This window comes from Pollachius pollachius (genome assembly GCF_949987615.1).
Source record: "Pollachius pollachius genome assembly, chromosome: 19".
Taxonomy (NCBI): Eukaryota; Metazoa; Chordata; class Actinopteri; order Gadiformes; family Gadidae; genus Pollachius; species Pollachius pollachius.
In genome coordinates this window covers 12,997,055-13,069,143 of record NC_136952.1, presented here as the reverse complement: position 1 = coordinate 13,069,143, position 72,089 = coordinate 12,997,055, and the positions used below count along the sequence as shown (strand labels likewise).

At 45.2% G+C, this 72,089-nt stretch overlaps 4 protein-coding genes across 9 annotated transcripts in view; 3 read left to right on the top strand and 1 right to left on the bottom strand.

Annotated features, from left to right (window-relative positions):
• The window catches only part of tut1 (terminal uridylyl transferase 1, U6 snRNA-specific), a 5,282-nt gene extending 3,359 nt beyond the window's left edge, over positions 1-1,923 (top strand). Inside the window, exons 9-10 of the mRNA XM_079757290.1 lie at positions 16-108; positions 565-1,923. Coding sequence (XP_079613416.1) covers positions 16-108; positions 565-1,757 — 1,286 coding nt within the window. The 3' untranslated portion in view covers positions 1,758-1,923. The remainder of the gene's footprint in view (positions 1-15; positions 109-564) is intronic.
• Positions 1,924-7,666: 5,743 nt separating this feature from the next.
• LOC307090501 (peptide Y-like) lies at positions 7,667-9,915 on the top strand (the record flags this gene model as incomplete). Its single annotated transcript, XM_079757182.1, has 3 exons — positions 7,667-7,854; positions 9,300-9,380; positions 9,891-9,915. The coding sequence occupies 3 exons, from the start codon at positions 7,667-7,669 to the stop codon at positions 9,913-9,915; spliced, it is 294 nt and encodes a 97-aa protein (XP_079613308.1).
• Positions 9,916-17,766: 7,851 nt separating this feature from the next.
• Positions 17,767-55,231, top strand: mpp2b (MAGUK p55 scaffold protein 2b; the record flags this gene model as incomplete). Of its 3 annotated transcripts, none has more annotated exons than XM_079756368.1 (12): positions 17,767-17,797; positions 32,374-32,474; positions 41,614-41,766; positions 42,449-42,604; positions 43,263-43,490; positions 47,676-47,807; positions 50,010-50,112; positions 52,189-52,257; positions 52,422-52,583; positions 53,263-53,465; positions 54,335-54,463; positions 55,055-55,231. In XM_079756368.1, 12 exons carry the CDS (start codon positions 17,767-17,769, stop codon positions 55,229-55,231), a joined length of 1,644 nt encoding a protein of 547 aa, XP_079612494.1. The 3 variants fall into 3 exon arrangements, with proteins under 3 accessions (XP_079612494.1, XP_079612493.1, XP_079612492.1); XM_079756367.1 differs by having other exon boundaries at positions 32,374-32,489; XM_079756366.1 differs by lacking the exon at positions 17,767-17,797 and adding an exon at positions 20,357-20,444.
• A 3,350-nt stretch (positions 55,232-58,581) lies between these two features.
• On the bottom strand, positions 58,582-66,752 carry abi3b (ABI family, member 3b). 4 transcript variants are annotated; one of them, XR_013812680.1, is made up of 9 exons: positions 66,461-66,752; positions 66,100-66,267; positions 65,582-65,761; positions 65,254-65,312; positions 64,600-64,680; positions 60,876-62,756; positions 59,965-60,017; positions 59,465-59,693; positions 58,582-58,956 (listed from the first exon to the last, which is right to left on the bottom strand). XR_013812680.1 is itself a non-coding variant. In XM_079757537.1 (6 exons), exons 1-6 carry the CDS (start codon positions 66,602-66,604, stop codon positions 62,291-62,293), a joined length of 1,098 nt encoding a protein of 365 aa, XP_079613663.1. In that variant the 5' UTR covers positions 66,605-66,752; the 3' UTR covers positions 60,561-62,290. The 4 variants fall into 4 exon arrangements, 1 of the variants encoding a protein (XP_079613663.1); XR_013812681.1 differs by having other exon boundaries at positions 61,555-62,756; XR_013812682.1 differs by having other exon boundaries at positions 64,600-64,677.
• Between the last annotated feature and the right edge of the window lie 5,337 nt (positions 66,753-72,089).

The window sequence follows — 72,089 nt, the reverse complement described above, 5'->3', positions numbered from 1 at the left end:
CCATGTCTCCTCCAGGTGAGGAGGAGGAGTGTGTGATTGAAGGGTGGGACTGTACCTTCCCCAGCCAGCCCATCGCTGTCCCTCCCAGCAAGAATGAGCAGGACCTCTGTAAGTGCCTGGGCTCAGGTCCCAAATTAAGTTATTTTCATCACATAATATCCCATCTGGTTGGTAGAGATTACAGGCCATGATGTTCTTGGTGTTAGATCAATGTTTATTTAAGTGATGAACAGTCCGCTGCATGATCCTAGAGCAGTTTGAAATGGCCCTGCCTGTGTGTGGTACAATCTGGGGAAACCCAGAGTGAAACCCCAGTCTAAAGCTAGAGCGTTCTTTAACCCCCAACAATATAAGTATGTATCACTAGGAGCAGTAGCAAAAATCGGGCTAGCCTTTTTATATCAATTTAAACAGGTCTGCTGTCACGTGACTTGCTAGTTTCTCGACATGACCCTTTCCACAATGGCAATGACGGGCAGAAGCAATGTGTGATTCCCTGTGCCTCTGCAGGAACAGTTCCCCCTCCCTAACGCCGTCGGCTCTTCTCTCTGGGCGTGTCCGCAGGTGTGCTGCTGGCTGCGTTCTTCTCCTTCTACGCCACCTTTGATTTCTCCGGCAGCGTCATTTCCCTCCGGGAGGGCCGCGCGCTCCCAGTCACCTCCTTCATCGGCCAGGCCAGGGAGGAGACGACACAGGAGGAGGAGGAGGAGAGGGGGGAGGCCATGGAGGAAGAGCAACCCCGCCAGCCCCACAGCCAGGCCCTCAAGCTGGGTCCCCTCAACCTCCTGGACCCCTTTGAGCTCTCCCACAACGTGGCGGGGAACCTGAGCGAGCGCAGCCAGCTCCACTTCCAGAGGGAGTGCCAGGAGGCGGAGAAGTACTGCCGGAGCCTCCAGTACCTCCGCAAGTCCACCAAGGGGAAGCCCTGGGGTCTGGTGCGCCTCTTCACCCCGTACGGCGACGGGCCCAAACACAAGAACCAGGACGGCCCCGCCGACAAGGACATGAGCATTGGCATCCCCTTCAGGCTGGCGCTGCTGCCCGAGGGGTTGCGCACCCAGCTGCAGCAGGCCGGGGACGACTTCCGGCCGCTCTGGTTCCAGAGGGTCTGCGTGGCCGTGGTCCAGGTCTTCCAGAGCGTCCTCAAGTGCGGCCCCGGGTCCCTGACCGAACCGATGGCGGCGGGAGCCCCGGGCCACGCCGCCGCCTCGGCCGCCGCACCCGGATCGTGCGAGTCCATGGACGCCACCTCCGAGGAGCTCAACACGTCCAACGACAGCGGCGTCGCGGGGCAGGACAGCCCCCGAGGCACCGTCGCCGCTGTCGGGCACAAGAGGCCCCTGTCCTCAGAGAGCAGCGACGCCTCGCCGTCCCCCCAGGCCAAGAAAGCGAGGCAGGGGCGCGGGGCCAAGGCCGGTGCCCCCTGCTGGACGTGGAGCCAGACGCACGCGGTGTGGGCGGGCCGGAGGAAGGTGCGGCGGGAGCTGCTGAAGGAGGCGGTGGACTCCAGGCCGGAGGGCAGCAGCACGGCGCTGGAGACCCAGGTGACGGAGCACATCTTGGAGAAGCAGCCCCGGGTGAAGGTGCCGCTGGTGTTCAGGGTCCAGGCGAGGCTGGTGGGCGCCACGCAGAGCACCAAGGCCCTGCTCCAGATCCACCCCCCCAGTGAGGGGAAGGACCACTTCCGGGACTTCTTTCATTTCCTTGAAGTGTTCCTGCCAAAGATGGTGGACACACTAATGGAGACAGCTATGTAGAATGCGTGAGGGAGTTAAAGAAATCGGTTCAGCGTGTGTTTTTCCAAAATGTTGAGAATTTTTTTTTGTATTTTGCTACTGAAGGAGTTGTGTCTCGGAAAAAAATATTTTTGAGGTTAGGCAACACCACAAATGCTTATTATCTGTGGTGTGCTTTGGTGAATCATTTTGAAAATGTTGACCGTACTCTCAATGTTTGTTGAGATAAAAACTCAAGAAAAGCATGTTTTGTTTTTTTCTTAAGTTAAAATATTTAACTTGAATAATAAACTTTTGGAATGCATATTTCAAAGAATGGACATCATAATTCTGAGGAATCAATATATTGAATGTCAGCGAAGTGTATCCCCATTAAGCCATACATTTAAATAAACAGTATTCACACATGGCTGCCCAATAACAGCCTAATACACCCCTACATGCCACTGAGCTGCTTAATGAGTTCAGTGGGGAACTTGTTCTTTAATTAAAGAGCAACAGTGAAGCCGGGGTTATGGCCTTCCACGTGACTGCGACTCTGATCAATAGAGGAAAATACTCACCCCCCTCCAACACATTCATCAATTATGCCCGAAACGGTAAGAAAGTAAGATCTCTTATTGAGTCGGTCGAACGGCATGCTTACAATAAAAGTGCAATTAGTTCCGGTTTAACGGATTATGGACTAGAATCACGCTAAACTCACATCCTAGGGATTATCTCCTCGAGGAGCATTTTCTCCACACGGCTGTGACCGATGAGAGTAATTATTCGAGGAGGTGGACACCTTTTATTACACGTGACAGACGTGTGCTGCGGGAATGGTCAGCGGCCCGTTTGGGCTGATTAACAGGAGCTTCACTACTGCAGTGATTTCCGATAGGACTATTCAGGTTGCTCTGTCGGGGTGGATTAACTATATATATTGACCAACTTTTAATCACAACCTTTTAGTAGTTCAATGGGTTTTTCTTTGGTAAAGAAAAAAAGTTTAAAGGAAGTCCACCCAATTCGTTCACTGGGGAAAATTAAGAAAGTCTCCTCTTGAACAAAAGTTGGCGTATGTACAGCAGACAGCCAGAGAGAGATGTCAGGTTCAGGGTGTCCTTTGCTTTCCCTGTGTTCTGAGTACCCTGTCATCCTCGCTTTCTCTAACTAATCCAACAACTAGGTGATGTGCAAGCTAGTAATATTGAATGATAAAGACTCACATTGGCAATTAATGCATTCAACTAGACTTAAACTATTTGTAACCTTTTGATCCCATTAAAATGTAAGTAACATGAATTACCCCCCAAAACACTTCCTTCCTCTCAGTTCCTTGTGAAATTTAAGTTTGTGGAAACGTCCGGGGGTTATCTGCTGAAAGCGAAAAGAATGTTCATATCTGTAATTCAGACTGAATCATTTTTGTATACCTGCATTTGTCTTCTCGTCAAAAAACAATTGCAAAGTTGTTTGTGTTGCCTCTTTCCGCTGCAAGCCCCCCAATTACATTTGCACTTCTGGAAATGAAAAGGAGGTATGTCCACAAAAGCATAGCCTGTGTCTAAGACTTCTCAAACACAGTTATACTTAGATCTTTTAAAAAATGCTGTTTTAACCAGACAGTGCAACTAAGACTGTCTCTTTTGAGTGTTTAACCAATAATCCGTTTTATGAAGACTGTTCTACTAATGATGTTCGTTGAACATCATTAGTAGAACAGTTGGACAGTTAGTAGAACAGACTGTTCTACTAGGACTGTTTATACTAAGGCTGTTCAACTAAGACTATTTCTCTTACACTATCCTTGACTGTAATACGAATTATTGGCTGCATTTAAATTGCTGCAAAATCAGCTCTTTGCTTGCTGGTGGTAGTTTTAAAGAGGGAAATCCTTCCCAAACCATACCAATCATAGGATGATGTCAGTGTATTGATTGCCACTTTGGGAGACTCTCCCCTTGAGAGTCTGTAGCCCAGGATGTGGGTGATGCCCTGGCTTTACATAATTACTTCTAGTGACATGTACGGCTTTGACGCAGGACTCGGCAAAGCCACGTGTTTACATCATGTCATAGCCTAGTGGAGATCAGCAATGTGCAAGCAAAATATACGTCATTTAACTGTTCCCAGTGGGATACCTCATTATTTGTAATACACGGCAGAAAACTTAATTTAGGTGTTGACTCAACAGTGCTGTTAAGGATGTTGTTATCAACTTGCAATGCAATTATTGTTTTATTTTGAACACAGATCTCTTATATCTCTTATATATATATATATATATATATATATCATACATCTGATTTAGTCTTCTTTCATTCAACACTTCTTTAATATCGAAAAATATATATATTTCACAAAATGATTGCATCAACTCTCAACTCACTAAACTCCAGAGTATTACAATGTTTCATATTCCATAATGTGTTGCAGCCAACCTTCACACAAGATGGACGCCTGGAAAGCACTCTGATCATATTAGAGGCTCCTCCATTGCACTAGATAAGGACACATATTTTTTCCTTTTTTTACCTGTCTCTCCCCCTCATTGCTGGAACTACTCAGACAGACACTCCTGGGAAATGGCTCTCTGCAACAAAGAATGGTTTGTAATACTTATCTGACGTATTTTAGACTTGGAAATGAAAATGGAATATGTTTTTGCTGTCCAGCTGAGGGGGGAAATGGATGGTCTCAAATAAAGCAATTTAGTCCGAGATTGAAAGTGATGTCTTACGTGAACGTGAAGGTCACATTTTCTTCACGTTTTCTTTTCTTGACAACCCTGTCACACAACTGCAAAAGCAAGTCCCTTAAAGTAGCTCCAAACGACTAGGTGAAGTCCAGCGGCACCCATTCTCCCCGGGCTCTGGACCTGCCACACTCTGGCGCTCTTAAAGTTTTTATTGGCCCTTTAAACCTTTTACCACTCATCTGAGTCTATTGTTTTTTTTCCGCACGGTCGAAAAAGCAGGCTAATGAGTGGTTCTTGGCCACGAAGCTGTTGTGTTTTCAATTGACTTTTTATGGCCCTGAAGAGCAGACAGAGGAGTGGATGGCGAGGGTCAAGGATCACCCGGAGGACCCAGGGCCACCGTTACAACGGGTTATGTTGTGTTGAGATATGGGTTTTTGTAGGTGCTTTGTGTAGACATGGATTGCCTTGGCCTGTCATGATCATTTCACAGAATGACCCATGTATAAATATGATGATAAATAATACAATTGTTTAGTAAAATGAATATTAGAAGCTTTAGATATTATATTAAATTTTCTGCTACATTTACGATCTTACTTAGATCTGTGAACAAAGAACACATTTGACAACCTTTTGCTCCCCAACAGGGTAAATTGACTGGCACTAATAGAGGTCCACAGCTGGTTGAATTATAAGACACTAATGGACTATACATGGTCATACTAATTAATATGTAAAGCCATGACTCACTCAGTCATATACAATGGATTATTGGTTATTACTGGCTATATGTTCTTTGATCAGAAGTGGATACATCAGTGACGTTTGTATAATTGCTGACTGTCTCTTTGCTGGTGTCACCATGCAGCTATCTCACATTTGCAATATCATGGTTCTGAAACGTAACCATGGGGTGAGGTGAAACACCATGGTTCCAAGTGAAAACATAGTTTTATGAAACTCTACAGAGAAGATGATTATAATTTTGAAAATAAAAGCAAAGCAAAGTAGTTATTAAGGATGTGGTTAAGAAGACTTCCTACTTCACATTTTTTGTGTTATATGAACTCATGCTCTTTTGTAAATCCTTCCTGGATTGTTTAAGCAAAAACGGCAGCTGAACAAAGTTTGTACAAACCATCAGTGATCTGAACGCATCAGTGAACGAGCCGTGTGTGCAGACATACACATGTAAACAGATCACGCAACATCTGTACGTCTGCTGTCGGGCGACATTGCTTCCTCAGATAAGGACTGCGCGTGCACGTTTAGCTTTTAAACGGGAAAGCAGGAAGATCTCCCGGGTAAACAAATGCCACTGGGCTCGTAAAGATAGGCTATATGTGACGACTATGCTCAATTTACTTAATGTCAGCACTTGAGACCTTCATGGTGCTTAGACTGGCGACAGCCTAATGTAGTGTGTGTGTGTTTGTGTGCGTGTGTGTGTGTGTGTGTGTGTGTGTGTGTGTGTGTGTGTGTGTGTGTGTGTGTGTGTGTGTGTGTGTGTGTCATTGGTAGGACAATAGTTTAAAGAAATTGGGTCCATTTATCAGAAGAAGAGAAACTCCATGATCGATAGCTTAACGCAGGACATGCTCTGAGTTCTGCTTTGGTGTATAGCCTTTGTATTGATCTGCATATCGTGCTACTGGTGACCTACAACTCTAGTAATGATGATGACAACAAACAATGTTAGGAGCTGAAGTGATGAATGTGTTTAAGGCCAAAGGAGTAGGCGGTTAACTATGATATTCCCTGGACAAACTAATTTGTTTTTAATGACTTAATGGCACAACTGGTCTTTTGAGAATTGTAAACTAAACATACAGCATATAGAGGAGCAATCAAAGTAAACATATAGCGTATAGAGAAGAAAGTGTGTTAGTGTCACTTTGGTCATTAATTGTGAAATAACTGGTCATTATGGGGTGATATTGTTGTGTTTAAAACTGCCACAGTGTTTCTCATGCGAGAAGTAACAAAACATGGTTTGAGTAGCAGAGGATAGCATATTTAGGATATTACATTAAAAAAATGGCCCAGTATCACAAACCAAAAAACTCCCATGATACATTCTGATGTACATACCCTATCTGCTTTTCCAGTTGTCCTTTAAAGACGAGGACTAGGCCTACTTTAATAGTTGGGTCTAACATTCCAGTCCAGTCTTAATTGGGTGCTCTCGACGACTGTCGACTTAACGCCTTGAGCACACTTGAAGTGGCTGCAGTGTATGCGTTATGCTGGTGGTGCGCATTGGTCTATGCCGAGGAGCTATCCATTGTGCTGAAAGTTCACAACTGCATTATACCATAGCTTCATAAATTGGAGATCAGGTGATCTGCTTTCCCAAGCCATTCAAAACAAATTGCGGAATATTTTTGAGGTAATGCTGTAATGCATTGATTGATGCATTGAAGATATTTTATGATGAACGTCAAAACTTTGAAGGACGAGTGGGCTATTATTTTGTTGAATAACATTGGTTCTTTGGGCTTTGGAAATTGGGCTGTTTCTTAGACGGGTATCAGATGGGTCGCTATAACTTATTTATTTTTTTACGAGCCGAGGGGGTCTTGCGACGTCATCAACGAGTATGCCAGACAGAGCTCAGCAAAAACGAACCTGGTTAATAATATCCAGAATGAACATTGCATTTATCTAAAAAATCATATTGACATAGTGAAGGCAGTAAAGTGTGTCAGGCATGCAGCCCACCGGGCTCTGCAGACGTGAATGACGATAGTTGACCCATAAATGCATTAAAAAAAGAAGAGGAAAAAAAGGGTGGGGTTTGCTCTCCTCCCGAGGAGCAGGTATCCTCCCCACCGCACAGGAGAACACGCTCGGCCTATATAATGTCTGGGAGCGAGGATCTTTCTGAACAGATCACTGCTACGGTGAACTATCTACAACAACAACAAAACGTAAGTCCTTGCCTACCTGCTTGTAGATCTTTTCGTTTAGTAAAGCCTATGCTGTATTTCGACTTAGAACCCTATTCATTGACTTGGCTCTAGTTACATATCTTTTTTATTTAGCAGCCTGTCATTGTATCATACTGTGCGATTTATTTATTTTATTGTGTTTGATTAACTATAATTGACCTTGGCCAATTATAACAAATAATAAATAAGGTTATACAATCTGTTGCTCTGAACTGGACTAGTTTAAGAGTGGTTTGCAGTTCCGTCTGTTTGTAGAGTAATTGTTGAGTGAATAGGCTGCTCTGTCTGACAGGATGGCCATCATAATGAGACCGTGGATCAGCCTCCTCGCCCTCGTGGTGTGCGTGCTCGTGTGTCTGAACAATTTGGCGGACGCCTACCCGCCGAAACCGGAGAGTCCAGGGAGCAACGCGGCGCCGGAGGACTGGGCCAAATACCACACGGCGCTTCGACACTACGTCAACCTCATCACGAGGCAACGGTAGGGTCACTGCGACCTAGACTACTATGAAGGCTAACGATTACTTTATAACAAAACTATGTATTAAATGTTTAAGAAAGATATACCAATATTTATAATTCAACAGCATTTTCCTGAACTATATTAGTAATCTATACGTTTCCCGCTGACGTAGGCATACAGATTAAACCTTTTTTACAAAGGTAAATTCTTTACAAAGATTATACAGAAGTCCAATTTTAGGGCTTTGGAAAAAAAGTCAAAGTCATAAATTAAACTTCTCCATAATTAAAACACTTCTTGACTGCCCTCTACTATACTCTAGGTCCTATCCTATAGATAACTATTTTTTCCATATCATATCATACGCTTTTATCCAAAACTGCCTAAAGGAGATTCAGATACACGACACGAGGTAGGGGTTAGACTCCTTGTTCTGATGCCTACAGGTGAGGGTGTTAACACCGCTATTGAACCCACCTGGGCCACAACGCTATCCCGTCAGTGAATGTGGGATATGTGGGATAGTAGTTAGGATTCAGTGAGTTTGTTTGAGATTTCTTACGATTTATATGTTTGTAATGTAATATTAAAGAAACAGTGGTTCTGTGGGAAGAAGGTCTGGCTTCCCTCAGACCGCAGGAGGAAGTTCAGACCTAATAACATCCCATAATGGATCTCAGGAGCCGCCCCCAACTCTGCAAAGGGAGGCCAGAACACCAGGCAAATTAGGTTCCGCCTCTTCGGCCTACTAGCCAAGCACCATTAGACCAGTATACCTCCTCAAATTTCCTCAAAGTAAAGAAGTGTAGGTCTATTTGTCTTTATAAAGATATTAATATTAATATAAATATATTCATGTTGTTTAATGTTAATATGTAAAATACATCTAAAATACTTCACACGTATTGAGAAGGAGACAGGAATCACAGACAGCAGTGGTGACGCAGCACCCACTTATGCTCCTCTGTCCACAGTTGGTGTGTGTGTGTGTGTGTGTGTGTGTGTGTGTGTGTGTGTGCGTGCGCGTGCATGCGTGCGTGTGTGTGTGTGAGGGTGTACAATCCCCCCCCACCTCATCATTAAAGAGGTTTGACCTGCTGCCGTGGTTAACTGTGTTGTTCTGTTGAGGCCTGTTAAATCCACCATGTGTGTTTTAAAAGAGACTCCAACAGCCGGGAGTCTCCTTTGGTTTGTAAGTGAGAATGGTGGCACATTTACAACTGATAAAAATGACTGATAACCCTACCCTCAATTGAAGAACTAAGTAGCTGCTTGGCCAGTAGCCAATGTATATTCTTATTCTATATTCCAATGAGACTTTACCTTTTAAATAAAGCACAAATAAATGTCTGAAAGCAATTGAATCTGTGCTTGAATACATGAGCTGCTCTTTGTCTCTTCTGTAGATCTTCATGCAGTGTTGTGTGTGTGTGTGTGTCTGTGTGTTCTGTGATGTCATCCAGGTATGGGAAGCGAGCCACCGCAGAGCAGGAAGTGGCCAGGCTGCTGTTTGGGGTCAACCCCGACCGAGACACGGAGGCTCGGTGAGAAGGCTGGGTTTGCTTTGTTTCTCCCTTTACTTCTTTGAATCGCTCTAATTAATGATAGCTTGCTAGCAAGTCCACTACAGATCATGTTTTGTTCTGTTTTAAAAGCCATAGTTTTCAATGCTCTTCAACATAGTGAAATATATCATCTTGTCACCGTGAGCAAAATATCAGCCTACCTTAGAAAGAAACCGGTGTAAAATACTATGTTTGTTGACATGCTCTGTCTTAAGAAAAAAAAGTATCACAAAGTGACCGTCAGTCGTAACCATGGAGATAACAGCCCACCCTCCTTCCTAGAATTCTGAGGCTGAAACACTTTTTTTTTTAACTCACAATAAGAGGGGGGGGGGGGGGAGATATACAAGTGTTGAGTGACCCAATGAGTCATGTTCCATTTTAATTCAACACACCACAACGACCCCTGTGGAGTAAAGGGTGTGGGATCAATAGTGGGATCGGTTTGAGTGGGGTTAATGATGTCGCTATTTCTCTTGTTTCTTGCAGATCAGAGTACATTGATCAATGGTAGCCCCAGCCGCTGACCTCTGACCTCTGACAACACCCTCCCCTGGACTCTGTTCAATACGACATTCTTCAGTGTGCAAGGAAATGTCCTCGCTCTGTCTGGTATTTTCATATTTTCAATCTATTTCTTTATCTCTGCCTTCCATGGACTGGTTTATCTGTCTTGTTCATGTTTTCTGATCAGTTTTGCCATAAATTGTAAATAATTTGGTAACAAATGAATCACTTCAAAATAAAGTCTGGAATAAAAACACATTGTGTGGATTGTTATCATACTGCATCAAAGGAGCTCACCTTGCTTATTCATATTTATATTCAAATTAGCCAAACTATCTCACATGTTCCTGTTCCTATTATTTGCACAACAGTTTTAACTTCAACTGTATATTTTTAATATTCCTCATTTTTATTTGGCTGTAATATATATTTGTTCGTATCTATCTATCTATCTATCTATCTATCTATCTATCTATCTATCTATCTATCTATCTATCTATATATATATATATATATATATATATATATATCTTTCTATCTATCTATGCATGAATTCGTAGATCTGGTGATTTCAACATTTGTATTTAAGTTTTGATTGGTCAGGTAGGCTGAGTAATGTGGACGTAATCAAACACATAGTTCAGATAACATATAAACAAGAGTTAAACCCGGATTGCTAATCAACTCTGACCATACGCACGGCAGGCTATTTCATCCAGAGCATCCAATTGACACCGACTGAAGGCGGCTTTCAACTCCGAAGTGTTTCACTTTGAACTCCTTATCTCGTCCACTTTCATGTTGAGGTTTCTTGTTGTAGTTCTCTCGACCACCGCTTGATGGTGCCAACGAGCCGGAATATAGGCCTAGTAATTCAAACTCCAAGACCTACAGTATATAAATAATGTAGTATATAAATAATGCAGTGATGACAAATCAAATAATATCAACAAACAGCGGACCTCTTGGGCGAACCGTAATTAATAAAACATCCAGCTTCAAAGAACATGTTGACCTGAGATATTCACTGCATGTTGCTGTAAGCACCATAAGATATGTGCACACATTTTGCCTTCCACGGAATCCACCTCCACAGTCTCCTCCAGTCTCTCTACCACAGAGCCTTTCATATTCTCCCTCTCTCCCTCCCTTCATCTCTCACAGCCCTTCATCAATTAAACCAATAGCCAACAATTAAACGACACAGAGAAAATAATCAAAAGTTAAACACCATTCAAACCAAAAACAATCCCTATAGGATAAAAAAAAAAAGATCTTCTGAACCAAAGTGTACTGCGAAATGTAGTATAGATACTTGTGTATGTATACAGACGAGAATCTGTCCTACATTGTACTGTACAGTGTTAAACTTTTCCAAAATCTATCAATCTATCTATAGATAGATCGATATATCGATCTATCTATTTATCTAAATAGGTAGATCTATATATATATATATATACCATCATGGCCCAATTGTTCTCTGCCAATCTTCATTCGGATTGTACTTCTTAATATCGCCGCCAGATGGCACTCTTATATTATGGCTTCTTTCATTTCAAGTTTCCTTGCCTTTGGCTTATTTTGTTGCCGACTGCCGTTGGATGGAAGAAGGGTACCGATAGAAGTTCAGGCGGGTCCAACCAGTACGTGACAATCGTAATAAATGTACCTACCTTTCCTTTCACATCGGTCGACTGATCGCCAAATTATGTGTAGTAGCTGGTTATTGTAGTGCGCCTCATCGTTTGCGCTGCCGAAGGACTGACGCGTCTCGGCTCTCTAGGTAAAGTATCTGGGTGTTCTTAGTCGCTTCACTATTTGAAAGCGGCGGGTGGAGACCGCACCGTGCCACCGAAAGACAGACCATCTCTACTTGCATCGGACGTCAAACGAAAAACAAGGTGGCCAAATCAGGTGAGTCCTTCCAGCTATGTTGCTAATCTAAGAGTCTAACAGCAAATCTTACACCATCGTTTTATCGGTGTCCGTCACACCGCAGGCGTTTAGGTGTATTGTACTGTCATAAATAATATCAGGCCTGTAACCTACCGACGGTGGTCAATTAAATGAGTTTTACGCTCTCTCTGTAGGCTATATTCACTGATGTGTGAAACATGGATAAAACATATAATAATTTAATCAGTACGATATTTAGCAATGAAGTGCTGTCTGCCCGTGATGTCGAATACATATCAACCTTACAATTGATACCACTGCTGCAACATATTTAGGGACTCTCTGTCAAGGTGTGGACGGAGCGATAATGCACCTGTTCGTGGCCACTGCGCATGCGCACACACGCAATGTCTCTGAGGTTAGTGCAGCCTGCAAGCAAGATCAGCCGAGGACAGGTACATTGATAACACTGCCTCGTAGTTTTCATATTTATTGATGGTTGCTGATTGTTCAAATGCATCCCATGAGTAAAGTCATACCCAGGTCTGTCTATCTATCTGGCAGTCTGTGATCGATCTAATATATTGTCAGTGTTAAAAATTCAGTGCGATCTTCTGTATTCAAATTCCAGTTGGATCCTATAGAAAGACGTTGGCCCTTTAAAAACGTAAGTTCTTAAAGCATATGCATTGAGTAAAAAAAAACAAATAATAACTTTTTAGAATTCCTTACATTGTAAACGTGTTAAATACTTGACATGCTCTTAGAGCTTAGCAGGTTATACCAGAAGAAAATTAGGTTTTGAGAACCAAACATTCCCCTCAGGATTTGCTCATGGAGCCCCCATTAGAAGGCATTAGGCTCGGACAGAAAGCAACTTCAGGCTGGTTAAAGGGGTCTTCGTTCTGGACCCTGGAGCTCCGAGACTGACTGTGCATGGGACAGCGGTTGGACTGAACACTTAAACCAACAGATCTAGCTGTACCCTTCCAGAAACATGCGGTACGGCTGTGGTGCTGTTCCTCTGTATTGTGGTCGCTTACCTAAGATAATGATATGCGCGAAGCCTTGATCATATTTTTATATTTACATGACTCAAGGATCGGACTCTTGTATCAGAGGTGACGGACAGGGAGTTTAGAGGCCGTCCAAGAATGGGCGGCAAGCATGCCGACAAGTCGGGTGACGACCACCACTACACTGTTTTTGCCAAGTGCTTTTCAGAGCAGTCGATTTGCCGCCCAAAGCACTCTAGTAAGTTACTGTTGGCGACAGATGCTTTTCAGCATTGGAAGTGCTATTATTTGACCACCAGCTGGGATGTTGATGGGACCATTCAGAGCCATTTCACAATCCGCCCTGGACTGTCTGACGTCACATGTGGGGGAGTGTCCACCTGGTAAGCTATAAATAGACCTAGCTGACCAATTGGTGCAGTCGGGTCGTGTGGATCTATGATCCGTCACACATCTGGGCGGACACACTCCCAGGTGTGACGTCGCTATAGGGTGTGTAATTGACCGATCACCATCTCACCTGGTGGTCAATTAGGGACCCGTCGAATAGGGAGCTGCTGGAAAGGAACCGTGTGGGAAAGCTAAACTGCTGCCGGCATGGACCTGCAGGAAGAGGCGAGCAGATCTTCAGGGTTTCTTTACAGAACACCATGAGTCTCCAAGCTGCATCTGTGACACTGCTCAGACCCCCCCCCCTCTCCCCCCTCTCAGAGAGAGAGAGAGAGAGAGAGAGAGAGAGAGAGAGAGAGAGAGAGAGAGAACCAAAACAAAGGATCTGGGTTCTTGTTTTCCTTGCTTGTGGTTCCTCCGCAGGCAGTGGCATTTGCAGCGTTTAAAAAGAAAACACAGGGAATGGCAATCAGCAGGCTTTGGCAAAGAGAAGACGCCACTGATGAAGACGCGTCTGCTTTTGTTTCCACGTCGAGTCGGCACTGAGATTAACCCTCTTTTTATACTCCCCCCCCCCCTCCAACCCACACTTAGAGATAACACACTTGACACAGACATGCAAACACACGCACACACTTTTCCAAAACAGGTCTGCTGCTGGCATGACAGCTGTTGCCGTAGCGACTGCAGACTGCTCCTAGCACCACCACCACCACCTCCCCCTTCTCCTTCCAGCCACCTCCCCCTTCTCCTTTATGAGATGCCATTTTCATCACATTGACTACAGTTATACCCAGACGTTTGGCCCCTGGCCAGAATCTCTCCTGTGGAGAGGGAGAGGGAGAGGGAGAGGGAGAGGGTTTGGGGGACACTGAAAGAGCAGAACCCTATTCCCTCATGTCTCTGTCCTTGAGTTACGGCCACCGGTGCCCTTTCGTGAAAACTAAAAGTATGTCGGAGGGGGAGAGAGGGCGGAGACAGGAGGAAGGGTTCTGGGTGTGGATGAGTGACGCTGGGGCTGGAGGATATGTTCTGAGGTCCTTTAGCGGTAGCTTTGAACCAACCACGTACAAAGGCATTTGTCAGTTCAACAAAAGAGAAATCTATACAAATAATGAGTTAAGCAATGACCCTGAGTGGCATTTAAATAAAAATATATACCTTTTTAGTTTGAACAATGTGTAATTGGCTCCCCAACGTCACTAGGTCACAACATACTTTTGAACAAAATCAGGTTCATTAGCCACCTGGCTGTGAGTTTAGACCGCGCCACCACTGAGAAAAGGGATATAATCGCTGATATATATTTGTTCCTCGTGGGCACTCTCACCTACCTGCCAGCTGGTGACATGTGTTTTTTTTTGTAGTTGCCATATCAATATGTATAAGGCGCGAGTTTCCAACCCTCCAGACTCTTCAAGTGCGTTCAAGCGCGAGGCGTACGACCCGGAACACGAGTTGAGTCGGCTGTCATCTTTTTAGGGCCCCGGATCCTTCTGTTCCCCTCCAGCGAACCTCAAACGGCTCCGACCTCGGAGCACCTCAAAATAAATAGGTGGAAGGCATTTGCATAGGTCTAAGCTTCGTTTTCCATTCCTATTTTTATTTTTCCAGACGCACAAAAAAAATCCTATCTTTTGTCTCATTCTTCTTCTGTGTTCTTTTTGGCTGGACTATGAAGTTGGAGTGCTCCCTGATTAACTAGGCTGTTGTTCAGCAGAGGCCTTAATCGAAAGCAGCTGACAGGGGCAATGGATATGAGCCAAATGATGCCAGAATCAAGAGCAAGTCGCCCAGGGTTCGGTGTCTTGCTTGGCTTCGGTCGCTGGAAACAAGGTTTGCGTCGTCTATTGATCCATCGGGCCGTGAGTTGAATTGATGAGTCTCCCTTAGATGCTACCAGGGGGATTGGTAAGACATTAACTGAACACTGTGAGTGGATCTCGGTACGGCAGCTTGAGAGAGCTCACCCTTGCCTTGATAATATTGGATTTGGCTTGCCCAAACAAGAGCTATTTCTCGCCGCTGTTATCCTTGTTGGATCTTAATCACCATGTTGTGGCGATGCACATATTCATTACTAACTGGGAGCGCTCTAATTCGTACATCATGCGCCGCTTTTACCCCCCCCCCCCATTTACTCGTCCCTCTTCAGCTAATTACTATTTTATGCATTTTTCCTGGTTGCCATGACAAAGTGCTTGGGAAAGAATGGCGAGAGAGAGAGTGGCTTGTGGTTGTCTTGGATACAACCGTTTTCCTCGTGTAAAGTAGAGAGACAGCACGAGAGAGAGAGAGAGAGAGAGGGAGAGGAAGAGGGAGAGGGAGAGGGAGAGAGAGCGAAGAGAAGAGAGAGAGCAAAACCTGTGGGAGAGGAGAGCTATTTTTAGGCCTAACGCTAACACACACATGTGGTTTGGCGCGCACATTGCTTGTTGAGCGCTGTGCATGTGTGCGTGTGAGCGCTGTGTGTGTGTGTGTGTGTGTGTGTGTGTTAGTATGTTAGTATGGATTTTGGGAGAGTATGCGCGGTGGAAACAGCCCAGGGCACGTTGTGTATCGCTGCCATACAACCTAACGACACACGAAGGCCCACTCTGGGTCAGTGTGTGGTGAGTGAGTCACACGCTGACGTGGACGTTGACCATGGGATGAACCAGGTCACCAGGGGAATCAAAGGGATGGATCGGCGACGGAATGAATTCATCAGCGAGACTTTATATTGGTGACATAATGTGGCTCCTCCTGCAGGAATAAATATTTCCAACCTTAATGGGTGTTTGGATGTGTTTTGTATTCAGGTGAACCGTATCTCTGCAGTCAAGTGTGCAGGGAATGAAGACACACATGGCAATTAATGCACGCACGCACACACACAGAAACGAAAACACAGCTGGCTAGCTGTTTTAATTGGCTGAGGGGGAGCTCTCTCTCTAGATGGAGCTGATGTCTGTGTGTATTTGTGTGTGTGTGTGGGTGTGTGTGTGTGTGTGTGTGGAGGGTGGATGGGGGGGGGGGGGGGGGGCGGGGGCATGTTTAAGCAGATTACCTCTATACTGTGAGAAGGGTATTGTGGACCCCCTGAACTACAAGAATGTCTGAAGGTCTCGACAGCTCAACTGGATTCAGATGTGATTTGAATCGAACAATTTTTCTTGCTGTGGAATATATTTGTCTTTTGTGTAAACTCAACAAACTCAATACCGGTGTCTCTCTCTCTCTCTCTCTCTCTCTCTCTCTCTCTCCCTCCCTCCCTAAGGGGATGTGTTGGGCTCCCAGGGGCTGCAGCCTAATCAGCTTTAGCTCCCTATTCTTTCTCATGCTCCCAGTGCCCCTTTTAACAAGCTTTCCTCTCTCATCCCAGAGCAGAGATAGCATAGATATACACACACACACACACACACACACACACACACACACACACACACACACACACACACACACACACACACACACACACACACACAAAGTTTAGATGAAAGAGTATATATTTTATGTAAACTTTACCGTTTACCATACCACCTACAAGATGTTGCCATAGCAACATGAACAGTGCATCCCTGGTAACAGCTGGCCATCTCTGCTATCTCTTACGGTAGTTCTCTTTTCTACTACTCTTTTCAACGGTCATCCCAAAGTTCACGCTTAAACACTACTTATTCCTCCGCAAGTCAAAATACGATGTCTGCGCTTCTGTTATTGCCCCTAAGCCAAGCATATCTTATCAAACAATAAGTATCCACCAACTTCCTACACTCGCCGTTCGACCGATAAACGGTTGCCAGGGCTGCGCTGTAACAGTTTACATTCAACATTTTAACTGTCTGAGGAAAGGGTGGTGGCGTTTCATTTAAATGTTAAACAGTTTTCTGTACCCATATCGCTCCCTGCCTCATTTTTAAGTTCACACTAACTCATGTACATTTTAAATCCGAAACTATCTTGGATTGTGTCAAATGTTTAAATTGCCTTACCCCCCTCATCCCAATAGAGCAGATAATGGGTTTACATCAGTAAACAAATTGGCCGCGCTATTTATGCTCAACAAGGTCAAATGCTTCTGGACAGTAGGGGTTTGCATTCGCCCCGGTGGGAATACACAGGATGTGTTGACTTATCCCATTTCTAATCCACTCCCAACTCCCCAGATCATCAGAAGTCTCAACAGCTTCTCTGGTCCTGTGGAAATCATCTCATTAAATGAAAAATACAGTTCCAGAAGATGCAATACGTTTCTCTAAACGTTGGGGCACGATTTATGCTTTCGTTAAAAGAGTAAATTACTATAAAGAAGTGCACCGTCAACATATATTGGCATATCACTGCTCCTCCTAAGCCCCACCCCTTCTCCCCCATCCTATCAGCTCTTCCTCTACTCTCTGGTCTTATTTACTATTGAGGGGTTTACATTGAGATCCATCTTCCAGATTCCTCCTCCTGTTTACCATGTCTCTCTCTCCCCCCCCCACCCTCTCCCCCCAGCCCCCTCTCCCTTCCCCAACTCCCTCTCCGCAGCTGACCTGACGAGATCGCAGCGGCAGACAATTTCCAAAATGCCAGTGGCATCGGCATGCTCAGACTCCGGTAAGTGGATTACATCTCGCACCAAGGACGCCTTGTCTCTGTGTGTGTGTGTGTGTGTTTGTATTTGTGTTTGTGTGTGTGTGTGTGTTTTAATGTCTGTATTTATGACGTGCCATAGCAGCCAGGGCGAGAAGACGGAGAGAGACAGAGACTTGTCGTGGGTGGGTGCTCGGTCACCCCTCCAAGATCTCATGTGACTTAATGAGCTGAAAAATGGTGGGGGCTGAAACTTCCTGCTCAAATTAGTATTCTTCATGTTCCATCAATATATATCTTACACAACCCGTCGCACGGGCGGCTGTGGATCGCTGTCCATTGAGATGAAGTCCGGCGTGCGTAAGTGTGTGCGTGGAGAGCATAGCGTTGCGAGGCTCTTGTGTCGGTGGGTGGTCCTTTTGGCCTCGCCTGCTCTCATAGAAAGCTTAAACGCTGTTGAAACACTGCCAGCAGTACCACATCCACGGTAATATCAAAAGATAATACCGTGCATAGTTGTGAGGGCAGTCCTCTGGGCCCCGATGTGGGGGAGAGATGGAGAGACAGTCGAGGCCGGTGGGAAGGGATGAAGGGAAATCACGCTGCAGGATTCTCCCCTACAGGTGCGTGGCTGGCTTTCTGCCATCTTTTAAAACGGTTTAGTGTTGGATAAGGTGAGGTGACGGACAACACAGCAGCCAGCCAGGGGAGAAAGGGAGGGTGGGAGAGGTGAGGGAGGGAGGGTGGGAGGAAGGGAGGGAGGGAGAGGAGAAGGGAGGGAGGGAGGGAGAGAGGGGAGGGTGGGAGGGAGAGGAGAAGGGAGGGAGAGGGGAGGGAGGGAGGGAGGGAGGGAGAGGAGAAGGGAGGGAGGGAGGGAGAGAGGGAGGGAGAGGAGAAGGGACGGAGGGAGAGGAGAAGGGAGGGAGGGAGGGAGAGGAGAAGGGAGGGAGAGAGGGGAGGGTGGGAGGGAGAGGAGAAGGGAGGGAGGGAGGGAGAGAGGGAGGGAGAGGAGAAGGGAGGGAGGGAGAGAGGGGGAGGGAGGGAGGGGATGGTCGATGGGCATGCGGTCAGATGAGGTGAATGTTGTCCACAGTTTATTGTCCTCATAGTGGTCATTCACAATGTGTGTTTTCTGAGGTAGGGTATTTTTGAGACTCTGGTATTTTTGCCGCTGGCTCGGTTTCGATTCATGCCGGTGTTTTGGAAGCATTCCTCAAATTGCCTCTCCAAAACCCTTTCAGGTCTACTCGATGAAAGAAAACATCAATTTCGGCAGGGCTGGTTACTTTCTGTGCAGGCACGCAGTCCGCCCGATGCGCTGCTCTCTGAGTTTGTTACGAAGCCACCTACTGCATCTTAGTCCTTAAGCAGCGCGACTGTGTAATAACCTAATGATGTCTCTCAGGCCCGTCGTTATGATACAAGGCCACGCCCCCAACATTGACTAAGCTCCGCCCCCCGCTCCTTCCACCACATCGTGGCCGAGAAGCCAAAAGGTGGGAGATGTGAGAATGTTTTTCAGTCCGCTCTCTGCAAAAAGCATCACACTTGCCATTCCTCATTCATGGACACACACACACACACACACACACACATACACACACACACACACACACACACACACACACACACACACACACACACACACACACACACACACACACACACACACACACACACACACACACACACCGCTCTCTCCCCTCATCCCAGGAGAGGGGGAGGGGGAAGATATGCTCAATCATGTGTAGCCTCGACAGACTCACTTCAAGAGCATGTGGCGGGAGAGGGGGAGATAGAAGGATGAAGGGGGGAGATGGAGGGAGAGAGGGAGGGAGGGAGAGGTTGAGGAGATGGAGGGAGGGAGAGATGGAGGAAGGGAGAGAGGGAGGGAGAGGTTGAGGAGATGGAGGGAGGGAGAGATGGAGGAAGGGAGAGAGGGAGGGAGGCTGAGGTTGAGGGAGATGAAGGCAGGGAGGGAGATTGAGACGGAGGGAGGGGAGGAGGGAGATGGAGGGGATGGAGATGTAGCTTGAGGGAAGGAGAGAGGGAGATGGAGCTGGAGGGAATGAGGGAGACGGGGATGGAGGTAGGGGGAGATAGATGGCGGGAGGGGGAGAGGGAGGGAGGTACACGGTGGGGAGTAGGTAGTCGGAATCCATGAGGGAGAGAGAAAAGAGAGGGGAGTGTGCGAGAAAGAGAGGAGAGAATCAGAGAGAGGGAAAGGGAAAAAGGACTGAGAGAGCGAGAGACAGGGGAGCGAGGAAGCAGGGAAGCACCAGCGGGAGCAGGAGGGAGGAGAAAGCGGAGAGAGGAAGCAGGAGGAGGAGGCTGATCCCTCCGGTTTCCTCAGACACTGTGTGTGCTTCTGAGCGAGCACTGTGTGCGAGAAGGGTGGGAGCTCTGTCTGTGTGTGTTTGGGCAGGGTGTGAGCGCGGTGTGTGTGAGTAGGGTCTGAACCGTGTGTGTGAGCAGGTTGCTAGCACTGTGTGTGTGAGCAGGGTGCTAGCACTGTGTGTGTGAGCACTGTGTGTGTGTGTGTGTGTGAGCAGGGTGTGAGCAGCGCTCTCTACTGTGCTCACTATGGCAGAAGGCTTGTTTGGAAGGGTGTACCTGGACCAGGACTCTGCACACTCCCTGGAGGGGCTGGAGCTCAAGCTGGGAGGAGACGGTAAGGGGGCGGGGCTGGTCCGACAGCGAGGTCGCTACGCCAACGCCTGGATGAATGAATGGGGATGAGGCTGGGGATGGAGGAGAGGGGGGATGAATGAATGGGGATGAGGCTGGGGTTGGAGGAGAGGGGGGATGAATGACTGAACAGACTTGAAGGGAGCCGTAGTAAAGGTGGTTTGGATTGAGCTTGGATGAAATCGTGCAAACGCTATGGGGTGATGTCTTTGGATCACCGGTCAGGTCAAGTACAGTTCAGAGGGATGATGAGAGGATTGAGTGAGAGGCTCAGTACCAGCTGGGGGGAATTTGGGGATGAGGCTTGTTGTGATTCTCCCAAGACTTGTGAGTCGGTTGATGATGATGATGATGATGATGATGATGATGATGATGATGATGATGATGATGATGATGACAGTGACAAAGTGCAGGGACCTACAGGTGTGTGTGTGTGTTTGTGTGTGTATGTGTGTGTGTATGTGTGTGTGTGTGTGTGTGTGTGTGTGTGTGGCTTCAATCTTGAAAAGCACAAGGAGTAGACCTCCATATGGCCCATGCATTACAAATGATCAGATTTAAATCTTAACAATGCAGTTTTGTATTTGAATGAATTATAAAATTCTCAAGGCAAGCATTTGAAGTATATTCAACGCAGGAGACAGAGAGCAACAGAGAGGGGGGGAGAGAGACAGAGTAGGAGAAACAGACAGAAAAGAAAATCCTTATTGATGTGCTGCAAGAAGCGAAAAATCCTGATAAAGGAAAGATATCACAGATTTCAGGGCAACCCACTGTCCATAGGGGATAGCAGTTCTCCATCTGCTGGTGTTGGAGGCTGCATGCCAATGACCCTGCACTGATAATATTTACACACACAGCCTCGCTCATCAAGAGCTGCCATACATTGCCTTCATTATTAAGTGACTCAATCAGGGTCTCATGCCAAGGAGTAATGGGTTGAAGGATGAGCCAAGTTTGATGCTGTGTTTCTTTGCTAGCATCCTTTAGACGTTTCTTCTCCCTAGCGAGCAGCAGTTCAGTGCTTATCTCCTACTTTTACGTTATACTTTTCCTGCTTTGGCTCACAACTTTCCTCTTCAGGAGTTGCCTGAACATGAATTGTTTTTCATCATATTCTTTTTTCCATAGCAAGGCAGATTTGCATGCAAGAATATATTTTCTTAGTTTGTGTGTGTGAGTTTGTGTGTATGTGTGTATGCACGTGTGTCTATCTGTATGCGTGTATGTCCAAGATGCTTCACTTTGATGTAGAAGGGTGAGTTTGTGTGTCAGAGTGCATTTTGAGTGCATTGTGCGATGTGTGTGTGTGTGTGTGTGTGTATTTGAATATGAGAGAGGTGTAATCACGTACCTGTAGAGGGATTAGTGTGTGTGTGTGTGTGTGTGTGTATGTGTGTGTGTCCGTCTATCCGTCTGTGTTCAGAAAGAGAGACATCATTATATTTGATAGAATAGCAGGTGTTAGACGTGTGTGTGTGTGTGTGTGTGTGTGTGTGTGTGTGTGTGTGTGTGTGTGTGTGTGTGTGTGTGTGTGTGTGTGTGTGTCCATACACAGTAGTGTGTACATTAAGTAAGTGGTGGTATTTAGCCATGTGTTTAAACAGAGATAGCATTTGATTTAGTGGCCACCGGTAGTGAAGAGATGCGCTACGCCGTTTCAAGTGGATTGGGTCATGCCTTTGGAGAGGCGAAGCTGCTCATTATCTACAACCAGACAATACCTCAAACCATATGTTCATTTATGAATATGTGCATATTATGAATCATTTTTGTGGAGGAATATATTGCAGGGGAATAAGCCATTATATATTTCTATTTCTAGCCTTTTTTGTTGATATTCTAGCCTAAACTGTTAATGTGTGCGACTCGTTAGCTACTTCTGAGGGCTATCAATGTTAGCTGCTTCTGAGGGCTATCCATATTCACTGCTTCTTAGAGCTATCCATGGTAGCTGCTTCTGAGGGCTATCCAGGTTAGTTGCTTCTTAAGGCTATCCATGGTAGCTGCTCTGAGGGCTATTTAGGTTAGCTGCTTCTGGGGGCTCACAATGTTAGCTGCTTTGTAGGGCTATCCATGTTAGCTGCTTCTTAGGTCTATCCATGTTTTGCTTCTTCTTAAAGCTATCCATGGTAGCTACTTCTGATGGCTATCCATGTTATCCATGGTAGCTTCTTCTTAGGGCTATCCATGTTAGCTGCTTCTGAGGGCGGGAGCGTACCTATGTTCCCGGCTTTGTATATGACCGGGGAACACAGGACCCTGTGAGCAAATCTTTTTTTCGTAGGATGGTAGGGGCAAGTACCGCCTTTTTGCGCCTCTGATTCGCCTGTGATTGGTTAGAATGGCTCTCCTCCGATTGGTTATGGTTAGGGTTAGGTTTAGGGTTAACCCTCACCCTAACCCTAACCATAACCCTAAACCTGACCCTAACCCTTTGCACCAGGGGAACATAGGACCTGGGGAACATAGGGATGACCCCTCTGAGGGCTATCCATGGTAGCTGCTTGAGAGAGCTATCCGTGTTAGCTGCTTTGTAGGGCTATCCATGTTAGCTGCTTTGTAGGGCTATCCATGTTAGCTGCTTTGTAGGGCTATCCATGTTAGCTGCTTCGTAGGGCTATCCATGTTAGCTGCTTCGTAGGGCTATCCATGGTAGCTACTTCTTAGGGCTATCCATCGTAGCTGCTTCTGAGGGCTATCCATATTCGCTGCTTCTGAGGGCTATCCATATTCGCTGCTTCTGAGGGCTATCCATAACTGCCGTCCACCCTGGTGAAATGTCACTAAATATCACATGTTGGTGTTTCTACAATGCTGACCTTCAGCACACTAATGAGAAGATGCATCTCCACCAAAACAACCCCACCTTCCACATCCCTGTAGCTGGAAATGGCCATCGCCATGGCAATAGACAGCCTTTGACAGAGGCAAAAATAAACGCATCAATAAATAAATGAATATTATATGGTAGTGGAGAAGCCAGCACCATTTGATGGGTTGTTTCGAATACACACAGGGAGGGAATTCTATCTCGTTCTCGGAGATCATGTATCAGAGGAGTGTGATCTACGTGAGGGGGTTGCATAAGGAAGCTGCCTTGCTCGCTCCCTTACTATTGGCAATGCTTAGGCTTCCCCTAGGCGATATTATCAGAGAACATCCATAACTCTGTGGCTGATTACAATCATACATCTGTGCTGAACGAAACAATGCTGATGCCATTTGCTGCCATTTTCTCCTTCACGCATTGTCTATCATCGTCGGTCATCTCCGATCCAGCAGTCCATTTTAAAGCAGAACTTCCAGGGTCGGAGATGTCATGAGAGCAAAGTGGATTTAGCTTTGTGAAGTTGATTCTGAAAGGGTAGGAATAGTGCATTCTTACAGCTGCCTGTCGACATGGTGTTGATTAGAAACATTTACTGAAACCTTTGTACTGTTTACAAGTGCTCGACGAGTTTGTGTTCAATGTTAATAAGCAATTAGGTGCTTACAGATCCCTGCTTTGGGAAACATGCTGGGTCAAAACAAATAAGGTAAAAAATAAAAGGAAAACGCTATGTTCACCGACCCAGTTGGAGATCGTCTGCCTTCAGCCTTTAGAGAAGTCATCTAAAGTCTGATTTGTGAGGCTAATCATTGATACATTTATTATTTAGAGACTATGATAGATCTATTGCATTTCCAACCTTCTAATCTCCAGTTCCAGTTCTTACCTAAGAAAACACTGAAGAAAGATCCACATGTTTTTAAGGTTTAATAAAATTGAAATTCTCAATTTGTCGTTAGAATTCATGAGGTTACCGGTACCTTTTCTATATCATGACAATACATCTACTACATACAACAACTCTATGTGCATAAGTTGGTCATTAATAACCATTGTTTAGTAGCCGTTTTGGTATTTAATCTCGAATATAAATCGTAATACCTCATCATATATCAACCATGTATGACATGTATGTCATAAAATACTATTATAGTTTATGCCATTTCGAATTGGCTAGAATACTTTTATGGCCTAAGTAATATCCAGATCAGTATTCTAAACTGGGTGCGTAACAGTTGCCAGTGAAAGAAGGTGTTCTCAGCAAATCTGTTCATCTCACTACGCCCACTCGCATCACCATTATGCTGAAATACATCACTACTTTGTCAAGGATTCTCTGGCTAGCTAGAAAAATGTAGGTTCATCATTCACAGTCTACAGGGTTTACAGGACGTGGAATGCATTCCGTCTTGTTGATTACCAAACAAGTTCATCCTGGTTAATCAGCTGTGATGAACGCACAAACACGCCTAATTCAACGGGCTGATCAGGCTGCCCTCTGTGACATATGTCTCTCACCACCTCCAGGGATAGACTAAGCATTCATTGATTTAGCTGGAGGGTGGAGAGTTTAATCCGGTACTACGGCGTACTCCAAGTCTGTTCTGTACTCGTGAGCAGTGCTTGTCAAATCAAGTCACAGGAGTTTAATTATTTTTAAGGTATTTTTAAACCGTGTCAATTATTTATCATTGGTGGAATACGCTTTTAGTCATTTTTCATCTCTCTGTCTGGAAAAACCTCTGGTCATTATTAAAAATGATATTCACACAAAGTCGTATTGAGTGTGAGTAGTTCACAGGGATGTCCCTCACCTGGTTTAACCCCAGAAAACTACAGTTTAGTCTTTATCCTTCGGCTGGAGGGATAAGATGAGTAATTTCAGAGCAAAAAAAATACTTTGAGCGAAATAATTTCAAATGCTAAATGTTATTTAATAGAGTCAGCAGTAGAGCTGTGACGGTGGCAAATGCCGACTGCACCGCCGCACGCTGTTTACATGACATTCAAAGAGTTTCCCTGTCTCGCGCTAGCTATGCTTATGAATTTAACCCGGCAGAAAGGGAAATTAGTTTGAAGTGCGAGTACTGCGGTTCATGATGTAATTCACTTCCCAGCTTTGACACCAAATCTACACTGTCATAATGATCTCCCAACATTCATCTATTCCACTGCTCACCTTTTCTTCTCTCCTCTCTCCCCCCTCCCTCCCTCTCTCTCTCCCCCCGTTTACCCTTTACCACAATCAATGGAAACACAGATTCAGTTCATGCCCAATCTGTGACCCTGGGCATGATTGTAGACCGTTTCTGTAATAACAAATATATATATATATATAAAAAAAATCTCTCTCTCTCTCTCTCTCTTTCTATGTAATCTGCCATTTGTAGGTTAGGTAGCAGGCGGGGTTGAGGGTTGGGGTTGATGTGGTGGTGGCGCCACACACCGCGCCCGTTCTTATCAACCACAGCCGTCATTCTCTAGCGACGAGCTAACAGGTTGCGGGTTTCACCGATGGGGGCTGGTGGTGTTTAGCGAGCGGGGGTTTCTGCTTTGAATGTGAAGTCACCAGCATTCGTGCGTCGTCTCGCCACTTTTCCTTTCCCGCCGTTTGCTGTTCAGCTCACGCTTGTCTGTGAACACAAATCAATAGCGTTCAGCAATCATGACAACAACCCTGGCTCCGTCTTCTTCATTGGTAGGGCTCCTCCTCCCCCTTCTGTGTGTGTGTGTGTGTGTGGGTGTGTGTGTGCCTCTTCCTGTTGCTTGCTAGAATCTAGTTTGAGTGAGCACCTCACACACACAAAAACACACAAACAATAACGCACACACACACACACACACATACACGCACACACACACACACACACACACACACACACACACACACAGATACACACACACACACACACACACACACACACACACACACACACACACACACACACACACAGACACACACACACACACACACACACACACACACACACACACCCAGCCAAGCACGAAATAAGCTCTGTGACTGTTTATTCTTGGCAGGGTCTCTAATTATTTATTTATTTATTTTGGGCAACCAGACTTATCCTCCCGACTCTGTTTATCTTCGACGGCTCTCAAACGACCGCTCAAGTGCCTACTCTCTCGGTCACGTCTCCAGCTGATCCCGGGCACCTGCTTTCACACAGAGTGGTGGTCTCCCAGTGTGGGGTGGTGCTGCAGGCTGCTGGGTGGGCTTGGATGCACTGAGGTGAACGACAAACGGGTTGCTCAGCGACCTGGCAGAGGCTGTCAGGGTGTAATGGAGCGAAGGGGGCTGAGATTAACGGCTGCTGCTGCTGCTACCGCTCGAGGGAAGGGGGATAAGGGTTGATATTGAATGATATGCATTTATATTAACTGAATATCGAAACCAGAGCGAATTGGAATGATGGGATGCAGGGGTGGTTGAGGGGTGTGACGTCACATCGCAATGACCTACTCCATTTCAGAAGTATGTTGTAGGTAGTAATGGCGTTTTGGTCATAACTACTCGTCGATTCATTAATCGTGAATACGTTTTTTCATTTTGGGGGGATATTCTTACGTTAGATACTGCCTCAGCGTTTCTCAAGCGAGAAGTGGCAAAACAATGTTTTGATAAGCCTAGGTTGCGGTATATTTACGTTGATTCAGGATTTTACAGTACTACAACTCTCTAGAGTCATCACAAAGTGGCGGAGTAACAGCAAAGGAAAATCACACAAGGCATTCAGATGTGCAGACCTTATAGGATAATCTGTTGTTTGTAAGGTGTTCTACCAAGTGTCTTCCTCCACACATCACATGGTCACCAAAGAGGGGCAGGGTAGTCTAGCTATAGGTTGGTCTTTGACTACCAGTTAAAAGGTTCCGTGTTCGATGCCCATTATGTCTTGCCCGGACATCGAGAAAGTAGCCTTACCCTGTGTCCCTGCTCCTTTATGACACCTATCTGGATGAACTGTTTGGCCATTTGGATAAAATGCTATTTGTTTTTCAAAATGAGCTTTTTTATATTAGGGGACAATGAATGATGTCGAGTACATTGACATTAACATTTGGGGCATTTAACGGACGCTTTTATCCAAAGTGACAATAAGTACGTCAGTCAGAAGTAGGAGAAACAACATTTATCTGTCGGTTCAGTAAGGATGTTCAAAGAATCAAGCGCCAAGCACTTACAATTGCTAGGTTAACCCATTCCCCATATACAACAAAGCTAGCTAGGATACGATGCTACACAATACTAAGAACTATTTTGAAGTGCCAGGACGTACAACATACAATAGGAGTGAGCCATCCAGGTCTTTGTGTAAGATCTTGCCTTCGTAATGGTGTAGCTCAGCGTCCCAGATGTAGACAGGATCGGTCCCCCTATGTGCTGACTCTTAAGTGCTGAGTGCTGAAACACAAGCCAGAGCAGAAAGTAGGCCCTCAACGCAAGTGGGATCTTTAATAATCTCCATGAATTATAGAGAAACTTGGCAGCCTGGAGACTCAACCTTCTGTGTCGGGGAGCACTCTGAACCACTGTGTAGTACAGTGCGGACCAGAACATTGCTATCACAAACACACACACGCACACACTGCACACAGGACGTGGCCTGCTTTCACCTGCCTTCTCTCCCTTTTGTTTTTGTCCTTGCTGTCTTGATCAGACAGGATACACAGGGGCACAGAGTTGATGAGTTAGAGAGAGAGGGAGACAGAGAGACAGAGGGAGAGAGACAGAGGGAGAGAGACAGAGGGAGAGAGAAAGGAGGCCAGGAGAATGATGGAATGATAAGAAAAGAGGGGGGAGAGTGTGGTCCCTGGTGTCTGTGAGAGAGAGGACGATTGGCATAACAATGAACCTGACAAACAAAAAGAGAGAGAGAGAGAGAGGTAGAGAGACGCTGACCAAGACTTGAATGAAGAGAGTTAGAAAATAAATTCTATAGATGCAGAAAGAAAGCAAACGTCACAGGAGAAAATGGAAAGCAGAGAATGAATGAACAGTGAATAATAGCGGCCCGGGATCATGATTCAGTGGAGTGATCATTCATACCGGGAATTATACCTCACTAAATTAATACCAAAGAATCCGCGGCTCGGGTCAGGGTGCCTCCACTTCTTGAGGAAAGTGCAGATGAGGCGGCGTGGTGCTGGTGATTAAAGGGAATTATGCAGGCCCACTGCGGCGGGGCTGGCACCCGTCCCGGCTCTGGACCGGCTCTGATCCGCGGGATCAGAGCCGGTGCCCGGAGGAGACGACACGGGACGACCGGGCTCCCCCGGGAGAGGCCAGGTCTGTTTGTTTAGGGAGTGATGTCGGATGTATTGGGGTAGTCTCCTCACAGCCGAGTCATCACCCCCTCCCTCTCTCACTCCCTCCCTCCCTCCCTCCTTCTCTCCCTTTCCCTCTTCCTTCACTACCTCTTGCATTATCCTGTCTCTCTCTGTCTGTCTGTCTCTCTTCCTCTCTGCCTCCCTCCCGCCATCACTCCCTCTCTTCCTTCACTACCTCTTGCCATACCTCCTAACCTCTCAGAGAGACAGCCTGTCTGTGATTCTCTCTCTCTCTCTCTCTCTCTCTCTCTCTCTCTCTCTCTCTCTCTCTCTCTCTCTCTCTCTCTATTACCTTCCCCGACCTCCCCCTCTCACCACTTCCCTTCTCCTGAGAGACAAGATGTCTTCATCTCACTTGCGGTATAATATATATATTTCTGCCGTTGCTTGACAACCGGGGTGGGCGGGGCTTGTCTGCTCCCTTGGTGCCCAGAGGCGATGCAGGGCCTGTCTGTCAACAATCCCAGCCGATGATTTATGTCACTACAGATAAGAAAGTCCTCTCAGGTAGCACTTTTTGCGACAGCTTTAAACAAGAGTGATGGGATCAGTCTTTGATAAGGGAATGAGCTGGGGACTTATTTAGGATCTGTGTGTGTGTGCGTGCGTGCGTGTGTGCGTGCGTGCGTGCGTGCGTGCGTGCGTGTTTGTGTGTGTGTGCGCTTGAGCGTGTGTATGTTTGCCAGCCCTTCTTGGCTGTAATGAATGAATGAATAAATTAATGCATCCAGTTTTACTAATACCGTTTCAAGGACACTTCCTTGAGGCCACGATGACCTTCAACATATCAGACAACAAACCCGGGCCGCTTAAGCAGGGTCGCAGACACAATGCAGGGTGATAGATGGCTAAATAAATAATGTTAGCCCCAGAGCATGAGGAAAACCACGTTGAAGAGCTCCAATTTGTCTCGGTGAGGCGCAGGTCCTTGACCTTATCTCTCTTAGAGGGCCCTTGACACCTGCGAAAGAACAAATATAGGCTGAAACCTCTACTTTATGTTCTTATCCTGACCAAGTCGTTTTTCTGTAGTCGAGCGGACGTCACAACAGCACACACAACGGGAGTATATGAGTCTGCGAACCCCGCTGACAAACCATCATTAACAGGTATTCATTCTTTGTACAAATGCAGGCTTTGTTAATATGGCAGCTATCAGCTGCATCCACCCAGGACGCACCATCTCTCTCTGTCTCTCTCTCTTTGTCTCATCAAAGATAGGTTGGGGACAGAAGGGATTCTGGGCAATGTAGGAAACACTGATGTGTTAACCCCCTTATAAATGCATCCCCACTTTCACTTTAAATCAACACAAAACTATAGATTTGATTAGATATCTTTACAGAAGATTACCTTTAGTATTTGTCTGGGTCTGAATGGTTTGTTTCTAACTACTTTCACTGACTTCAGAGAAGTAAGTTCCCTGAAGTCATTCTATTCTACTCAACCTGTTTAGGATTAGCTAGCTAAACAAAAGCTTTTTGGATTGCTTTTGGTGTTGTGAAGGCATACTAATTAATTTGACTAATTATAGATCATATTGTTGTTATGCTTGTTGGTTTCAGTCCTACGCGCGTTCATTTGCTTTCTCCAGTGAATAATTGCAGACGATTTATGTTCTATAAAAATAATTTGTCTGAATAAAAAGGATCCATTGAACAAAAAAAAACAACTTTCACTATAGATACGGGAAAAATCATGTTTGTCCCCAATCCTCAAGTAGCATCAAAACAGTCAGCGGTAAACTGTTATGCAACTCAGCTCAATAACTCTCTTATAAAATATCAGTAAAAATCTGTCGCTCTTTTTCATGGGCTGGCCTTGATTAAATGAGGCTACAAACCCAAACACATCAAGCAGCTTCAAGTTGAAGTGCACCTGATATCATCTCACTCATTAGTCACATTACGAGTAAATACCTGCCTTTCTGGAAGCCGTCAGTGTGTTTGCGTTATCTGGTGCACATAATTCTGGAGGTTTCACGTCTTGTTTCTACAGCTCTATCCATCTCTCGGTCTCTCTCTGTCTCTCTCTCTTTCTGTCTCTCTGTCTCACTGAGTCTCTCTTTCTCTGTGTCTCTGTCTCTCTGTCTCTCTCTGTCTGTCTGTGTCCCTCTCTCTCTCTCTGTCTCTCTGTGTCCCTCTCTCTCTCTCTTTCTCTCTGTCTCTCTGTCTCTCTGTGTCCCTCTCTCTCTCTCTGTCTCTCTGTGTCTCTCTTTCTCTGTGTCTCTCTTTCTCTGTCTCTCTGTCTCTCTCTGTCTCTCTGTGTCCCTCTCTCTCGGTCTCTCTCTCTGTTTCTCTCGGTCTCTCCAGACTTCCTCCATCATGGATCTCTAATTGAGCTGAAAACTGATTAGCCGACTCTCTTAATTGGTGCCCTCTAAATGCCCTTATTAGGGCGCGGGGAGGGGGAGAGAGCTCCTTCTTGACTGCAAGAATATCTTGTTTGGCGCACCAATCACAGTCCTTCATGTTAATTGACGGTTGCTGCTGTATTTTTAGCTCATGATCCTGATAATGAATAAACTAAAACAACAAAGGACCCGCTATGTTATTTTCACAGGAGACGTAGTGTATTTTCTGCCAAACAAAGTCTATCTTCCCCTCCTTCAATCTGTTCCTCTGGTAAATGCCTGGTTTCATGTCGTGTTCAGGCACCCACTGTGTTAATAACACAACCAGAAACCCAGCAGGGCTGACGGTGTGTCTGTTGTTAATGATGTCATTTCCCCCTCTGCCACTCTCCCTGGCCTATTACTGTTGACTGATGTCAGAGCCTTTTAAGTTTATAGTTATTCTATTCTTTTTCTAAGGCAGGATGTGGGAGTTTTGTGTGGTTGTCTTTCACAGCAACAAGACGTTTAGTCCCGTGGCATGGAGAGCTGCAGCTGTCCAGAAACCCCAGGAATATAATTACTAGATTCCTTCATGTCACACAAGAGTGATCAAACTTTTACTTACAACAGGTTCTCATTATCCTGCAAAGTTATTGTGACATTTAGAAAACCATTGAGATGAATTGGCTGAGGAGGAAAAGGTTGTGTACTGAGAAAGATGTTAATTAGGTTGAACGTCCCAACTGTGCACATTCAATTGCTGTTTGTGCGTGTGTGTGTGTGTGTGTGTGTGTGTGTGTTTGTGTGTGTGTCAGCATGCGTACGTACGTGCGTCTGTGTGCGTGAGAGAGTGATAGGTGTGGTAAGGAAGATAGATCTTCTTCTTAAGAGTTCACAGGAAGTAACAACAAAGCCGAATAGAGCAGAAATTACCTTTCAAGAATGGTGACGGCACCTTCCGCCCTCTCTATATATCAGCCCATCACTCTTTCTCTGTCTCACGTACACACACACACACACACACACACACACACACACACACACACACACACACACCCCGATGTCATATTTTATACGTCGACTACTGGCACTGTTTCTCATTAAATCCATTTTCATTTCAGTCTGTCTCATGAGCATTGCGAAATACGGAAAGTAAAATAACCTTTTACTGTCATTTTCTTCTTCTTTGTGTGTGTTTGTCTGCGTTCATGTCTGTGTGTGTGTGTGTGTGTGTGTGTATGTGTGTGCGTTCATGTCTGTGTGTGTGTGTGTGTGCGTTGATGTGTGTGTGTGTGTGTGTGTGTGTGTGTGTGTGTGTGTGTGTGCGTTCATGTCTATGTGTGTATGTGTGTGTCTGTGTATGTGTGTGTATGTATGTGTGTGTGTGTGTGTGTGTAGCCATGCACCAGGGTCTGGACACACTGAGTGACAGCACCAGCTCCACGACGGCCAACGACCTGGACCTCATCTTCCTCAAGGGGATCATGGAGAGCCCCGTGGTATGTAGAGACTGGGTGTGTACGCGTATGCACACTTTGGTTTATTGCCAAAGTGTTTATTCAGTGTGACTTTCTATACGGGACGATGCTTAAAGGTCGGGGCACCCCGGGGTGCCCTTCATCACACTGTGCTCGTCCAAGAACCTTCATGAGAAGTGTTTGTCCAACGCTTCTAGCAGAGTTTATTCTCTATTTGGACCGCTCCAAGGAAGGATGTAAACCAAACTTTCACCAAAATAATCAGAAATTAGCTTTTCGTGGACTGCTTGAGCTAGTCTGGCCTTCAATATTCAACTTGTATCTGGTTTGCATAAATAACTCTTTTATCAAATAAACCCTAACCATTTTCATTAACGCATTTTCAGTTCTCAATAGAGACGCGCTCTTTCCTACAAATTGCTTCGGAAAGGAGACTTAATCGAGGAAATACTTTTTATGAAAATGCTCATGAGTGGATTTTTGCTATTGATCCTATTTCTTGAAAGCCTCCTAATCCTCACTAATCACCACTTAAACGTTTCACTCTCTTTGCTAGGAACCAGATGTTTAATAGTCCTTCTTCCAGAAGCCCCTGTAAGAAGAAGTCTACCCCTCGCACTGACCAATAGGAGAGCTCCGGCTCTGATGTCATGGTTCTATTGAAGTGTTAACAGGGGAAGAAAACATGGAGCTTTAACACTCCACACTTCCCCTCCTGCGCGTGTCACCGGATTTCTTTTTTCCGACGTCAAAGCCTTCGCTCTCACCGTGTCATCTCCGCGCTCTGCGTGTCATCTGCGCGTCTCCCGCTTCCTGACGAGCACTTCCATCAGAACCCACCCACGTTACGACGGGGGGGGAGTCGCGGCTCCCTGACATTTTAAACCGCCGTGCCGCCGGCTGTCCTGGAGGCTCACGCAGTCGTCTCTCCAGATGAGTACGGGGAGAAGGAAACATCGAAACACTGTTGTTATTATTTCAAGCACTGCAACGCAGGGAGGCTATTAAAAGGCCTTTTTTGAATCCGAACCCAGTGTCAATCTCCCTAAACCTGAGATGGCTTGGGGGGCCGCAGACCCCTCTCTCAGGGCAGCCGGCAGAGAGACAGGAGATGGAGGGGGGTTAGGATGTGTGGTCGGGGCGCTTTTGTTTTTGTACTTTTATGGTGTGTAAGGAGATCCGCAAGGGAGCACAGCATCAAACACCTCCTGGTCTCACTGAAGAGCAGAGTCTGAGGAGCATACATCTGAACCTCTTTACTACTTTCTTTGTGTCTGTTTCTTTTTTTTTCTGCCTTCTTTTTTTCTAAATTACTCTCTCTCTCTCTCTCTCTGTGTCTCTCTCTCTGTCTCTCTCTCTGTCTCTCTCTCTCTCTCTCTCATTCCGTCTCTCACTCTCTCTCTCTCTCTCTGTCTCTGTCTCTCTGTCGCTCTCATTCCGTCTCTCTCTCTCTCTCTCTCTCTCTCTCTCTCTCTTCCACTTGCACTCCCTCTCTAGCTCTCTCTGCACTTGGTACCTCACCTCATACTGATTACGTGGTTCTGTGATGGTGAGAGTGTGTTTGTATGTATGTGTGGGTAAGGGTGTGTGGTGTGTGTGTGTGTATGTATGGGTAAGGGTGTGTGTGTGTGTGTGTGTGTGTGTGTGTGTGTGTGTGTGTGTGTGTGTGTGTGTTTGCCTAAGAGTGGTGGGGAAGGGTGGCGTTACCGCCCCTGCTTATTGATGAGTAAATCTCATTAAGCGTGAATCTGCTGACGTGATCCGAGGCGGAGAGCAGACCCTGCAAGGCCTGGCACAAAAAAAATAAACGCTTGCTCCATATATTATAGAGCAAGCGAAACATTCTGACACTAGCATTTATGCAGCGCCACTGCTGTGTTGTTTGCCACCGAGCAGCAGCCCTCTGAGACCTTCCCCATCCCGCGAGGCCATGTTCTAGTCCCTCTGTCTCGCTGCAGGGCGGTCTGGCCTCGATCCCCAAGGAAGCCCTTCCCAAAATATTGGGAAAATGCAGCTCCATCGGGGACGGAGTCTGGGTTCATGAGCAGCGAGCAGTGCAGCAGTCTGTTGATTTGAAAAAGCACCGCCGGCACCCTGAGGAAAGTGTGGCAAACAAAACTGTAATCATCTGAAATAGACTGAATAACGGTGCTTTAAGAGGAACAGAAAGGTCTCGGATTATTGTATGTATTCGCTTTGCTTTCTACTGAGTTCCGCAGGGCGGATACGTAAATGTCAGGGTTTTCCATTAGACTAACAGAGTTGGACAGTGTGTCTAATCTATTCAATGACACATAGCTACAGCGTCACTGGTGTTAACATCGACAGTAACATTGTTGACCGCACGCCGTCTCTGAAGATTCCGAACCGTGGTGGTAAACGGCAGACTTTTTTTCATTTAGGATCGTCAACTGATTTATTTTACGAGAAGGGCAAAAATATTACTCCAGGCAGTTTTTTATTACTAAAATTGCTTGGAGTGCCCCGCAGACGTACAAAATAATGATACGGCCAAGTAGAGAAAAGCTGCCACGCGTCCAATCTACGTCATCCCCAACAGGAGGGCTTTGTAGAGAGGCATCCCCTGCCTAGAGAGAGGGAGAGAGAGAGAATTCAGAGTCCTGCCCGTTCCATCTCCCTGGTGTGCAGCTGACCTGTAGGCCTCATTAAAATGGATCTGGGATATGTTTAGTATGATAACGAGTTGGAATGTTCATTTGGGAGCAAAGAAGCGCATGCAGGCGCATTCTTCAGTTGGCTGTTTTTTGCCAATTCTATCAAAACACTATAAACTTGGAACGATAGGGGCATGTGTTATTGTAGAAACTAAATTGCTATTTTAAACCACTGAAAAGGCTAGAAGTAGCCCGACACTTCTTTGGTAGTATAATACGGTGCTTAACATAAAACTAGGCATTGATAACCAGTGTTTCTCCTAGGATGGAGTTGCAGCAGCGTAGGTGCAATGTTTTTTTTTCCGCTCGCAAATCTTTTGGTGTGCTCACAAAGCGCACCCTGCCGGGAGGTTTCTATGTGTCTGCCGGCAACAGAAGGGTGTACATACATAACATTTGTGCACAGTAATGAGCAGGGGAAATATGGAGAGATTGAACATATTACAAATATAATCTTTAAAACAATTATGTTCATTTATTTAACAAAAAATATATGAAATCAACAACCACCCTATACAGTAAAATCACATTACACAAATACTACAACAATCGAAAAGGTCTGTGCCTCAAACCAATGCATCTTCCCACTCCCTCCCTTCTCCCCATCACAAAGGTTGTAGTAGGACCATAAAGAGGCCATGCCTCTATTGAACAAGTTTTGGGGCTCTAGAGTCAATAATGGCGACGCTACTGAAATTGTTGCTAAAACAAATGTATATTGACATTTTTGCTAAAAAGAAATTCCTTAAAAATCAGTAGAGATATATTTTTCAAAACTAAAGGTTGCAGTAAGACCATAAAGAGCCCATGCCTATATGGAAAACGTTTTGGGGATCTAGAGTCAATAATGGCAGCGCTATTGAAATTGTTCCTAAATAAAAAATCCTCAAAAATAAGAAGAGCTATATTTTTCAAAACTAAAGGTTGTAGTAGGACCATAAAGATGCCATACCTATATGGAACATGTTTTGGGGCTCTAGAGCCAATAATGGCGACGCTATTGAAATTTTACCACGTTCGCTGAAAGCAAACAGCTGATAGAAGCCAATGCAATTCACCGTTTGCTAAAGAGGACTTGTTTGGATGAAAACAATGCTGTAGCTGGTTCGCTAAGGTTACTACACTCAATTGTGTCGCAACGATGTTTAACTGATGATCTATTGAACCGCAAACTCCGAATCTGCCAACTTATTTCCAACTTTACGGAAGTTCCTCTCCGTTTATATGCTTTACTCACAGGAGTGGGAATTGACCTGGATATGAAGCGTCCGTAGCGCAAAATAACATTTGTTTCTAAAGAGAAGACGGAGCTCTCCTCTCCGTTTATATGCTTTACTCAGGTGTGTGTCCGTAGCGCAAAATAATATAACATTCGTAATTTAAAGAGATAAGCTGAAGCTCTCGTCTCCTCTTGTTAAACAATTCAACAGTGTACAGATTGTTTATTAAAAAGGACATTTTATACACACAATACCATCAGTAGTTCACTCGTCGACGCCATCTTGTTTTTAAGACTCGATATGTAGATTGGCAAACACAGAGATTGTGACATCCGTCAACAACACGCAAGCTCTGTGTTCTACAAATCGAGTCTTAAAAACAAGATGACGTCGACGGGTGAACTACTGATGGTATTGTGTGTATAAAATGTCCTTTTTAATAAACAATCTGTACACTTACAAAGTTATCAATGCCTCGTTTTATATGTTAAGACCCTTATTATACTACCAAAGAAGTGCTGGGCTACTTCTAGCCTTTTAAGTGGTTTAAATAGCGATTTATTTTTTACCATAACACATGCCCCCATCATTCCAAGTTTATATCGTTTTGGTAGAGTTGGCTAAAAACAGCCAACTTAAGAATGCGTCTATACACGCTTTTTTGCTCCCAAACTAACATTCCAACTCGTTATCGTGGTAAACATATCCCAGATCCATTTTACACCGGATTTCTTCTTTAAAGGAGCAATACAGCTTACCCCCAAGACCTGAGCTGCATTGTACGTCAACGATAGACATTTTAGCTGTTTTAGGCAGTATTTCTGCTTTAAGTTGGAGCTACAGTTATAGCAATATCATTTTTTAACGGTGAGTGACAAAAGTGGACCCCCATGAAAATGGTTTAGAGAGAAAGATTCCCTGGATGGACTGGCTCGTATTCTGTCTTGGATTCTTCGTGTTCAGTTGCGGTTTGAACGGAGTCAAACGCTCACGTCGTAAAATAACACAGTGCAGGTTTAAATCTTAGCCAAACATAATATGAGAGAGAGAGAGAGAGAGAGAGAGAGAGAGAGAGAGAGAGAGATCGAGATCTAACCCCAGGGTCAGTCCACAGAAAGAACTGCTCCAGCAGACTGCCGTAAAGATTGCTCTCCAATACTAACAGAGAACACAGCTCCCTTCTTCTTCTACCTCTTTCTCTGCTGCCTCTTCTTCGACTGAGCCTTCACCACATGAATCAAAGCCTATAAAAGCTTGGACCGCGAGGGCTCTTTCAATCTACTAAGCACCGTTTGTCGTTGGTTCCTCCCAGTTGACGCCACAGAAGAGAATAAAGATCATTGATAGATGGTCGGTCGAACGTCACAGTTGGCCGTCTGTGCTCCTGACTCAGCAACCCGTGTATTGCGTTTGTGTGTATGTGTGTGAGTGTCTTGGCTCAGACTTGGACAGCTTGTTCTATCAGATGTCAGGGTTTTTGCCAAGGCACGCTTTGTGTTGTTTCCTGAAGGACTCTGTATGTGTGTGTGTGTGTGTGTGTGTGTGTGTGTGTGTGTGTGTGTGTGTGTGTTCCTGTTTATGATCGTACATATATATTATAAATATGTGTGCGTGTGTGTGTTTGTGGTCATGGGAGCATGCATCATACCATGTTTGCATGTTTGTGTGTATGCATGCATGCATGCGTACTTGTCTTTGTGAACATGGGAACCTGTGTGTACGTGTGTGTGGGTGTGCGTGTGTGTGCATGTGAACAACGCTGTGTTAACAACACAGTGTCCCTGCACTGGAACACTTGCAAACAAACAACATGGCCTTCGGATCACCCATGGGTGCTTGACTCTGTGCAGTCGCCTGACAAATGGAATCCTCCTAAGCGGGATTGTTATTTATTTATTCCTCTATTAGCCTGACTGGGCTCTGGGGGGGCGTGCAACATGATCGTTTACACCACCTTTTATAATCTCTCTGCAAAGAGATTATAGAATGCGAAAGAGATTGACAGAATCTCTGGCGCAAAGTGTTGTCAAGTCACACGCTCAGCCCATTCTTCACTAGTCATCAACCTATTGATGCTGCTGATGGCGCCACCACCACCACCTGCATCTCCTCTACCCTCCCCGTCTCCACCGCTTCTGCCTCCAACGGGGAAGGTCACCTTAAAAGTAAATCCCCATTCAGAGAACAGTGGGAGGCAGAGCCCCGCTGTGACGGATTTGAAAGACATTTCCCCACAAATACGACAGAAGAACAACAATATTGTTATTCCAGATCCATCAGAGAGAAAGTAATGAAAACACAGGGAAGTAAAGCCCTCTTGCTTCCCCAAATATGGTGTTTGACAGGGACCATGGCACGCACACACACACACACACAAGCACACACACAACCGTGCACACACACACACACACACAAACACGCACACACATACACACCAATGGGATGTTTTATATGACTACCTGCACACAGACACACACACACACACACATAAAATCGTACACACACAGACACACACACACACACACACACACACACACACACACACACACACACACACACACACACACACACACACACACACACACACACAGTGCTTCTGGCTGTTCTCTGAATCCTGAATCCTCCCACGCAGGCAGTGTGAAGTTTACCTTGAGTTATTGTTGTGGTTATCGGTTTCTTTTTTCCTCAGTGAAAATGTATGAGTTGTGTGCGTCGCCTTATTTTATGCTACTTGTTCTCGCCTCACCTGCCTTCTTCGCTGCGCTCCTAAATCACAACAAATGGACCTGCAGAATCAGTGGATGTCTCACCGCAGCCATTGGCAGAAGATTAACTGCAGTGTGGACTCCTAGCGCTGAATTTGACCAACAGGGCTGTAAATGTACCTTTTTAAATCTAAAAAAATCGTGTCCAGGGTTTTGTTTTCATATGAACGACACGTTTGACTTAAAATATGGAGAATCAGACTTTATAAAGAACCTGGCTTCATTTGTGGAAAACTGCTGACAGCTGATGTCAAGGTGATGCCAACACGCTTATCTCAGCTAGAGAGACAAAGAGAAAATAATGAGGTGACTCCAAACCCTGGCTTTACTGTGAACCTTAACACTGTCCAACTCGGTAGGACCAGGGATCCATTTTAATGTGGCCCCTTTGTTTTCAGGCGTGTTCGAGATATTCAACATTTGATTGAACTCGCCCTGCCTTTAGTCTACTCCTGCACTCTGCTTCAACTGTTCATGAAACTTTTATTTAATCTATTTTATATTCATGTTACTGTCCTGTAGTCTCTGCTGTGACAAACAAACAGCCTTGCTATGTTTGTCCCCTGCTGAAACACAAGAATACAACCATCCAGCCGCTCTGAATGTTTGTCCATAATTCATTTTTCGATGCCCATGAAAGTTACATACAGTGGGGCAAAAAAGTATATAGTCAGCCACCAATTGTGCAAGTTCTCCCACTTAAAAAGACGAGAGAGGCCTGTAATTTTCCTCATAGGTAAACCTCAGCTATGAGAGACAAAATGAAAAAAAAAATCCAGAAAATCACAATGTCTGATTTTTTAAGAATTTATTTGCAAATTATGGTGGAAAATAAGTATTTGGTCAACTACAAACCAGCAAGATTTCTGGCTGTCACAGACCTGTAACTTCTCCTTTAAGAGGCTCCTCTGTCCTCCACTTGTTACCTGTATTAATGGCACCTGTTTGAACTCCTTATCAGTATAAAAGACACCTGTCCACAACCTCAAACAGTCACACTCCAAACTCCACTATGACCAAGACCAAAGAGCTGTCAAAGGACACCAGAAACATAATTGTAGACCTGCACCAGGCTGGGAAGTCTGAATCTGCAATAGGTAAGCAGCTTGGTGTGAAGAAATCAACTGTGGGAGCAATTATTAGGAAATGGAATACATACAAGACCACTGATAATCTCCCTCGATCTGGGGCTCCACGCAAGATCTCACCCTGTGGGGTCAAAATGATCACAAGAACGGTGAACAAAAATCCCAGAACCACACGGGGGGACCTAGTGAATGACCTCCAGAGAGCTGGGACCAAAGTAACAAAGGCTACCATCACTAACACACTACGCCGCCAGGGACTCAAATCCTGCAGTGCCAGACGTGTCCCCCTGCTAAAGCCAGTGCATGTCCGGGCCCGTTTGAAGTTTGCTAGAGAGCATTTGGATGATCCAGAACAGGATTGGGAGAATGTCATATGGTCAGATGAAACCAAAATAGAACTTTTTGGTAAAAACTCAACTCGTCGTGTTTGGAGGAGAAAGAATGCTGAGTTGCATCCAAAGAACACCATACCTACAGTGAAGCATGGGGTGGAAACATCATGCTTTGGGGCTGTTTTTCTGCCAAGGGACCAGGACGTCTGATCCGTGTGACGGAAAGAATGAATGGGGCCATGTATCGTGAGATTTTGAGTGAAAACCTCCTTCCATCAGCAAGGGCACTGAAGATGAAACGTGGCTGGGTCTTTCATGACAATGACCCCAAACACACCGCCCGGGCAACGAAGGAGTGGCTTCGTAAGAAGCATTTCAAGGTCCTGGAGTGGCCTAGCCAGTCTCCAGATCTCAACCCCATAGAAAATCTTTGGAGGGAGTTGAAAGTCTGTGTTGCCCAGCGAAGGCCCAAAAACATCACTGCTCTAGAGGAGATCTGCATGGAGGAATGGGCCAAAATACCAGCAGTAGTGTGTGAAAACCTTGTAAAGATTTACAGAAAACCTTTGACCTCTGTCATTGCCAACAAAGGGCATGTAACAAAGTATTGAGATGACCTTTTGTTATTGACCAAATACTTATTTTCCACCATAATTTGCAAATAAATTCTTTAAAAATCAGACAATGTGATTTTCTAGATTTTTTTTTTTTCATTTTGTCTCTCATAGCTGAGGTATACCTATGATGAAAATGACAGGCCTCTCTCATCTTTTTAAGTGGAGAACATATGAAACATAAATGAAAAAAAGGATGATGTCAAGTAAAAGATGATACACTAGGTCAATAAATATTGATATAATATATATGAATAAAAGCATATTAGAAAAACATCAATGCGAAGTTGCTGTCATATTAAAATGAGGAGCTTGCCCTAAATGTCTTCAACAAACATTTCTATTAAAGGCCAAATTCTTGAACACTTTCACTCATCGCTATACCATGTGGCATCAGTAAGCATGTATGAACCAAACACCAGTGTGAACGTGGGGCCCCCTGTGGTCGGTGTGTGTCGCCCACCAGGCCCATGAGCACTTTGAGGAGCCAAAGCTGGAGGCGGTGCGGGACAACAACATGGAGCTGGTGCAGGACATCCTGAAGGACCTGAGCCCGCTGGCCGACAGCAGCACGGCGGCCGACGAGCTGGCGCGCATCCTCCAGGAACCCCACTTCCAGGTGAGGGGCCTCCCGCCGGACCCGGCGTCCCAGTCTTATCCACGCGCAGACGGGTTAGCTCTCGTCCCTGCGAGGCTTTAGTGTGGCTGTTCGTGAGGCCGAGAACCAGCGTCATGAATTGGATGAATTAAAGAAATGACAAGTGCTGCATGAGCGAATTTCAAAAAAAGAGAAAACAGACTGCTGAGGGCAGGCGGCTGTGAATCAGTTCTTTTAATAAGAGTTTTGTTCTGGCTGACTCAATATAGTGGTGCTAACATAGCGTTTAATAGTCGCGTCTCTGAGATAAAGCGGTGGTACATCTCAACAACAAGAGCTAAAAACAACAAAGGCAGTTTAGCAGAAGGATCTGAGAGAGGGTTCACACACACAATGAGTCTTAACTTAATACAGTTTTTCATCTATATTTCTGACTCGCCCCTATCACATCCATCCAAACATTGTCTGCCAATCAGGTCCTGTTAAACTATAATAAACATGTATATCAAATAATGTAACTGTACAATCCTACTTGCAAACCAAACTGCTTTTAAGAACGAACCAGAACACATCATTCTGTATTCTAAGCGTTGTCAAATCCTCACTAACATTATCTTTACACTATTACTTAGTATTGATCAGCCTCTTAAAAGAGTCGTTAATGCTTACATTTGATTGGTCCTCACGCCTTCTCTGGCCACAGTCTCTGCTGGAGACGCACGACTCGGTGGCGTCCAAGACCTTCGAGACTCCGCCCCCCAGCCCGTGTGCCTTCATGGACGCGGCGTTCAACAACCAGCCCGTCCCCCCCGACGCCGTCCGCATGGTGGGCATACGCAAGGTGGCCGGGGAGCACCTGGTAGGTACCGCTCTGACCCCCCGGACCTGCGACCGAGGGAGGGTCAGAGGTCAAGGGGTCAGGGAGACGACCTCGTTGTTATCTTGATGTTCAGGGAATATAACCATTATAGGGAATATAACCATTATATTCAGAAATATAATGGTTTGAAGGCTGTCTTAGGTTCAGGGATTAACTGGTGCATTTGGAGGTGCTTTATGGATTAGGAATGTTGATGGGATAATAGTAATTGTAGAAATGCTTGACATGGAGTTAAGCTCTTAAGAGGAATTAAAAAAGGACAAATTTACAGTGATTATTCAGTCATGATAATATTTTGCACCACATGTTTTTTAAAAGGTGTACATATTTTTCGTATCTATGTTCATTAGTTTTACAATGTCTGTTTCATCTGTCTACATCTGTTTTGTGTGTTTACGTGTGTGTGCTTGGTGAGGCACACCGACATCTCCCATCTGGGATCTGAAGTCTTTTTCATCACATTTTTATCTCATGTGTGCATCGACAACATGCTCACATTTGTATATTTTCTTGTGTGCTGTGTGTGTGTGTGTGTGCGCGCGCGTGCGTTTATATGTGCGTGTGTGTGTGCATGCGTGCGCTTGTACGTGCGCGCGTGCGTATGTGCGCGACGCTCCCCTTCCCGTCGCCGCACCAGGGCGTGACGTTCCGCGTGGAGAACGGCGAGCTGGTGATTGCCCGGATCCTCCACGGCGGGATGATCGACCAGCAGGGCCTGCTGCACGTGGGCGACATCATCAAGGAGGTGAACGCCAAGGAGGTGGGCGACGACCCCCGGGTCCTTCAGGAGATGCTGAAGGACGCCAGCGGCAGCGTCGTGCTGAAGATCCTGCCCAGCTACCAGGAGCCCCACACACCGCGGCAGGTCCGAGCGCGCACGCACGGCGCACGTGCATTGCACACACGCACGCACGCCCACGCGCACGCCGCGGCAGGTCCGAGCACACGCACGCATGCGCACATGCTCACACGCAGACAAACGCACATCTGCACACACACGCACACACGCTCACACAGACACACTGCGGCAGGTCAGAGCATACAGATGCACGCACCAGGCAAGTGCGCACACATGCACAGACACACACACACCAGTAAACACGCACACACACACACACACACACACACACACACACACACACACACACACACACACACACACACACACACACACACACACACACACACACACACACACACACACACCAGCAAGCAAACACACACACACACCAGCAAACACACACACACACACACACACACACACACACACACACACAGATCCTGGCAGGTTTGACTGCACACACACACACACGTACGCTGCCCGGATTATGACCAATTATGCACCACGTCCATCAAATATGGCATGAATATCACATGCTTAATGTTTAAAATTATACAGCTTTTTTTTTATTGTCAATCATTGTAATTGGCATCAGCCGGCAGGCTGTTTGAAATATAGCAGGCCAGCGGGCCGTGGCCTGTTGGAAAGTCCTGCCTCCACCATTACATTTTGTCTAACTTTATTAAAATACACACACACACACACACACACACACACACACACACACACACACACACACACACACACACACACACACACACACACACACACACACACACACAAACACAAACAAACAAACACACTGCTTGAAACACAGGTGACACTGCCAACAAAGATTATTTATAGTGCTTCTTATGCAACGTCTGCTAATGGGTTCTTTCAGAATTGCGTGGCCTGTTGTCTGCTCGTTGGGGGGCTTGTCGGGGGCTTGCATAAACTGCAGTGTGCTTTCGCCAGCGAGGGGCAGAGACCTTCTCTGGGTGGAGAAGGTGGGGTAGTAAGAGCGGGCGGGGGGGGGGAGATCCTTACCTTATGATCCGCTGACGTCCCCCCGCCGGTCGACCGGTCTGGACAGAGCTAATCCCGGTAACACGTGCCTTGGGACTGGGGATCAGACTGAAGGGCAGCAGCTTGTTGACGGTCCACTCCCTGGTTAAAGGTGGGTTGGCTTTATAGTGGGTTGATCAAGTACGGCACACACACAAGGAAGACGGTTTTTACTGCTGGCTTTACTAGTGGTCACACTGAACGGTTATACACACACACATTTAGCCTCAATGTGATTAGACACTTTACATGAGACTAGATTAGATTAGATTACATTTGATAAAACTAGATTACCTAGATTACATCATGTTAGATTAGGTAATTTCAGACTGCCATCAATTCATGGTATCGTTTAAGGTTAGATCAATACATGAGATTAGGTACATTACATTATACTTTACTATTTATCTTATATTAGACTAGCCTAGACTCGATAAAGTTAAATCATGTTAGATAAAGTCATTTTAGATTACATAATATTAGATTCGATTACATCACATTATATTGGATACATTACATTACATTAAACTCTTTAATATTAGATCAGACTTCACTTGACTAGATTTCATCATGTTGGATTAGTTCATATTGGATTTGGTTGCATTGGATTAGATCAAGAGATTAGATCAGACACTACAAACAGCGCCCTGATCCTGATTGATCCTGATCAACTCAAAGCAGCGGTTGACAGTTGCAACATTTGCACATCAAAGGGCTCCGAGGCACCGCTTGTGAAACAGCAGCGATGCTGAGGCCCCAACCGGATCCTCACAGTGGCGCTCTTTACGGCTGGTCTTAGGCTGTCAACACACGCGATGTAGATATAGGATGCTTGCATATCAAAACCAACACTTGAAGAGCGAGAGCGCAAAGCCATACATGTGATCTGTTGAGTTTTAGACATGCTGAAGGATTTGTCAATATCCATCGCTGTCTCTCTCTCTCTCTCTCTCTCTCTCTCTCTCTCTCTCTCTCTCTCTCTGTCTCTCTCTCTCTATCTGTCACTGTATTACACTCAGGGGCTCTTCACACTCAGAGCGGGTGGTTGGCTGGCAGCACCACCACGGCTGCGTGTTTGGTCATGCTGGTTAACTCAGCCCCTGCCTTGGCGGCGCTACATACAGTGAAGTGTTGCAGAGCTACAGAAAATGCCCAGTGGCACATTAAGCATGTCAATAAGGGCACCAGGGGATGCATGTTTCTGTAAGGCATATCTCGGTTTTTCAGTTGATTTGGTGAAATGTAAAACCTTTTGGCTCAGACGCCACGGGCTTCCACACGCTGTTGACAGTAATGGCCTTCCAGCGGCTTAACACACTATTACCAGTCTGTTTCCATCGCTATCGTGTTTGGTTTTTAAGAACATTTTGGCCCCGACTTGTCACTTTCCCCCCCCCTATTCTGGTCGATTTTCCCCCTTCCCGCCGTCCTCGTGGGGATTTGCGGGGATTTGGCGGCGGCGGCCCTGAGTGTTTCTTTATCTTTCATTGTGTGTTTATTAGCTGTGGCTGTCACAGAGTGCGCTGGTATCTCGGTGTAGCCTGCTGTCTGTCGAGCTGTCTGATTGGTTGAGGCTGGTTCGGTGGAGTTTCTACATTAAGGAGAGGCTTGTGAGGGAGGGAGGTTGAGAAACGCTGCTGGGCAGTTTGACAATGCTGGTGATTAGGTTTCATCTTCTCTGGCCTCTGATGTTTTGTAGCGCTCATGACTGTATCTCAAAGAGGCTGACGACTTGTATTAGGGATCCGCATTTACTACAAGTGTTTGTATTTGGACAATTTGAAAGCCAAAGCCTCTTACAGTCAAGCCAAAATTCAGAGTGTGTGAGTGCCTGTGTGATTGTGTGAAGGTATGTGTGGTCGGGAATGTGTGGGCGTGTGCACAAAACACACACACGCACGCACACACGCACACGCACACGCACACACACACACACACACACACACACACACACACACACACACACACAGCATTAGCACCAGCTCTCACACACCAGTTCAGTCCTAGAGAACCATCAAGAGCTGGCGATGGGGCTGGTTGCCATGGCTACACACTTTGTCCCTCTAACTCTGTCTCCCTCACTTTAACTCCTTCCTCATCTCACTCGCCCTCTGGGTCTACTTGTCACTGTGTTCTCTGTATCGTGATTACTATCTAACCACCTCTCTCTCTCTCTCTCTCTCTCTCTCTCTCTCTCTCTCTCTCTCTCTCTCTCTCTCTCTCTTTCTATCGCTCTCTCTCTCTCTCTCTGGGTCCATCCCTCTCTCCACTGTTTCAGCCTCTCTGTCTCTCTCTCTCCATCATTATTATAATATATATATATATATATATATATATATATATACAGTATATCTCCCTTGCTTACATCTCTCTCTACCTCTAAGTTTCTATCTATCTCTCTCTCTCGCAATCACTCTCTCTCTCACTCCCGAACTCTCTGTCTCACTCTCTCTCTCGCTCTCGATCTCTCTCTCACTTTCGATCACTCTCTCTGTCTCTCTCTCGATCTCTCTCTCTCCATCTTTCTCTTGTCTTCGGTACACTCTTATCTATCTATCTCTCAATAGCTCATCCTCTCTCTCTCTCTCTCTCTCTCTCTCTCTCTCTGGAGCTCAGGGCGAGCACTCTCTGTCAGGCTTGTTGCCTCGGGGTATCTTCGGGGGGGCGAGGGAGGGATAGAGCTGGGCTGACAATCAGACCCCTCTCCCACATGAGAGTGCTCTCTTGTGACAATAGATTTGGACCACCGCGATCTCCGCTATCGAGCGCAGGGTCACATAGCCCAGATGACACCGGAGCACAATGGAGCGTGTCCCATCCCTGGCCGGAGTTGTCACAGACCCTGGTGTAATGAGATGTAACAACCCTGTGCATGAATGACAGAGAAAAATGGACCGAGTTGAAAGAGCAAAACTGACCGATGGTTGGATTTATTTTCAATGTCTTCCTTCTTTTCTCATCATTTTTTTTCATTTGTTAATTTATTCCTTTCTTTGTTTCATTCCTTTTTCTCTTCTTTAATTGCCTTTTTTTTTCGTTTTCCTACCAATCAATGCATTTATTCAGTCTTTTCTACAGCGTCAGTCGTTGCGGTTCAGCTCTGACGTGCGTCTGTATTAACGGAGCGCCTTCCCTCCTCCTTCCCGACGTCTGCCCCCACAGGCCTTTGTGAAGTGCCACTTTGACTACGACCCCTCCCACGACAACCTGATCCCCTGCAAGGAGGCAGGTCTTAGCTTCGCCCGGGGAGACATCCTGCAGATCTTCAACCAGGAGGACCTCAACTGGTGGCAGGTCAGCTCAGCCACACCCCCTCCTCACAGACACACAATTAGATGACCTCTGTGTGTGTGTGTGTGTGTGTGTGGGGGGGGGGGGTTCCCATTTACGATTTAGTCATTTAGCACATGCTTTTAATCAAGGCAACTTATAGGGAAGACAAGAGCAGGTAGGAAAACCACACCTTGCTCAATGGATGCTACCATGTATGCTAGACTTTGGAAATTGGGGGTTTGAACCTCGAACCCCAATTTCACCCTAACCATGAGAATAACTTGTCCTGCATTTATCTTAATTTGCGTGTGTGTGTGTGTGTGTGTGTGTATGTGTGTACACATCCATGTATGCACGTGCCACATGCATACATCCATCTAAGCTCCAGCGTATGTGTATGTATGTGTGTCTATATATACAGTGGGGCAAAAAAGTATTTAGTCAGCCACCAATTGTGCAAGTTCTCCCACTTAAAAAGACGAGAGAGGCCTGTAATTTTCATCATAGGTAAACCTCAGCTATGAGAGACAAAATGAAAAAAAAAAATCCAGAAAATCACATTCTCTGATTTTTTAAGAATTTATTTGCAAATTATGGTGGAAAATAAGTATTTGGTCACCTACAAACCAGCAAGATTTTTGGCTGTCACAGACATGTAACTTCTTCTTCTTTAAGAGGCTGTTTACCTGTATTAATGGCACCTGTTTGAACTCCTTATCAGTATAAAAGACACCTGTCCACAACCTCAAACAGTCACACTCCAAACTCCACTATGGCCAAGACCAAAGAGCTGTCAAAGGACACCAGAAACACAATTGTAGACCTGCACCAGGCTGGGAAGTCTGAATCTGCAATAGGTAAGCAGCTTGGTGTGAAGAAATCAACTGTGGGAGCAATTATTAGGAAATGGAATACATACAAGACCACTGATAATCTCCCTCGATCTGGGGCTCCACGCAAGATCTCACCCTGTGGGGTCAAAATGATCACAAGAACGGTGAACAAAAATCCCAGAACCACACGGGGGGACCTAGTGAATGACCTCCAGAGAGCTGGGACCAAAGTAACAAAGGCTACCATCACTAACACACTATGCCCCCAGGGACTCAAATCCTGCAGTGCCAGACGTGTGCCCCTGCTAAAGCCAGTGCATGTCCTGGCCCGTTTGAAGTTTGCTAGAGAGCATTTGGATGATCCAGAACAGGATTGGGAGAATGTCATATGGTCAGATGAAACCAAAATAGAATTTTTTGGTAAAAACTCAACTCGTCGTGTTTGGAGGAGAAAGAATGCTGAGTTGCATCCAAAGATCACCCTACCTACAGTGAAGCATGGGGGTGGAAACATCATGCTTTGGGGCTGTTTTTCTGCCAAGGGACCAGGACGTCTGATCCGTGTGACGGAAAGAATGAATGGGGCCATGTATCGTGAGATTTTGAGTGAAAACCTCCTTCCATCAGCAAGGGCACTGAAGATGAAACGTGGCTGGGTCTTTCAGCATGACAATAACCCCAAACACACCGCCCGGGCAATGAAGGAGTGGCTTCGTAAGAAGCATTTCAAGGTCCTGGAGTGGCCTAGCCAGTCTCCAGATCTCAACCCCATAGAAAATCTTTGGAGGGAGTTGAAAGTCTGTGTTGCCCAGCGACGGCCCAAAAACATCACTGCTGTAGAGGAGATCTGCATGGAGGAATGGGCCAAAATACCAGCAGCAGTGTGTGAAAACCTTGTAAAGACTTACAGAAAATGTTTGACCTCTGTCATTGCCAACAAAGGGCATGTAACAAAGTATTGAGATGACCCTATTGTTATTGACCAAATACTTATTTTCCACCATAATTTGCAAATAAATTCTTTAAAAATCAGACACTGTGATTTTCTGTGTTTTTTCTTTTCATTTTGTCTCTCATAGCTGAGGTATACCTATGATGAAAATTACAGGCCTCTCTCGTCTTTTTAAGTGGGAGAACTTGCACAGTTGGTGGCTGACTAAATACTTTTTTGCCCCACTGTATGTGTATGTGGTTGTGTGTGAGTGTGTGTGTGTGTGTGCATGTGAGTGTGTGTGCCCGCGTACACCTCTGCCTGTCCGTTTGTGCCTGTCTAACACCACATATGTGGGGGTATTCGTTCCCGTACGCGTGTGTGTGGGTGACTGATCTCCCTTGGACCAAGCATGATGGTTTCCCCCCCCGTTGTCTCCGGGGGCTCTCCCCTCCCCAGGCCTGCCACCTGGAGGGCGGCAGCGCGGGCCTCATCCCCAGCCAGCTGCTGGAGGAGAAGCGGAAAGCCTTTGTGAAGAAGGACCTGGAGCTGGTCACTGCAGGTACCCGCCCAGCCTGGGCCAGCGCCGCCTGCCAGCGGCCCCGGCCAACCGCCCTGGCAGAGGGGCGCGCCTGACTTCCCACCAGCTGTCTTCTTTATGTGCATCGCACACTCATCAGCCAGCCTCTGATACACTGATACACACTCTGATACACACACACACACACGCACGCACGCATGCACGCACACAAGCACATACACATACACACAAACATACGCATAGACATACATGCACACACACGCACGTACGCACACACGCGCACGCACGCACAGACACACACACACACACACATACACATAGACATACATGCGCACACCCAAACACATACACACACACACACACACATGCACAGACACACACGCATGCACACACACACACACACACAGACACACACAGACATACATAAGCACACACACACACATACACATACACGCATACACATACACATACACGCATACACATACACACACGCAACCGTACACTTTTAGGCACAAACACAGACACACATACACACATACACACACACACACACACACAGACACACACACACACACACATACACACACACAAACACACACAAAAAAATCCCAAAACCGCGTATTTCGTTATTGTTTTGGGACGTTCCGTTGTGTGCGGTTGTGTGATCTTTTTGTGCGTTGCATCAACGCACACTGTCGCAGTGCTACAATTACACACACAGAATACACACCAGCACAGCGGGCCTTGTTGAGGAACAGTCCGGCGGTGATGTAATGGAGCAGCGAGCGGCAGCACCGTGACTCAGCTCGTATGAAACAGCCTCGCCAAACAGACATCTGCTGCCCTGCCCACGAAGCGGTGGCTCACGGGCCTCCTCCGTCACGTGGTGGGGCGCCACCGCCAACGCTGACGACGACGGAGGCACCCGGGGAACCTTGAGAGAGAGAGAGAGAGAGAGAGAGAGACAGAGAGAGAGAGAGAGAGAGAGAGACTTTAGCGCACAGGTAACCGTCGGCTGGCGTAGGGTTCTCTCTCCTCGGGGGGGCGTAGCCCTTAATCTTCACGGATCGATGAAGTGGGGTGAGAGGGGGGAGAACCAACTGAGATTGCCGCCCAAAGATGCAGGTGCTTTGGGGAAGGGGGGAGTAAGTTGTGTACCAGGTGTGTGGGTCTCGGCCACACACCTGGTGCCCTTCAGCTGGTGGGGGGTGAAGGGTAGGGGGGTGGGTGGGTAGGGGGGGAGCTGGAAGCCACCCCCTCCCTCCCTTACATCCTTATGGCTCCTAAAGGACACAGCTGTCTGCTGGCCCTTGAGTGTGGGGCAGGGGGTTTGAACCGACGGTACTTCAGGGCAGCGTCTGCACGGCAATAGATTAGGGGGATTAAGGTACAGGCCACAGGTTTTCTAATATTTCTGTCTCTCTCTCTTTGGGGAGGGGAGACAAGACGCCAGAAAGGATCTATTGCCTCAACCAATCACACATTTTCTGTTTGCATGGGTGCGTGTGCTGTGTGTATTTGCATGATGTAATTATAATAATGAATTTAAATCAAACATTGAGCTGTGCAAACGTCAGCTTCCAATTAGGTGAGGAGAATGACTGCGCATGCTATTTTCAAGCCGCGTTCAAAGGTAGCTTCTTGTACTATTTCCATACAGTTGCAATTGCGCCTCACTGGCTAAATCCGGGTGTTGGCATCCATGCATGCCTTGAAATTATGACATTAGGGTGGAATGGCAGTAGGCACGCTGGCAAACGTAATCCTACCCGTCATGACAGCAGTACTGAATCCTTAATAAACCACACGTGACTGTACGGCCTTCGTCCTTCTCTGTGAAATCCACGAAAACCTCTCCAGAATGCCTCTATTCCACCATTTTCACCAGATGGATGGATAGATGCACTCTGTTGAGCCCGGTTTCTCTCTGACAATGTAACGGAGAAGCTTTTATTGGTTTGCACTGCCATCTGGTGGTAGAGTGTAGCTACTGCAGCTTGAATCGCCTATGGTTATACATGCTTCCCACATCACAGCTGTAGACAGGTGTAGCCTTGTTAGCACATCACCATGGTTTTGTGTGCCGTCTTCCCTCAGGTCCCCTGTGTGCCGGAATGGGCGGCAAGAAGAAAAAGAAGATGATGTACTTGACGACCAAAAATGCAGGTACGGATTTTCGATTTTTGATTTACCTCCTCCATTTATAATCTCTATTATGTTTGTTTTTCTTATATATATATATATATTTATTAATTATTTTCAATGTGTTTTTTGGATTTATTCTACTGATAACCATTGGCCGGAACCTGTCATGTTCTGTCACCTTCTAGAATTTGACCGCCATGAGTTGAGGATCTACGAAGAAGTGGCCAAAGTCCCGCCCTTCAAGAGGAAGACGCTGGTTCTGATTGGTGCGCAGGGTGTGGGCCGTCGCAGTCTGAAGAACAAGTTGTTGGTGTGGGACCCCCAGCGCTACGCCACGACCACCCCCTGTAAGTCCAGTCGTCTTCGTCACCGTCATCCCCGTTGTCAGCAGACTAATCAATGGGACAAAAGCTCTTGTAGTAAGTAGCCTGCCGTGCCGAGACACCGGCGCAACTCACGTTTGTTCATGGGATGGCCATGGCTTTGGCCTAAACTGGACAAACCTGTGCATGACCCACCTGCTCACCCCAGTAGGCGAGATGTGCTTTACCAAAGTCCCATTTATGCCAGATTGGGAGTTTAAGAGGCCTTTGCGAACCTCTCAAATAACATCATCAGAATCTGCATATGCTGTGACCATGTGCCAGAAATACTCCGCCATATCATCTAGATAAGCGGTCTAATTGGGGACACCAGATAACACCGCGTTTACTTACCTTTGAAAGGTTGCAGGGGCATGATGCAATCCAAAGGCTAGGTAATTATAGAAGTCATAATTGTCATCCTCACTCTATAGTCTCCCCAACAAAAGAACAAGAGCGAGGTAGAGAGACATAGAGATAGATAGTGGGAGATTGATGCAACCTCTGGCTTTGTAGTTTCCCAATTTGTGTCTTCCTCTCGTTGTTCTACAAACTCATCATCGTTTTCATCTGGTTTCCACCCTTGATAGTTTTAGAAGCGGTGCGACTCAATGTCAGGGCCTGCCTGGTACTAAATCCCGACCTCTCCTCTCCACGACCCCAGTCACCTCCAGGAAACCCAAAGTGGACGAGAAGGACGGACAGATGTACTCCTTCATGTCTCGCACCGAGATGGACTGCGACATCAAGAGTGGGCGTTTCCTGGAGCACGGCGAGTACGACGGCAACGTCTACGGCACCAAGATCAACTCCATCCACGAGGTGGTCGACACCGGGAAGATCTGCATCCTGGACGTCAACCCCCAGGTATGTTTCACACTCGCCTGTTGCAGGGTCACGTCTCTTCCTTTTTGGTTCTGTCGTTTCCCTCATTCTGAGTGCTTTTCACATGCATACTGCATGTGCCCATTATCCCACCTCATTTCCTTCCTTTATTACTTGATTTATTCCTTACTCCCTCACTCCCTCCTCTATCAATCTCTCCCTCCCTCATTGTTTTCATCCTTCCTCCCCCAATCCTCCCTTCATCTTTCTTGCTCTCCCTCCCTTCCTTCCTCTATCTCTCTTTCCCTCCCTCCCTCCCTCCCTCCCTCCCTCCCTCCCTCCTTTCTTCCATCCTTCCCCCTCAATCCTCCCTTCATTTTTATTGCTCTCCCTCCCTCCCTTCCTTCAGCTATCTCTCTCTCCCTCCCTCCCTCCCTCCCTCCCTCCTTCCTTTCTTTCATCCTTCCTCCCTCAATCCTCCCTTCATCTTTCTTGCTCTATCTCTCCCTTTCTCCATCCTTCCTTCTTCCCTCCATCCTCCCTTCCTCTTTCTAGCTCTTCCTCCCCCCCCCTCTCCTTACTCTCATCCCTCCTCCCTCCATCCTCCCTTCCTCCCTCCCTTCCTCTCTCCCTCTTCCATATTGCTTCACACACCAGACACACCCTTACTATGTGAGGCTGGTTCCACCGTTGGCCTCAGTAGTCAGAGCACATTCCCCCAATTCCCCTCCAGGACCAAGGAGTGTGATGGAGCAAATCATTAGTAACACGCTCAATTAGAGTCGAGCTGTCCCGGTGCATCCTGACGGTGCCTTGTGCATGCAAAAAACACCTTCTTTGCTTGAAGTGAACTCGGCCTGCGGTTGAACAGTTGAACATGAACTGTTGTTGTCTGTGATTGTTCCTCACAGGCCCTGAAGATCCTGAGGACGGCCGAGTTCCTGCCCTACGTGGTCTTCATCGAGGCCCCCGACTACGAGGTGCTTAAGGCCATGAACCGGACGGCCATCGAGTCGGGAGTGGTCACCAAGCAGATGACGGTGAGGTCACGGAGCCGTTGATGTTAAACAGGATATATTGGGTCGTTCCAATTGTAAGTGCTGAAAAGAGAAGCAAGGAATATCCGGGCGACTGCTCTCTCTTTCCTTCAAATTAGAACAGAGCTCATACATTTTTTGCGTTTGCTTCCAATCTCTAAAAGCTGATGTATTACATTTTTATTTCATGCCGATACATCAAAAATAAGGTCAATCTTTTTTAATCATAATGTGTTCATTGTATATTAGATATATTCATTCTACCTTAATACAGAGGAATCCAAAAGCTAAGAAGCCATGGTCCTCTGGCTTAATAGAGAGTCACTTGTCCTTATTCTCAGCTCTGTTGCCCTCCGCCTCTGCGGCTAATTGCCCGCTGATCGTATTCATCCCCACCTAATTAACTCACCTTCTCAGTCTATCTGCTGCTAACTCCTGTCTCTGGGATTCCACTCGCTCTCTCTCTCTCTCTCTCTCACTCTGTCTCTCTCTCTCTACCGCTGTCTCTCTACCGCTGTCTCTCTCTCTCTCTCTCGCTCTCTCTATCTCTCTCTCTCTCGCGCGCACGCGCTCACTGTCTCTCACCCGCCGCAGGACTCTGAGCTGAAGAGGACGGTGGACGAGAGTGAACGTATCCAGCGGGCGTACGGACATTACTTTGACCTCTGCATCGTCAACGATGGCCTGGAGTCCGCCTTCCGTAGCCTGCGGCTAGCGCTGGAGCGGCTGTCCTCCGAGCAGCAGTGGGTGCCGGTGAGCTGGGTCTTCTAGAAGGGTTGCGCCCACCCTGACCCCGCCGCCCCGAAGAGGAGCCGTGACCCACCTTGAAGAGAACCGAGGTCAGAGGTCAGAGGTCGAAGGTTATGGGTTAAAGGAGGAGGTTGTGCTGGTCTTGGGATACAGTAGAAAATGGCCGCCCAAATGGGGATTTGAAAAGAGCGGGAAAAAAAACGTGTTGGCTAGCTCTGTCGCGCGGAGCGTTTGGAAAGAAGGAAGCATCACATTTTAAGTGCGAAGAACCAGCCTTATGTTGTTTTTTTTGTACCTAGAACTCTTTTGTTGACCACGACGTTACGTTGGTTTTTGTTCTTGATTCATTTTGAATAAGTATGTTTTTCGTAAGAACAGAACAGGCTCTAGAGTTGGCTCTCCGATATTGTGCAATAGTGTGTGTGGTATGAGTGCGTGTGTAAATTGTGTAAGAAACAAACACTACCTTGGGTTAGAAGATTCACTCAATTGGCTAGGTAACACAGTGCTTTTCTGAAGAGAAGGAAGTAGAACTTATTTGGCCTTTTTAAACATTTTGAAAAGATCGTGTAGTTAACATTATATTGGTAGTTAAGGACACAGCACTCGATGAAAAGTAAGGTGTCATATTTATATAAATTATGTATATTTTACTGTTTGATCACACGATTGTATATTAAAAAAAAAATGCTTTTCCTTCTGGATGAAGTAAATTGTGTTAGGACGATGAATAGCAATAGATTATCAGTAACCAAACACATACAAATGCAATACACACACACACACAGCACATACACAAATATATGTGCACTTACACAATATAGCAACCTCACTGAATTGTGAAATCGCCTTTACGTATATTGTCTTGTCTCAGCTCATATTTTATCACAAAAAGGCGTATATTTTGTTATAACATTCATAATTTCTGCCCTATACTGCATATGTACTTTTCTGATTAGTCTGAATGGGCTGATTCATGAACATTACAGCAAGCACATCCGGACAATCCTAGAGCATTATATTTAAAAATCCACATATAATAAATATTGTTGTAAGCTATTGTTTGTAGCTCGATAATACCAAAAATATTTATTGACTATAGCATCAGGAACAAAGTTACCAAACATAGGCCTACCTACAATATTTTATTCAGACTGATTCCGATAGTTTGAACACAGCGATAGGTCAGATTAAAACAGAGAGTTTCATTTTCAATAGGGTAGTGGTAGACCACTGCAATTGTTGCTTGAAGTTTACTTTGGCATTAACTTATCTCAGAAGCCAAGGATACTATCACACATCTACCATTTCACACTCGACAATTATACTTTTTGGATTGTATGTTATCCTAAAAAAACTAAAATCCCAAGACAAACCTCTGTATTCGGATGTTTATTTTTTTCTCAAACGTGTAAATATTGTAATGTAAACAAACAACACAGAGAAGATATTCGGTGCTCTGAGAGGGTTCTGGTACTGGTGCAGGCGCTCCATAGCGCTGTACTTTTGATGTTCAAGAAGTGTATTAAAAAAAGAAAACGTTTGGAATCCCGCTTCGCCCACGTCTATTCCTGTCAGCCACAGCTACGCACTATGGGGTCAGGGGTCAGAGGTCATGGGGCTCAGGGTGCTGGGATAGGGGTCAATCTGCCCAGGAAATACATTTTCCCCACACACAAGTCCTACCTATGTTCAGACAGTGAGATATTAGGAAAAAACTAATATATATATATATATGGTGGTTTAACTATTTGTTATAATATTTGTTATGAATTATATATCCGTCATTATCGTGAAAATAATTTATTTTTTCGATAATGGCTTTATCTGCTTATTACAAAATAATGAGTGGGCTGATATTGATATACAAAATGAATTAACCAAAAATAAAAAATAGAATAATATTTTTTCTAAATTATTTCTAACTTCTGCTAAAAAATAGCATCCATAGCTATGGTCTGTCATAGCTGCAGTCTTCTAAGATAACACCCTTATACTACCTTTGAATTTCAAGATTTATTGAGGCTATGAACACTATAAAAAAAAGCAACAGAGGAACGATTATAACCATGACCTCTACTGCCGCCATGACGATTCACATGGCGGCGGCAAGGGGAATTGAACCATGGAGGGGGAGAGAGATGATAAGGTATGATGTCATCGCTCTCCATGCCTGCCAGTCTCCTAGTCTTCAGGGAGGAGGGCCTGTCGCGCGGCGTTTCCACAAATGCACATTTTCCCAATTGACTTAGAATAGTGACGGTTGTTTTTGCAGCAAATCACTGCGCACCACCTATAGGCCGCTCGAGTTACTACATAAATAGTCCTATACTCAAGGGTTTCACCAACAGAAACTGGCTGCGCCTTCGGTCAGACCCACCTATAGGGTTGTATCAATAACCATGGATCTCATTCGTGGAGACACAAAACTAAATTCTAAAACTATGGCCTATGTCAAGTTGTGAACCAGGCCGTTGGCCTACTGTTATAAGAGCTGCACTAATTCCTCCATTAGTAGTAGGCCTAAAAAAATCCAATATATATTATGATATATAATGCATTTATTTCTTCTTTTGGGTCCTATTCAACGGCCTGGTTGTCCAAAACTACCGGGTTTGGCTGTTGACTTCCAGCTGATGTCCAGGTTGTTGGTTCGAGCCCGTATGTCCCCCAATCGACATCCTTGAGCAAGATGCCTAACCCCTAGCTCCTGACATGACATACCAAAAGATCACTCAAATTCCCTTTGGTTAAAATGACTTAATAATACAAAATATTATTATTAGTGATAGTGGTGTAGAATGTAAGAAGTCATAATCCTTATTCATAGTGGTTCAGACATCCAAATGTTCAGACATATTTGAATTTCTATGTTGTCCGACACATTAGTATGAGAAAAGAAAGAATATTTTTATTATCAAATTTGTGTATCGTTTTTTATTGTGTGTGTGTGGGTGTGTGTGTGTGTGTGCATATATATATATATATATATATATATATATATATATATATACTCGTAAATATTTTCCTTTAAGTTTTACTTTTAAGTACACTACAAATGTCTTTAAGAAAAGACATTTGTAAAGTTGACATTACGTAAAGTTTTGGGACTGTAGTTAGGCATTAAGTTTTAGTTCATAAATCCTTATTTTCGCTTATTTTCCTGAGCATAATGTTACAGAACCCTCTTAGCATTCAACAAAGATTTTGTGACTGCTTTTATTGTAAACTTTCATAATTATAATTTCATTGTTTTTGATTATTTAGTTAATTTGGAACCGAAAGACTGCATTTATACCCGATTTATTTTTATCAGGTTTCAGGGCCGCACAAAAAAACTGGTGTATTTTGTATATCATTTAATTGGACTCAACATTTCTTTATAAAATACACAAAAAACATAGAAATACAGTATTTACATCATATTAAATAAACTTTAAAATCCATCCTATGGTTTAACTAAAAAATCCATCCTATGGTTTAACTTTAAAATCTCTCCTGTGGTTTAACTTTAAAATCCCTCCTATGGTTTAACTTTAAAATCCATCCTATGGTTTAACTTTAAAATCCATCCTATGGTTTAACTTTAAAATCCATCCTATGGTTTAACTTTAAAATCCATCCTATGCATGTGGAGCATAGGGTGTGTGGCGCGTGTTGATATCATCGTTGTTCTGTCCAATCTGCGTTTGCAGTGTGAATGATGTGTATGGAGGTTGTGCTTCTGAGTAGAACTAGGACGCTTCCTGAAAGAAAGCAGAAGAAGCAGAGTACATGCGGCATCTATTTTTGAATAACCCCTCCAATGGTCATATTTGGTAAAAAGTTAACATATCTCGGAAATGGAGAGATAGAATCTTCCCCTCATGAATATATAAATGTGGTGTGTTGTGTGTAATGAACAACAAACTACACTCATATATTCATGAGGGGAAGAATATACAAGTATAGTATGTTGTGTGTGTTATAAACATAGATTACACTTAAATATTCATGAGGGAAAGAATATACAAGTGTAGTGTGTTTAGTTGTGTGTCTATTTGATAAACAATAGATACACGTATATATATATATATATATATATATATATATATATATATATATATATATATATTCATGAGGGCAAGAATATACAAGTGTAGTATGTTGTGTTGTGTGTATTATAAACGACACACTACACTTTTATATTCATGCGGGCAAGAATGTACGAGTGTAGTGTATTGTGCGGTGTGTGTCATAAACAGGTCGCTGTACCCAATAGGACGGCGGTGGGTTGTGGTCCTGCAGAGTATAGGCAGGTAGGCCATAAAAATCAGAGACCCTGCCTCCATGGACGGCCTCCACGCTCCCCTCCTCGAACAGGGGGGGGATGAACATGGGGGGACGTTGGTCCTGTTCCAGGGTCTCCTCAACCTCTGGCTTGGTTTTTTTCTTCAAACAGCAGACCATGCATAAAGCCAATCCCAGGAATATAAAGGGGATCCTGCAAGGAGATGTTTTTATTGTGTTTATCCTGCAGGATCACAGATATCACTTTGAAGCCATGACTATTTATGCAACACTTTGCCAAGGCGATTGACGGTGAATTCAGTTATATGTCATTAAAGATCAGGAATTAAAAGGGGTAAGGGCATCTGCCTCAAGGATGCCTACAGGTGGGACCCAAACCCAGAACCCAGGTAGTGCGGTCACTAAGGAGTTTAAATGAGTAGAGACCGATGCTAGTAGGGGTAGTTGAAGAGGCTGATACTCACTCTATGCTAGTATAATATATAAACATGGTGGCTTCCACTTCAGGGCTTTACTCCTACAAAGGAAGAGACAAAAGACGGAAGCATGTGATGATGTGCACATCTTTGTGGCAGTGAAGAGAACGGGATGTTTTATTTCTGACTTCAGTTTAACACAACACTAATATTTGATCCTCCATCATCTCCATAACCTAATCCTAATACCCCCTCAACCCTCTTTTGTATCATCCTGCGTCACCACTGTACGTCAAGGCATCAGCACCGATGATCATTTGAATCAATAATGTCTCAGTGGGTTTGTAGGGCTCATTGAGAAGTTACTGTGTTTACAAGTGTTTGGAACCTTGAACTTTGAGACACTACTTCTTCAACCCTTATCTATTGCAACAATTTGACCTAATTGTCAACCTAAAGGCAGAAAATAGATTCATTAATGATTGATAAGTGGCAAGATTTGTTGTTATATAAATGGTTGGAAGTACATAACTAAAAGTAACAAAATATATAGGTGAATTTAGACATAAGTGTCATGTGCATTCAATGATATGCATGGCTCACAAAGTTACATGGATAAGACAACAAAAAAAATTACACGCACATTCAACTTCATCTATTTTATTCAATGGAAATAATGACGCAACAATTTACTAAATGAAAATGAGTAATAATTAATTATTTGCTCATAGTGAACAGAAAGTTGTATTTTACATGAATATCTTGACTACAATATATAACTAAAATGTGGTTTAAAGTTAAAACATTTAAGTAGATAAAAGAGAGGTGAAGACAGGTTGATCTGATTTAGTAAGAAAATAATACAATTCATCTTATCAATAATATGCTTTCATTCAGCTCTAGCAAAGTGAGGAAGACAAACAGGAATGATGAAAACGAACGACACAAGTCTGTCTTACCTTTGCAATTAGTCCGAGTAGCTTGATTCAGAAAAAACACGGATGTTATAAACCGCCTGCTACCTATCTATTGAGTCGGTTTATGGCGTCCGTGAACCAGTTAAACTCACCCTAAGTTGAAATGAGTGAGTGACGTAACCATGACAGTACCTATCTCCAGCGCCTATCTGGGAGCAGGTATGCCTGTCCCATAAATTCTCAACATACCTGCCTACCTGACTGCCCCTGTTAAAAGTTAGGTTAAACCTGCAACATGCAAAAAGACATGGCTGTATATTTCAGATGGCAGTAGGTATGACATTGCTCTGAACAGGAGGTTTGGATAGACAATTGCCATGTTGAAACACACTGCTAGTATAAGATCACTTCAAGTGCATGATCACTCAAAGCCCTTCACGTTTATTATATATATATATAGTATATATCTATACAGATATTGTATCTGTTAATGTTTTTAGTTCGCGTTTAGATCAAATTAAAATCTTGCTCTTACATTTTATTATGTATAAGACTGAATGAAGCATATAATGCAGATACTCATTTGCATCGAAGGTTCCCCTTCTGGGCCTGGCTAGCAAGATAGCGCGGGTAAAATGTGGGCTTGTGACTACCCCATGAGAACGTAGCTGAGCTACGTAGAAGTGCTACAAATAAACTCCCATTCAGTCCATTTACTTACACTAGGTAGACACAATTCTTGTTCCTAGATCCAGTTTCTGCCGTGATATATTTGTTGTTATGGTATCAGGTCATATGTTGGCTTTTTGTAATGCAACTCCCAAGTACATTATTCATTTGCCTGCTCATATCTAAACATATTCTTGCTCACCTACGCTAAAAATGCCACTTTATGTATCCTCATGCAGCTCCAAGTTTGAGCTTGCCATGTAGGAATGCAGCAGAGGTGGTGTTGAAACATGTTCAACTAATATAAGCGCTGTGTTGTCATCCAGCACATAGGAATGCACACTCATGAGAGCTAAGTATTTCATCTAGATCTCTGGGCAAAACATATTACCCATCCACACGCATTTCTGAGAAAGAAAAAAAATAGGCAAAGTTGCCTTGAGGTGTTAAGTACAGCGAAAGAGAACATGTGATGTTGTCCATTATTTGGGGAAGGAAAAAGGGGAAGCGACAGGAGGAAGCAGAGCACTAAAATGAGAGTGAACAATCTACACAGCTCAAGGATGAACTCGCATGTGGAGAGGAGAAACAAATCCCTGTGTACCATGCCCAGTCTTTGCTGTGCTGTTATCCATACAAAGGCAGGCGGAAACAGATCAACAAAAGACTTCCATTAAGAAAACATAGCAAGTGCCCTTGAAGAACCGACAGCAATGCTTTATGGGAAATGTTTCTGACCAATCAAAATAGTCTTCTTAGCTCAGAGCTACGCTTCAATGTTCATTAGTTCACCAGGAAGGCGGTGGGGGTGGTGGTGGTGGTGGAGGAGGAGCTCCTGATGAAGACATCGGAGGTGGTGGGGGAGGGGGTGGAGGAGGAGGCCCTGATGAAGACATCGGAGGAGGTGGGGGAGGGGGTGGAGGAGATCCTGAGGAGAGCATTGAAGGTGGTGGCGGGGGGAGGTTCCCGTTCGATAGACCTCCGGCTGGAGGAGGTGGAGGGAAGTCCCCGGGAGAGGTCATGGAGGGCGCTGGTGGTGGAGCAGGAAAACCATCCTGGGATGAGTCTGGAGGTGGAGGAGGAGGTGGAGATGAGTCTGAATAACCGAGCTGGGGAGGCGGTGGTGGGGGTGGAGATGAGTCTGGACAGCCAGGTTCAGACGGAGGAGGAGGAGGTAGGCTGTCAGCGCCAAAGTTGGATCCAGAAGAGAAGGAAGGAACGGATGGAGGGGCCACCGCGATGCCAAGGCTGGGTCTGGTTTGGTGAGAAAAGGAAAGGAGCGCTCGCCATGAGGTGGTAGCAAATACAGTGAGCAGGCTGTTTAAGGTTGGTCACATCCCCAGTAGCTTGAGTTGTCTCTACCCTGATTATTGTGCTTAAACCCCATGCCTTGAAGCATTATCTCTATCTCGCATGAAAGTGGAACAGCAACATTCACTACTTGAGTCCATCTTTATATTGATGAGTATCCACAGCAGGATGAGCCTAGAAAAGGTTCCCAAAAAATTAAACATGAATAAATAAATAAATAAATATATATATATATATATTCCCATTTTAAAACTACAGCTTGTACGTGTCACCAGCTTGGTCGCAGCCAAAGCTTGTCATTGAAGTCAGCTTACAAACTGTGGTGAAGTTAGAACGATATTGAATAGGATTTGCTTCTGATTACAGTTGTGAGAAATGAGACAGCCGCAGGTGGTAATCAACTATTTCGGAAATCTTATTTATTCACTACATGACCGCAGCCGGCCAGCTGCACAATGAATGATGAAACTGTTGATGGAGTCAGGGTGAGTAACTCTGTCTGTTCTTGTAACGGTAATGTATGGCAATGTATTTCAGCTTAGTCTTTAACCCCGGAGCAATGCAGAAATACCTCTGCTTCTTCCTTTGACCAATTGGATTCTTTCATATGACGATTTCATATCACTGCACTGCATGTATGGATGTATAGACTGTATTGTCAGTGTGAATCACACGGCTGTGTAAATCCATGATCGCCATAATGGCGAAATAATTCATTCGATAAAATACAATTCATACAGTTCAAATACATTTCTTGAATGTTGACTACGTATGTGGCTGGGGCATCGCACCGCAGTAGGGAATAGTAGACACCAGACTGACACCCATTCTTACATTGACTGTCACTTCCTAATTTGATTCAGTTCCGCTTTAAGGGATACCCACTAGCACTCTTGCAAAAGTTAAAGATCATCTGAGTCTGCTGTTGACATTGAAAAGCCTTTCGGATCCTCACTATTAAGCATGAAATTAGTTAATGGGGCCGCTACAAGCCTTGACAATTGAAAGTGATACAGGGACCGAATGATTCTCCCAAATATGGTTATTTATCCTCCACTCAGTGCTGCATGAAGTGGGAACCATGACCTGCTTTAAGACCACCCTTAAGGGATGGTCCCCACTCAAGTAACACAGGCTGGTTAACAAATATTTAATTAATCACAGAGCAGAAAAAAATATTGGAGTTGCAATGGCAGTGGCGAACGATATACTGTCAAATCATCCCCACATAAATCAAGTAGCCTAACGACACACAAAGCTGTCTGTCTCTCTTATCGATCATCTGTTGTGTCATTTCTCTTTTGTTCTGTTCTCTCTTATCAGAAAAACCACAGCCGGCACATCAGCGCAGCCCCATTGTCAAGCACTTCCTTAAAGTGTTTGACAACGGTGTGCATAGCACACCGTTGTCAAAGCTCCATGTTCATATATGGAGATGTGTGTGCATAAGTTTGTACAGCTGTGTAGCTGTGTTGTCATCAGAATGTGACAATCGTGGTTAATGTTGACAAAGGCCTTTAATAACCATCACAGGTCTTCAAATGTTCGCATCCAAGATAGACTTGAGTCCTATTCAATGCCCTGCAACCTTCGTGTCATGTCAGATTTGCTCCGTTAAAACAATATATTTTGATTTACTTTATGGGTTAAGCTACAAACATGAACAGAAATTTGTGGTCCGTGTGCTTTGGGCTTAACTTCTCCATTTGCACCCCTGCTGTCAAGCTCTGTCCAATGCAAAATGGTCAGGCACACCAATGGTCAGGCAAGGAGAATGACGCCTTACCCGTAACGGTCACTGGCACCGCTGATTGGCTCACTGGGTAGAGTGGGAGGAACCGTGGGACACTCCACAGGCCCACGTCTTCTGAAAAAGCAACAAATATAATCAATTTAATATAAAAGTTGAAATTGTATTTAATAAAAACAAATGGTCATCTACATTGAGGACACTATCAAAACTGTATTCATTAACCAGTTCCAATTTTATTCTGACCAACTATATGACAACCATAAGCAGGAATGTGTTTATGCCGTTCATTTAGATTAGTTATATTGATAGAACCAAACTTACAAATGAAACATTTATATATAGACGGATATCATCGCCTAACGGTGTAAAGGTCATGTGTATCTACATGAATATTACGACCCATCTTTCCTGTGGGTCTTGTTTAACACGATTAAAATGGCTGACGCTATTTGCAACAACAGGTGTTGACCTGCTTACCAGCCTTAATTTTGAGCAAAACCTGAAGTTTCACACATAGCCTTCAACCTCTTATATACCCTCTATATAGCTTTAGTCTGCTGATACAGAAAAGGCCTCAGTGATTCATACAGGCTCCCTAATGTAATCCACAACTTGACTTTGCATTGATGTAAGCATAATGAAGAGAGTGACTTTATAAGGTGTTCATAATAGAATAGGTGTTCATACATGGAGCTGTGTGTGCTTCCTGTACTCCCCGTTCTCTTCTTGGAGGGCTGAACAGGAAACTATGGGGAGACAGATAGACAGACAGACAAATCGCAGTTACATTTTCATGTTAAAACCTCACGAGCACTGCATCTCACAATCGGAGAAACCAATAAGTGATTCTGAAACTAAATCTGGTTAGAGAAATTCATGACATGCTCAGCCGCTGATGTTTTTTTTTAATATTTTGAATGTACCTGGCAGATGCTTTTATCCAGAGCGACTTATGCATGGCCTAGTTTAAGTACCTAGTTCAGTACATAGTTTGAATAAACTTCAACAGTTTTACCTCAAAAGAGTGTCCAATACAGTCCAGGGTGCTGAAAGAGATGGGTTCTCTGGAGTAGCGGCGCTGGGGCTCTATGCCTGACTTTGGTAAAGTCATACATTTGGTACGGGCAATCTTTTTGGGGATGCTAAATGAGCCAATCTCCCTCCTGGCCACTTTCTCCTTGTGAACAGCCACTGTCTGGTTGAGAGAAGCACTGCGGTTATTAGGAAGCACAGTGTACGAGGGCTACAGTCTTGGATATGAATGTCAATGAGTGTTACCACAGTGAATGTTTTTTAAGGCATTAAGCGAATTAAGCTTCTTTTTTTTCAATATGCTTCTGACTACACATTGATAACTTAGTTCCATAATTATCATATACTATACATAATTGTCGGTATTTATTAAACCATTGAAGAGTTGAATGAATACTTACAAAAAACAAAATACAATAAAGAACAATGTATTAAACAAAGGGGGCAAATGATCAAATCGGCCGTTAAAAGCAAACCTGGTTTTGTGTGGTGAACGCTCACCTGAGAGAGGATGTTGACAGCGGCGCCTATGTCTTTGACCTGCGAGGCCTGAGAATCCAGCAGCTTCAACACAGTGGACGCCAGGCTGTTTATCTGATATGTCACACTGGCCAACGCCTGGGTGGTCAATGCCTTGGTTTCCTCCAGAGCCTTCGTTGGATTCTCTGCCTTTGCCAATTTAAGTTACACATTGTGATTAAGAAGATCACAACTTTATGTTCGATTCGTAATGATAATGTATGTGTTTTTTTTTTATGACAATAATATCGGTAAGCCTATAAAGTAAAAGAAAGGTGTAATATTTCCGGGTGCCCACCGTGTCTCCGATTGATTGCGGTGGTAGAAGTCTGAGTGGACTCACCTGCAGGTACTTCTTCTCGCAGTACTCGGCCACTTGGTTCAGGTTGGTCTGGTTGTCCGCGAGACCCTTCCTCGCACTTGGCGCGTCTTGTAATATTTGCGTAATAACCTCTGAAAAAGTCTTCAGGTCCGCCATTGTTTCCATACTTTCGCTTTTGAAGTTTAACTTTGAGATGCAGTTATTCTTAAATTGCTTAGCGATAGCTACGGAAAGACCACCGTTTTTTGAGAAATGTCAGCGGAGTCTGGTAGAATGGGCGTCCTGCTGAATGCGGAATCACCGCAGGCTAAAGATTTTCACTCTCAGGTAAAAAAAATAAAACCTTGTAACGCCCACTGCTCCGCTCCGTGGTTAGCGCACATCCTGCTTCAGGCAAGTGTGCAACTTGCTGACAGAAAATGATGTGCATGCAGATGAGGGCAGTGCCGGTTGATAGAAGTATACACGTTGTTGTTAGCCAGAAAATACCATTATTATTGACGCAAGGCAGGTTGTGAAGTTACATTTGTCACGGCACCACTTGCGTCCGTTCCCTTCACCGCCACTAGGTGTCACTGTCGACTAGAGAACAATGTTCACAATGCACCGGCACATGTAATGCTGCTGATTCTGAACGGTGGCTCTCAGAAATGGGTAGACGGCGAAGCCTTGTTTGCTTACTACCTTCACTATAGGGTACACATTTAAAAATAACAAACTACAAATACACGTTTTCACTGTTCCAATACTTATTCAAAATTGTTCTCAACCATCGATGAAAAATGATCATCTAGAATCTAAGAAGTCATCTGCTATGGACCAGCAACCTCCGAGCCACCTGTCAGGCCTGCTACCCATGTGACCAAAGAACTTAACCGAAGGAGAATACCTTATCTTTTAATTTCCATGTTTACTCTGCCTGATATGTAGGCTGCTTTACTTCTAAAAGCATTAATTTGTCATGATGACTTTTATGAGAACAACATGCGACGGATCCTCATAAATTCCGCGAAACATATTTGGTTATTTAGGCCTACATTGAAAAAATATACAAATATATACAAATGTATACAAATCTTTAATATAATATAATTCATATTTACTAAGAAACAGTTGTAATTACTTTATTGTTTTGGACTTTCAATGGCTGTCTGGTGTACATGGTAATCATTAAACAAGAGATATTAATGACATTTATGATGTCATTCTTTTGGACTATCAACAATCGAATATGCACAATCATAAATGAAGAAGAATAAAAATGTTTGAATCTGTGTTGAGACACTGACAAAGCAGATCAGCAAAAACGCTTCTCCCAATCATCAGGGCAATCTTTTTTATGAGCAACTGTAGAACACACCACATACCTTATCTTAACTTTTATAGATCATTCATGTCCTCTTGGCATCCTGTAGGTTGAACCTGGCTGCCGTAAGGGGAAAATTATGAACGTTTCCCAATAGGACGTCTCTGATTCAAATTACAATTCACATTTTAATTTACCGTTTTTCTTTTACTTAAACCTTTAACCAAGAGTTTGAAATGGGACAATGAGGAAAGACAGATCAGAATCCATTTGAGTTGGGTTGACTGCACTTCGGAGAAGTATGGTCAAGGCATCTACACTTTAAAAGCGATTGCCCATCTACATTTCTTTAAGATAAAGTGCTTTTGTGATGACAGGGATTTCATGGTGCATTCATGTGCACCTCGTAAACTACCCTGTTTAAATACTTATGTCTTACCACATATTAGTGCATTGCTATGCAGGAAGTTTTTAAAAAATATATATTATAATCAAATCTAATTGTTTTGTACAAACTCCACCATTTTCTTGTTCACATTTTTTTTAATAAGTAGCTGTTAAAAATAATCCCCTATACACATATATTACTAAATAGTCAGACATAAAAAAATCCTAAAATTGCCAGTCGAATAGTTTTCTTCAAACTCCATCATATTCTGATTCAACACTTCCCTAGGTACCTCTGTGCTGATTTTTTTAAGTGATTCTACAGCAGAGTTTTCTAAAATAAATGTTTGTGTTTAATGTTTGTGTGCCTGTGCCTAGATCCCATATAGTAAATCAGGCCCACTCTGTACCAGCCCAATCATGGTGGTTATCTGTGTCCGACTACCCACATGTTCTGCCTCATTATCTTAACGGTCCTTCTCTATACCTCTCATTAGTAAATCATCCGCCTGTTATGTTTGACATTGCTATAACAATGCATGTTATGTTACGCATGTTTACGACATGCCATGTTCTAATTGGTTTTGCACTCTTGATTGAATAAATGGAGTAGGAAGCTCCGACTAGAGCTCTGTGACATTCGCGTCTTTATTCATACATAACATTGGCGACAAGGATGGCTGTCTGTTCCCTACCTCCAACCTCTCCTTTGCTGGCTCTTCCCGGAGAAGTAGCCGTGCCATGGATACGTTGGATTGTTTCATTCGAAACCTATCTTTTAGCTGCCGGCTTGGACAATGTAACCGACGCGAGGAAACGTGCACTACTACTGCACTACCTTGGGGCAGAGGGACAGCGATTGTTCAGAACTTTTGCTGAATCCACCCTATACAAGGACGCTGTGGAACACCTTGAGGAACATTTTGCAGCCCCTCAGAGCGCTCTCCTACGTCGCGTTAAGTTCTGGCGCCGACACCTAGAGCCGGTGAGTCTGTCTCCCAATACGTGGCTGACCTGCGAGGCTTGGCTGGCCTATGCAAGTTTAATGCATTACAAAACTAAATGATACGGGATCAACTCATTTTACACACAAACTGTGAGAAAATTAGGGGCAAATAGCTCAGGCTATTAAGATAGCTCTACAGGTAGAGGCGGCATTGGAATGCGCGGCAAGCCTGTCTTCACCCCAAAATGAACACTCCAGCTGATTCCACTCAACCAGAAACGTTCCCTGTCAGTTCTGTTAGCTTCTCGGACAGGGTCAAAGTAACCTAACAGCCCCGAGATCGCTCACAGCAGCAATGTGGAAACTGTGGCTCATCCACTCACAATCCTAGAGCACAAGTCTGCCCAGCGCGTGGGAAAACGTGCTCCAATTGTGGGAAGCTAAACCACTTTCATAAAGTTTGTAGATCCGCTCCAACCAAAGGCCACCGGCAATACACAGTAACCCAGCCGACGGTCATCCACAATGCCCGCTCAGGACGAGTTTCATTTAAAACCTATTCACTAACAGTTGACGACATCACTCTACCCTTACTCCTTGACACGGGTGCCACTGTGTCATTGCTGAACCTATTGACATGGAAACGCTTCTTCTCGCATAAACCACTGGGACCGCCTTCCACGACATTACGTGGCTACGGAAATGCCGTAATTGACAGGGCTCTGCCAGCCTTCACATTCCACGTGTCACGCCATGGGGCCAATTTACTTTGTCTAGACCATTTTCACAACCTAGGATTCACACTGCTGGACACCACAGGCTCAGCGATCCACACCGTCGCCACCCTGTGCAGCAACAGTAGCCTGCATTGTTTGACGGGCTGGGCTGCGCCACAGCCTTTTCTCACCAGCCCCTTGTGAACCCAAACGTCAGGCCAGTGGTCCAACCACTCCGCCGTTCCCTGCTGGCATTGCGAGATGACATCACGGCGGAGCTAAAGCGTATGCTTGATGATGACATCATAGAGCAGGTCAACGCTTCACCGTGCATATCCAACTTAGTGGTGATAACGAAAAAGACTGGTGGCCTACGCATCTGCGTAGACCTTAGAGCAGTGAACAAGGCCATAATACCAGACCGCTACCCCTTGCCCACCGTAGAGGAGCTCACGGCTCAGTTCCATGGGTCAACAGTTTTTTCTAAATTGGATCTTCACCAAGGATACCTTCAAGTGCTATAACATCCTGATAGCCGCAAATTAACAGCCTTCATTACCCAAGACGGGGTGTTCTGCTACAAACGCATGGTTTTTGGGTTAAGTTCAGCCCCAAGTTGCTTTCAAACAATCATGGCCTCCATCCTGGCTGGGATCCCTGGCGTCGCCATTTACCTTGACGACATCTTTGTCCATGGAATCAATACCACTACCCATGATGAGCGTCTCCAGAAAGTATTTACCGCCTTGGCTGAGCACCACCTTACGCTGAACACTGACAAATTTTCTTTGCGGCCTCTGTGATCGACTACGTGGGGTTCCACCTCTCAGCAGGGGGTATAAGCCCACTTCAGTCGAACAGGGAGGCCATCCAACGCGTACCTAAGCCAACGTCACCAGCGCAAGTTGCCTCCTTCCTGGGCATGACTGCGTATTATCTCAGTTTCTTACCTCAGTACTCTGACACAACTGCTCCTCTGAGAATACTACTGAAAACCGATGAGCCCTGGATCTGGACTCCAGCAGGCTCCGAGGCAGTCCATTGCTTGAAAATGCAGCTCAACTCACCACCAATCCTGGCACACTTCGACCCGGCCAGCCCCACACTTGTGATGTGCAACGCCTCTTCCATAGCAATAGGCGCCGTGATGTCTCAACTTCAAAATGACGTGGAAAGGCCAATCGCTTTTGCTTCCCGTGCACTCAGCCCTACGGAAAAACGGTTTTCTGTGGGAGAGCGGGAGGCACTGGCTTGTCTCTGGGCCTGTGAACGTTGGCCCGCCTGTATGTACCTGTATGGACGTGAATTCATGTTAAGGACTGATCACCAAGCCCTCACCACCCTCTTGGCCACGTCAGGCACCGGCCACAAACCAGTCAGATTGCACCGCTGGGCGGACCGCCTACTGCAGTACAATTTTCGTCTTCAGTTCACACCAGGAAGGGACAACGTAGTGGCCGACCTGCTATCTCGCTCCATCATCGCACCCACACCAGAGTCTACAGCCTCCATGCATGACGAGGAAGAGCATAACATCATACAGCTTCTCCACATGCCACTGCAGGAAACTCTGTCACTGAGTGAGCTGCAGGACGCCTCAGCCGCCGACCCTGCTCTTTCCCTGGTGGCCTTCAGGAACGGCTGGCTTAACAACGTGCCGGACAATCTTTTGGCCTACTTCAGGGTCCGCGAACCACTTGCATGCTGGAATGACTCCTGTGTTGCGAGAGGGCTCTGCACTGTGGTCCCAAGTGTTCTTCGGGCGCGTGTCCTTGCTATGGCGCATGAGGGCCACTTGGGCATAGTCAGGCTCAAACAACGATGCCAGGACCTGGTATGATGGCCGGGGATTGACAGAGACATTGAGAACCTGGTCAGAGACTGCACTGCCTGCCTACTCAGCAACAAGACCAGGGCCCAAGCCCCGCCCCCACCCATGCAGCCCCTGGACTGGCCGTCCCAACCCTGGGAGCATCTTCAACTCGACATCTGTGGTGAGCTGAAGGGAGTGCCGCACCACCAGAGATTTCTTGTGGTGACCTACGACCTCCACTCCAAGTGGCCAGAGGTGGCAGCAGCCGGCACAGTAACGACTGGGGTACTGATTAACATCTTAGACTCCCTGTTCGCTCGCTGGGGTCTGCCTAAGAAAATCACCACTGACAACGGACCCCAAATGGTGTCTCACAAACTTTGTTCCTACCTGAAAGAGAAAGGAATTCACCATATTTGCACAGCTTTCTATAACCCATCAGTCAATGGGGGGGTCGAACGGCTAAATCAGTCACTAAAGAA

What these genes read in the sequence shown, in the direction of transcription:
- abi3b (XM_079757537.1), bottom strand. Translation starts at nt 66,604, where the DNA reads ATGGAAACAATGGCGGACCTGAAGACTTTTTCAGAGGTTATTACGCAA. An exon ending in GTATTGGACACTCTTTTGAG is followed by an intron (nt 65,313 to 65,581) that starts GTAAAACTGTTG and finishes GTCTCCCCATAG; the next exon opens with TTTCCTGTTCAGCCCTCCAA. An exon ending in GGAAGCACACACAGCTCCAT is followed by an intron (nt 64,681 to 65,253) that starts GTATGAACACCT and finishes TTGCTTTTTCAG; the next exon opens with AAGACGTGGGCCTGTGGAGT.